The 72089-nt window shown below is 41.4% G+C and overlaps 1 protein-coding gene across 3 annotated transcripts; it reads left to right on the forward strand.

The window, feature by feature from the left end:
- The first annotated feature begins 448 nt into the window (after positions 1 to 448).
- RAB3IL1 (RAB3A interacting protein like 1) lies at positions 449 to 59763 on the forward strand. Of its 3 annotated transcripts, XM_082270658.1 has the most exons (13): positions 449 to 787; positions 883 to 1276; positions 7821 to 8034; positions 23066 to 23161; positions 26319 to 26396; positions 26482 to 26691; positions 35923 to 36048; positions 37277 to 37405; positions 39261 to 39373; positions 39506 to 39529; positions 48057 to 48156; positions 51008 to 51074; positions 59052 to 59763. In XM_082270658.1, the coding sequence occupies exons 2-13, from the start codon at positions 1263 to 1265 to the stop codon at positions 59132 to 59134; spliced, it is 1254 nt and encodes a 417-aa protein (XP_082126784.1). In that variant the 5' UTR covers positions 449 to 787; positions 883 to 1262; the 3' UTR covers positions 59135 to 59763. The 3 variants fall into 3 exon arrangements, with proteins under 3 accessions (XP_082126784.1, XP_082126783.1, XP_082126785.1); XM_082270657.1 differs by lacking the exons at positions 883 to 1276; positions 39506 to 39529; XM_082270659.1 differs by lacking the exons at positions 883 to 1276; positions 35923 to 36048.
- Positions 59764 to 72089: the final 12326 nt, after the last annotated feature.

A 72089-nucleotide genomic window follows, 5' to 3' on the forward strand; every position in this document is an offset into this window, starting at 1 on the left:
ATTTGATGAGCAATAAAAAAACGATATCGGTCGATGACTACTATAAAGGCAGGTGTCCCAATACTTTTGACAATACAGTGTATTTTTTTGTCGAAAACTTTTACTAGTATTAACTGCATGGAAATGATAGAATTAATTTTTTTTATGATAATTGATTTTCAGTTGATTATTATTATTATTTTTTTTTATACAGGATTTATATAGCGCCGACAGTTTGCGCAGTGCTTTACAATATGAGGGAAGACAATACAGTTACAATACAATTCAATACAGGAGGAACTAGGGGGCCCTGCTCGTTAGAGCTTACAATCTAGAAGGGGGTTCAAGTGAAACAAAAGGATTATTGATTTATTATACAAAACGCCTAATACTGTTAACGATCACCACTAAATCAATCTATATTTTCCTTCCCGCTCTGTGATTATAATATGTGGCAGATTTATGAGATCTGTCAGCACAGAGAACACAGACAATATAAACTGATTAGATCCTCTCTGGCCGGCTGCTTGTAAAAGTGATTTTTCACTAGCTTTTGGAAAAGGAACTGAAATTTGCATTCACTTCTATCCAAAAATGTCCCTTGGGTGTGTCACATGATCATCATGTGACGTAGCAGGCAGCGTCCACTGCTGCAATGGGAAACAGATGGAGGTCATGTGACCAAATCCATGTGTAAGGGGGTTAGGAGCTACTATACAGTTAACTGATCATCCAGCGCAGCAAAGGACTCTGCACGTTGCATGCAAACAAATGCCGTCTTAAAGGGAATACCCATACTGCTTACCATGTACGTATGTTTATTCAATCATTGGATGTCTTTTTAGATCCTTTATATATGGAGGTACTAATATGTTCTTTATTTCTTTTTTTTTTTCTTTTTAGCTTTGCTTATCTGCATGGGCTGTCAGTTGATTTCCTTGTTTCTGCACTTGTCTGTGTAGCCCCCCTCTTCCTCCCGTCCTCTCCCCCTGCAGCTGGAAGTGTTTCCTCTGTGTGCCGCAGAGAAGGGGGGGTGGGAGGAAGTGACAGGCGGGAGACACACACATACTTATGTGGGATGCACTGAAACTCTACGGTGCAACATCAGCTCTCCGCCAACATCTGTACCCTTTCTCTTCTCTGCATTCGTCATTTTCATCCATCCCCTTTTTCCTTTCTTCAACTTCCACCTCCATCTTCTTCCCGTCCGTCCGACCTCGCTAACCCTTTTCTGGATGTCCCCTCCCTGAGACAGCCTGGAGGAGAGAGTGTCAGCTGGTGGGATGTGGACATCGGGGTAAGATCAATGTAAATTGTGTTCCGTTAATGCAGGACATCTGTGCGGTCTTCTGCGACCCAAATAATGACCAAGCGTTCTATGCTGGAGTGGCGCAGATAGCTCACATAACCGATTGGCTATGCTTGTGTTCACTTCACAATCCAGTTAATAAGTTTAGTGATGGAAGAAGCAGTGGACTTTAGAATGCCATAGATTATAGAGGAGCGCTCAAAATAGCCATGAACTGCTAACCATTTAAAATAATGGAGAATTCTGCCTTTTGCAAAAAAAAAAAAAAAAAATTACAAAGAGAAAAAAATGTATGTATATTTTTTTTGCATTGGAGCCTGCAGAGCATTGCGTCTGGGTTTAATAGATCGCAGGTGCAATGCTCTGGCTCAGTGGTGTGCGCAGCCTATTGCATAAGCAGTGATGGGGAACCTTGGCACCCCAGATGTTTTGGAACTACATTTCCCATGATGCTCATGCACTCTGCAGTGTAGTAGAGCATCATGGGAAATGTAGTTCCAAAGCATCTGGGGTGTCAAGGTTTGCCATCACTGCATTAGGATGTGCACCCCAGAGCACAAAAACACATGCATGTATACCAGCAGGGCATTGGACGGTGTCAGTAGAGCAGAGATTGGTGTCAATAGCTTTTATTTGTATTACTTTTTAAATTATATTTTACAATATTATTTATTTATTCTTTAACTTTTTAGGAGCCCCGTTGGGGGGCTTTAATGAAATATCAGGGGTCTAAACAGACCCCTGATGTCTCACTTTTGAGGCAGAGAAAGTGACTGAAGACAGAGCTCACAGTCCCTTTCTCTGCAGCCTCAGCTGCAATGGACAGTGAATTATTAGGAAGTGCTATGTGCTGAGCGGCTTATTCACAAACTGAAGCATTGTAAACACAGTTTACTATGCTTCGGTTAAGAATGAAAACTAAATCCTGAATCATCCCCCACAGCAGCTGGCGGGAGAGGAGAAGAGGGAAGCTGGCAGCACTGCAGGGAGGAGACAGGGGGCACCAGGAAGCAGGGGGAAATGGGCACTGCACAAGTTGATTAGGGTATGCCCAGGCACACCCTACCTGCACGCCTATGCTCTGGCTCCTGTAGACTCTTCCTCTAGCTCAGATCTGTGCCAAGGCATGTGACATCACTTGGGGCTAATTCACACACTGCACGGTGACAAATGTTTACTGCGTTCTAAAATGCCTGTCACTGCAAGGACAAACAGAAAACAATTGTTTCCTGCGTGTCCCATTCACACTGCAATGCAGCCCGGAATTGTGCTAAAATGTAGGCACGGTAACCTCCTTTTTAATGTACTGATGGTCTTTGTTCTTGTTTTTGTATGTTTTGTTTTACAAACGAAGAAATAAAAAAAAAAATGTATTTTGAGAAAAAAAAATGTAGGCATGCTGTGTATTATCGCAAAGCACTATACAGAATCACATAGTACTATACAACAGCGCAGCTCACTGAGCTGCTGTACATTACCCTGAATAAAGTGTAAGTTTTGTACAGTTCAAATAAAGTTTGTTCAAAACACCAAAAAAAGGGAGCCGTGCGATGCGCTGAATTGCGCACTACACTTCCCCCTAGCGCAGTTGGGTGAGGACAGTTGCCGAACAGGTAAAGCACTCTGCAGGACAATGGCATAATGTGCTAGTATGCATCACATACTAGCACATAATGAAATACTTACCTTAGAATGAAGCCCTGGCACGGTCGCCCGGACACCGCTGAGGCAGCTGACATCTTCCCTCTGCGTCTCTTCCGGGTTCGGCGGCTCCGGGGCTGTGAGTGGCCGGAGCCGCGATGACGTCACTCCCGCGCATGAACGCGGAAGTTCACTTTCCGGGAAGGAGCCAGCAAGGAGCTCTGAAGGTCTGGCAAGATACACCGGACCTTCAGAGCACAGGCGCCACTGGTGTCAGCAGCTGCATGCAGGGTGAATATCTCCTAAACCGTGCAGGTTTAGGAGATATTAATTTTTCCCTACAGGTAAGTCTTATTTTAGGCTTACCTTTGGGTAAAAGTTAAAAAGCGGAGTATACTACCGCTTTAAGGCCTGTACAGATGATAAAAAATCAGAAGTAAAATTTTGTTTGACAAACGTTCTGCCGATTTTCAGATGGTTAGTATAGTGCTTTCGACAGCCGATTCCGAATTTTCGGATGACAAAAACTGAATGTGAAGGCTATAAAATTTTTACAGTATGTGAACACAACGTCCGATTTTCGTTTAATTAGTACAGTTTTCAAATGATACTTGCACACTAGGACTAGGAACGCGTTAAGGATATGGGATAGTCTATGTAGAAGGGCTCACTGGGATTATAATGCACCTTTGATTTTGTTAATTGACATAAATTATTTTAAACCAGGGAAGGAAGATTATTTATACTTTGCCAAAAGCGAAGTGATAATGGTAGGAAATAGAATGTGCACTTATTTAGAAATAACACAAAAATGGGGAAATATAAATGAATGGAGATATACATAACTGCAGCACTGTGCACTCCCTACTGCAGCCTCTGCTGGGGAAGGACAATATGGAGAAATTGTTTAGTTCTCCTACATGCATTAAACATATCAAAGATATATAAGATTCTAATTAGAGAATTAGAACCCGTATACCTGTCATATTTAGGGAAATGGGAACAAGAATTAGGGTCTCTCTTAGATGAAGAAAAGAGAAAGAAGGTATTAAGTAGAGATCGACCAATTATCGGCAAAGCCGATATATCAAGGGCCGATATGCACTTTCCCCGATATATCGGAATTGGCTCCTGAGGTTACTGATATTGTCGATATTTCAGGAAAGTGCTGTACCGGAGTGATGCCTGCAGCTAGAGGCATCACCCCGGTACCGGCGTCCATAGCTGTCTTGTAATGACAATCGATGCGGCTGAGAAGCCGCTTGGCTGTCATTACAAGGAGCGGGATGGGACATCCCCCCACTCCTGCCACCTTCCGCGGCTCGCCCAGGTCCCCCGTCCCACCGGGAGACCCGGGCATCCTACCTACACGGCCCCCAAAGACCTGATCAAAGCCGAAATCTTCTCTGATCGGGTCTCCGTGTAAAAACCCTGAAGTGAGGTCATGACATCAAAACACACCAAAGGACCTAAGGACAACGGAGATGTGCTATAAGTTTGCCAGATGGTACCTTACCCCGCAGAGGATGCAGAGGTTTGTAGCTGAGATATCCCCAACTTATTGGTGGGAGTGCACAAAGATAGAAGTTTTTTGGGAAGGGATCACTAGGACAATTCACCAGATCACAGCAGATTGTATTCAGTTGGAACCGTGGACTTGTTTGTTTCACAGTACGGAGAAAAAGGTGGTGGTATATAAAAACACTTTAGTGCCTCATCTTTTGAATGCAGTTAAAAGCCTGATACCGGCATCTTGGCCATCCCCAGAAGCTCCGAGTATGAGGGACTGGGTGGTAAGAGTGGAGTGGGTGAGATGTTTGGAGAAGACGGTATCGGTGGTGGAGGACTCTTGTGGGGAATTTCCCGACATATGGTAAAAAAGGACAAAGTTTAAAAAAACAGAGTATTATATAAGGATGTTGGCTGCCTGAGTAGATAGGTGATATGACCCAGGAGTATAATCAACCTAGACCTTTGAGTTCAGGGTAAGGAGACATAAAGCACAAGGGAGAGGGTTCCTGAATTGGTAGATAATGGAGAATTGAATAGGAGGGATTTATTTTCTTTTTTTCTTGGGATGGGAGGGGTTATTTTGAATGCAATATTTATATGCAATATTTATAAGTAATGTTATATATGAATGTTGATTTTTCTTGTAATGATATGGAAATGTATATGATTATGGAAAAAGTGAAAAAAAATATGAATATATAAAAAAAAAAATAGTACAGTTTTCATCCGAAAAAAATCGTAAGAGCAAGACTACGCATGCTCGGAAACGAAAGAATAGATACAAAACAATTCAACACATGACATCGCTTCTGAAGGTAAATTCTGTCGTACGATAATTTTCGTATGAAAGTAACCTCTTCACTTTCCATATGAGACTACCATGCAACAAAAAATGGACGAAAATCCATCCGATAATCTGATCGTGTCTACCAGGCTTTACAGAACTGGAGGATTATCAACACATTACAAGTGGGATGGTGTGACCAAACTTGTGCACCATTGAGATCTACAGTCCATCTGCCAGGGTGATAGATAGGACTTTTTTTTATGCATAGATTTCTGTGAATGAATGATGCGGCTGTGTGGGTGGAGCCACACATAGAAACTCCAAATTCATCTATGACAGGAACTATCGGGGAGAAGAACCACTGGATTTTGTGGGGGAAGAAGGGATTTCAGGGTGAGGACTCTGTGGGTGTAACATGAAACATGTTCAGGAAGATAAACTTTAAATTATTCTCTGCTCAACCCTGCCCACTTTAGAATTCAAATAATAGCTACTAATTTTATTGCTGCCTACACTGTTGTGTGTATTCTCACACCATCCGAAAAGAATAAAAAAATAAAAAAGTGCCGCGCAACCAACCAAAAACTGGTCACAATAAACCAAACAATGTTAACACTGTGTACGCACCCCAAAAATGTGTGTTCATATTCATATTACCATCAATGCTATATAAAAGCTTATTGTGATCACTCCAGTAGTAATTCTGGATAATAGGGGTTATATAGCATTATTGTTAATATGAACACATGTTTTTGGGGTGCGTACACAGTGTTAACATTATTTGGTTTATTGTGACCAGTTTTTAGTTGGTTTTGCAGCACATTTTTCTTTTTTTAGGGCCGGTTCACACTAGTGCATTGCCAGACATCGCATATGATGCACACTGCATTGCTGTGCAGATCGCATGCGATGTCTGTGCGGTGTGAATTCAGCCATACAAACTGTATGGCTGAGTTGGCATCGCATTCGGACCAAACTCGTGCAGGACCCTTTTTTTTGTCCGCACTGGAATCGGATCACATGGGTGTTCACACTTCTGCGATCTGATTCTGCAAATTGCGCTTCGTTTTGCAAACTGATTGCGGGGTGTTGTTAACTTAACCGCTTAGCGACCACCCCATGCAGATAAACTTTGGCAGGGTGGCCACTCTGTGCCAGATCACATACCTAGTACGTGATCTGACACTTCCGGGTCTAGGACGTGAGCCCGCGCCGCGGGCAACCTGCTCCCGCTGCGATTGGACACAACGGTAGCCAATCAGCGGGTTCAGCGGGTGCGATGTCTGCCGGGACCTGCTGATCAATCAGGAGAAAGGCAGAACGGTGGTCTGCCTATGTAAACAAGGCAGACCACCATTCTGTGAGAGGGAAACGTACTGACCCTGTGTTCCTGCTAAGCAGGAACACGGATATTTACATTCCCCCAGTCAAAGCACATCCCCCACAGTTAGTAATCACTCCCAAGGAACACAGTTAACCCTTTGATCACCCCTAATGTTATCTCCTTCCCTGCCACTGTCATTAGTACAGTAACAGTGCTTATTTTTAGCACTGATCACTGTATTAGTGTCACTGGTCCCCAAAAAAGTGTCAGTTAAGTTTTTAATTTGTCCGCCACAATGTCACAGTCCTGTTAAAAATCGCTGATCGCTGCCATTAATAGTAAAAAAAAAAAAAAATTCCGTAAAAAAAATATCCCTTCGTTTGTAGATGCTATAACTGTTGCGCGAACCAATCAATATACACTCATTGGGATTTTTTTTTACCATGAAATATGTAGCAGAATACATACTGGCCTAAACTGATGAAGAAATTTGATTTTTTAAATTTTTTTTATTATTGTATTATAGCAGAAAGTAAAAAATATTGTTTTTTTTTTTTTTTCAAAATTGTTGGCATTTTTTTGTTTATAGCACAAATAATTAAAACCGCAGAGGTGATCAGATACCACCAAAAAGAAAGCTCTATTTGTGGGAAAAAAAGGACATCAATTTTATTTGGGTACATCGTCGCACGACTGCGCAGTTGTCAAAGTAACAGGGCTGAAGTGGTTATTTTACATAATCATTTATGCTAGACTTTGCATCTTCAGGGATATTCTACACATATACTGTATAGTACTGACTAACTTGAATATACTACACTTACTATTTTCTATATATTTTCAATAAAACAATTTTTAAATGTGGTTTTTATTTTTATTCTGAGTCTTTCTGAGACTTTCTTGTCGATCTGTAGGTTTGCTGCTGGTATCAGAGAGTGAACATTTTCACATTTGTAGAGTGCTGTTGATATTCCAGGATGATTGCAGTACACAATTCTAAACAAGGAATGATATAGATTTCTAGGTATTGTGTTAGTCATTGCATGAATCGCTCATTGATTGAGGATGTCGAACTCTAGCTTAGCATTCCATGTGAATGACAGGAAACTTCATTCATGGGCAGTTTCCTGGCGGCAGTGATATTAGCTTTCTTTCTGCATTCTCTCTTTGTCTTGATTATTTTTAAAGTCACTGTTTTTTTAAAAAGTCAGATCCATTTTCTCTATATATTGGTCCCATTAGACTTGGTTTCTTGTGTTTTCACACAGGCAGGCTCCTGTCCTGGATGGGGGTCCACAGCTCCAGCACTCACCACCTTTTGAGGATTGGTCTACATCCTCTAAACTTGAAACTTCAAGATCAGTCCCTGAGCGAGGTATGGAGAAGCCTACCTATGATCTATCTCGACTACGTAGCTCCTCTGTGGAGATCAGGGAGAAGGGGTCAGAGATCCTGAGAGAGGAGCTGCTTAAGGCTCAGAAGGTAATTTTATGTGCCATGCACTTACCAGTGTCTTCTATATTTGTTACTGGGCTCAATATTTGTTACATGGCTCTTGCAATGATTTTTGTCCACACAGATGAAGGTGCATTTTGCTGACCCCCCTTCCTGCACTGGTACCTCCTTCACGCTTTGCCTGTAATGTGATGGGGTGCAGTGTAAAGGACGTCACACAGTATTGAAAATGTAAGCTTTGCAGAACCGCCACTAAACAACAGTGGGTAATGGGGGGGGGGGGGGGGTTATAATGCATTTTCCAGAGAACACGTGTGAATGAGCCCTTCATTTTTTTTTTTATATATATATACAGGCGCAACTCATAAAATTAGAATATCATCAAAAAGTTAATTTATTAAAGTAATTAAATTCAAAAAGTAAAAAAAAAATATTTTATAAAGATGCGTTACACACAGAGTGATATAGTTCAAGCATTTCTTTTTTTTTTAATTTTGATGATTATGGCTTACAGCTAGTGAAAAACCAAAATTCAGTATCTCGGAAATGTTCGTGATGATTTGGGGAGCCATGCCATCTGCTGTTGGTCCACTTATCAAAGTCAGCCAGCCCTCAACCAGGACTTGAGCACTTCATGCTTCCCTCTGCTGACCAGCTTTATGGAGATGCTAATTTAATTTTCCAGCAGGACTTGGCACCTGCCCACACTGCCAAAAGTACCAATACCTGGTTTAATGATCATGGTATCACTGTGCATGATTGGCCAACAAACTCGCCTGACCTAAACCTTATAGAGAATCTGTGGGGTATTGCCAAGAGAAAGATGAGAGACACCAGACCCAACAATGTAGACAGCTGAAGGCCGCTATCAAAGCAACCTGGGATTCCATAACACCTCAGCAGTGTCACAGGCTGATCGCCTCCATGCCACGTCGCATTGATGCAGTACTTCATGCAAAAGGAGCCCCGACCAGGTATTGAGTGCATGCGATACTGTACATGGACATACTTTTCAGTATGACAATATTTCTGTATTAAAAATCCTTTTTTTTATTGGTCTTATGTAATATTCTAATTTTCCAAGATGCTGAATTTTGGGTTTTCACTAGCTGTAAGCCATAATCATCACAATTAAAAGAAAGAAATGCTTGAAATATATTACTCTGTATGTAATGCATCTGAATAAAATATATGAGTTTCACCTATTGAATTGAATTACTGAAATAAATTAACTTTTTGATGATATTCAAATTTTATGAGATGCACTTGTGTGTGTGTGTGTGTGTATATATATATATATTTACAATTTTTTAATTATTTTTTTACACTGCTGTTGGAAATAACTGGGGTCTAAGTATACCAATGATGTCTCACTTTTGAGACATAGAAAGGGACCGAGGACAGAGATTCCCCAATCCTTTTCTCTGAAGCCTCAGCTGCACTGGACAATAAATGAATGGGAAGTGCTCTGTGCTGAGCGGCTTCCTGTTCATTCACAAACTGAAGCGAATGAACACAGTAAGTGATCGATATCGATCACACGTTGTATTTATTCACAAGAGGAAGGGGCCGGTAAATTACATATTTACTGTCCCCTTCCCCTGCTCACTATTCTGAAAGCAGCAGCTGCCGGCAAGAGAGGAGAGAAGGGAAGTCAGCAGCGCAGATTGGAAGAGTGGGGGGGGAAACAGGGTGATCTGCCTGCTCACCATCCCCCCTTCTCCATCCCAGCCGTTGATGAGGTGAATGCCTACTGGTAGCCCCGCCACCTCTGCACACAGCCGGGTTTAGCTCCAATCCATTTTCAGGGCTCCGATCACATTACTCCACGGATCCCAGCTGTACCTGTGCGCGAGCTTATGGCAACAGAATTTGCAGATCGCTGGAGGGACTCCATTTTCAAATCCGAATCCCCAGCAAGTGGCTGGGAATTAGGATTTTCCGTGTGCCCTACGGCAGCTGTCTAAGCTGCTTTATGCTGGCTCTGGTCCTGAATGGTTATATCAATCAATCTAGATATAGTGGAGTATTATTAATAGGTGACAGAGTTGAAAATTATAATTCAGGTGGACTGAGATTCAGCTCAATTTTGAGGCACCTGAACATCAATAGGCTGTTTCAGATCCACACTTAATCAGCATTTTTATTTTTTTGCCTTTATGTTATATGTTATGTACAGTAGTGGACATAGTCAAAATAGACCTCTGTGCGAGGGGAAGTTGAAGTGGCCCCCCTGTGATGCCCTGAACTTTCTAATGGCTCATATAATACAGCTGAGGTCAGGCATGAAACATCCCCTCCACTCTGTCCGAAGGGTATCAGGGGGAATTGGAGCATTCATCATGCCCCACTGCTGGTCATTGATAAGTAAAGTAAAAGGAGGAGAGCACTACAAACGTTCCTTATAAGTCCAGTAGACCTATATTAATGTTAACATTATGGTGAGCTTTCCATGAACATCTCCTAATACCCCTAATCAGCCTGCTTGGGTCCATCATACTATACAGTTTTCCCCACCCTTTTAAGCCTTGCTGAAGGGAGACCAGAGACACGTTAGTTACTTATGTGACTTATGATGACAAGGCCTACTAGATTTACCCTTGCCATCCTGCAGACCAAATTCTGCTTAGCACTACCTAGAAACCTGACTTTCCTTCTAATTCCTAAAGACCACTCCTCTCAGTCTTGAAAACAACTTCTGCAACCAGGGTCCAGTGGTCCACTTATTCCTCTAACCTCAGTGTTGGTCAAGAAGGGAGGAGACGAAGATTCTTGTTGCCTGACACTACCTGTACACATAAGGGCATTATGTAAAATGTCTAATTTCCTTCTGGTCAGCATTCAGGTCTATGTGACAGGGGTTGGAGTCTCTGCACCTAGTTGGCCCACATCTCATGTAAATAGACTTCAAAATCCCAGAGGGCTCTTGTGCAGCTACACAGTCTGCACACATGGTGTATACACCCCTGGCTATTTACTGTTTTAAGCAAAGAAAAAAAAAAACTGGCATGCTTCTCTTGGAAAACTAACAGTTTGGTAGCCTAAGCGTATTTAAAATTGGTATAGAGAGGCACTGAGTTGTTTTTGTGCTAAATGGAAGTGGGGGTGGGCGCTGCTTTTCAGACTAATTAAATATATTAAATATATGCAAATATCACCTTATATAAATAGTATATGGTCCCTCATCTAGAAATGTAACCCTGTGCGTGTTAAATAATTCAATTAAATAAATAATGTAAAAAGGTTAGAAATTAATAAAAATTGTGCAAATAGTGCATGTGCAGACCGTGTTTATATTACAGTACCTATGCGATGTGTTCATACATATAGCCAGTACACATCCAATATTAGTATTATCCATGCTGAAAAAGTGCAAGTGCAATAATAAAAGTAACTGTGTACCAAATTACCTGAGTGCAAATAAATTTTATGCAAACAGCAAATTATGTGAAAAAAATGGGATATACCACAAACCACTTAGTAGGGGATATCCCCTTACATAAATATTTATAGTTCATACAAAAATACAGTTCAAAAAGCTGTGCTAGGTGTCCTATTAGGCTCTGTTCACTTGTAGGCGTTTTGGGGGCGTTTTTCTGTTCTAGGATCAGCTCTCAAAACGCCCAACAAGACAAATCCTATTCATTTCAATGACCCCTGTTCACATCTGAGCGTTTTGACGCCGTGAGCAAAACGCCCAACACTCAAAAAAGTACATGAGCTTTTTTTGGGCAGATTACAGGTGTTTTCCATTGGTCTCTATTCAATCTAAAAACGCCTGTAAAACGCCCATAAAAACGCCTGTAATAGCAACGCCAAGATGTGAAGGTCCACTATTCAGGAGTATTGCTGTTCATTGTAGAACTTCAGTAAAAACCGCTTCAGTGAAACCAACTATTCGAAGAAACACCCGTTGTGTGATGGATCTCAGTGCTATCATTCGTGTCCCCCACTGAGATTGCACTCACCAGATAACAAGCTTCTTTGCAAGGGCGACTCCTCTCCCCTCGCCTATCAATAACAGTATCTCCCCATGGACATGAAAAAGATAATCTCCATAGTGCAGTACCGTTGAGATAATTTTATTAAAGAAAAAAGTTAACTTACACATTAGAAAAGACATTCAGTCATGGATACAGGCAATATAGGAAATCCGTTGCATTCCATGGACAGGAACCAGAAGTGGCACAATAGCGCTAGACTCCGCCCTACGCATTTCGTCACTTTGACGTCATCTGGAGTGGCGCCATATTGCTGCTCTCTCCAGTTTATATTGTGTATAGTAACCTGGCAACCTGCCACACGTGACCCGCGGCCATATTGGAAAAACCTGTGTTTGTTATCTACATTCTGTTTAAAATTATTCTACCGTATAACCAATAAAGAAAAACAAGAAAATTATATATAAGGAAGACCGTGAGTTGTAAAAAAGAGGAGGGAACCTTTGAATTGAAAAAAGTATAAAAATAAAAATACATATGTGAAGAATTAAAAAGCCCATTGGGATTCTAGGTATTACTATATATAAAAAAATAAAAAAAGCAATATGGCGCAGCTCCAGATGACGTCAAAGTGACGAAACGCGCAGGGCGGGGTCCAGCGTCATTGCGCAACTTCTGGTTTCTGTCCATGGAACGCACTGCAAACCCGGACTTCCTACATTGCCTGTATCCGTGACTGAATGTCTTTTCTAATATGTAAGTGAACTATTTTCTTTTATAAAATTATCTCAACGGTACTGCACTATGGAGATGATCTTTTTCATGTCCATGGGGAGATACTGGTATTGATTGTAGGTGAGGGGAGAGGAGTCGCCCTTAAAGGCAAAACACACAAAGCTGGATACCCCTGCAAAGGAGCTTGTTATCTGGTGAGTGCAATCCCAGTGAGGGACACGAATGATAGCACTGAGATCCATCACACAACGGGTGTTTCTTGGAATAGTTGGTTTTACTGAAGCTGTTTTTACTGAAGTACTACAATGAACAGCAATACTCTAGGATAGTGGATCTTAATAGGACACCTAGCACAGCTTTATGAACTGTATTTTTTATGAACTATATATTTTTATGTAATTGGATATCCCCTACTAGGTGGTTTGTTGTATATCCCATTTTTTTCACATTATTTTTTTCACATAACTTGCTGTTTGCAAAAAATGTATTTGCACTCAGGTATTTTGGTACACAGTCACCGTTATTATTGCACTTGCACTTTTTCAGCGTGGATAATACTAATATTGGATGTGTACTGGCTATATGTATGAACACATCGCATAGGCACTGTAATATAAGCACTGTTTGAACATGCACTATTTGTACAACTTTTAGTCATTTCTAACCTTTTTACATTATTTATTCAATTGAATTCTTTAACACGCACAGGGTTACATTTCTAGATGAGGGACCATATACTATTTATATAAGGTGATATTTGCATATATTTAATATACGGTATTTAATTAGACTGAAAAGCAGTGGCAACAGCCACTTCCATATAGCACACTCCTTCCAGACGCCACCTAGGTGGTTAGTTGTAGTGGGGGCAACAGCAATACATTTACACTCACATCAGATCCAGAGAGCGGAATTATATATATATATATTTTTTTTTTCACTGAGTTTTTTTTGATTCAGAGTTTAGTGAAAGCTTTTTCCAGGGAACACTGCAGTTATACTGATGTGTCAGGTTTTATGGGAACAGATATATACTTCTGCTTTCTTCTGAACTAGATGAGAATTGTTTTCTGACTTTGCAATTATGAAATCATAATGTTGTATAGCAATGGTTTTCGATTTTTCACTATGTAACATTTCTAATATCTCAATCAAGTATCTATAAAAGAGATAAATAACAAAATTGTGTTACACTGTAGGCAATCCAATCTGTCGAAGAACACTAGCTTAAAGTACTCCAGATACATGGAGATGCCATTTCTAGTTTACTTCTGCAAATGCTAGCTGCTTGGCTGTATTTACCTTTAGTACTTCTGTTTCAAAGAGTGGGACAAGTATGCAGCAAATTAAAGTCAAACAAAAGCTGCTATATTTTTTCAAGGTCGGTGACTATCAGGTTGTACTCACGCTGGCAGTTTTAGCTGTGCCTGGGCATAGTTCTCCCCCTTGGCCCAGTTGGTTTGTGCATTGTGAGTGCTCCAAACTGGGTCTGGGAACGGTTAGGCATACCATGCTTAGGACCACTTGGAGGATGTGGCTCACTTGTGATCTGGAATAGTTCACTTCAGTGTCAGGGCCAGGGCCAGGACAAGGGGTGGGCAGGAAGGGTGGCTGCCCTAGATGCAATGGTTTAATGCAGGGATGGGGTGCCCTGACCCCAACCCAAGGTAAGGAGGGGGGGGGTGCAGTTTGGCATCTTTGTCCTGGGCGCTGGATGACCTTGTACCGGCACTGGTCAGGGCAAACCTTAATAAAAGTTGCCAAAGAAAGGAAAAAGAGCACCCTGACATCATTTGTGTGCCAGTCACATGGGTAAAACATGGTTTCCAAAGGCTCCCTGTGGTCTATTGCAGAAGTTGATTGCTTACTGCAAATCTGGGCAGAGAAGAGCATATAAGAACAACTGGATAAAACACATAAAAACTCTGAGATTTTGGCAAAATGAGTGATGATGGCAGGCAGCTTCCCTTCACACAATATAAAGAATCCCATTCTAAAGATGTATGTGTGCCCGGGAACACTGGCATGGAGCCCAGTGTAAGTCTAGACCAGCGGGGGAGTGATGAGGGGAAACTATTGAACTTAGGCATGGTTTACTTCAATGGTCTCCAAATTGTGGCCCTGGGGTGGATGCCTCCCTTTGCTTGCCTTTATTCAGCCCTTGAGGCAATTATTCCTTCCACTGACACTAACAATAGGGCATAATTCCTGCTATTGACACCAGCAATGGGGCACTATTCCTTCCACTGGTACCAACTATTGGGCTTAACTCTTTCCACTGACAACAAAAATGGGGCACTATTTCTCCCACTGACACCAACTATATCTCCCCCTAATGCCAAAGATTGGGCATTGTTTACTCCCACTGGGCACAGTCCAGTCCCCCTAAAATCGGAAGGATAGCAAACTGGCCCTTTCTTTAGAAAGTTTAAAGACCTCTACTTTAGTTCAACCATGCCCAGTGTGTGTGGACCCAAGGAGAGTTGAAGCAAAAGTATCAACATGACAGCACAGAAACTAATATTTCCAGTTAAAGAAGCAATGGCAGCCTATAAATTTCTCCCATAACAGGTTTTCTTTCACTCTCATGAGATTATAGTTGAATAAAAATCACCTATTAATTTCCCCGCTTACACAGCACGTGGGAAAGTGCATTCACCGTGGTATAGCATGGTTGTTTATAGCAAGAATATCTTCTGTCTTACAGTTTAGAGCTTGGCTTTCAGTAATGGGTGTAGGTCTGCAAAGAAAGTGTGGGGATATAGATAATACACGGACGGCCCTGTTATCACAAACAAAAAGAATTTTAACGTTAAAGAGTTTCTGTATAGTCACAGTACATAATATGGTATCTTATAAAGAATTTCCTAAGAACTGTTATTTTGCACTTGGTATTATTTTTTATCCTAGCTAGCTAGTGTGGTAACCCAATACATAATATATCTGTTGGCTTACATTGCAGTTATATGCTGACATTGTTTTATGTTGTCATTCAGGGAAATGAGTGAATATTTACTTCAAATACCCAGTCATGTGAAAAGCAAATTCCAGTTAATTTATTTTGTTCAATACATTTTTACAGAATTTTCAAATTTTCAAAAACAAAAAGCAAGTTGGAGAAACATAAATAATAAAAGGGTGTTTCTGCGCTAATGAATGATAAATAGATGTGTGAAAAATTTAGTGAAAATAGAAAGAAGCAGCTGGCACAAGATCTACAGACGGTGATCAAAAGTACAATAATTATAACAAAAGTGCAGCGCTAATAATAAACATCATAGATAATACAATGACAAAGCATCATCCAGCAAATGAATAAATGCCAAAGAAAAATATAAAGTGAATAAAGTCCCAAGGAACAAACAAGGTGATGGTGAAAATCCAAAAAAAGCGGATCCAGGGAGAGATAGTGTGATAACAGTCCTTCCTTCCTGTGACACCCAGGGAATGTGTGGAATGGGGACACCACAGTGCACAAGTAAAGGGAGCAGCTTACCAGAGCGCCATGGCTACTCAAATGAATGAGAAAGCCTCGCCAAGTAAAGATGTATTCACATAAATCTCAGGGACTCCAAGGGAACATGGATAACGCTGTGGAAGGGTTAATCCCTCAAAATGCCTCCGTGATGGTCAAATGAGTGTATAAAAGGAAATATACAGAAGACCATAGCGTAATCCCGTAAACACATATATAAAATTTATTAAAAAATTACTCACAATGGTACAGGTCAAGCAGGCACATAAAAATGGTAGCTGAGGATCCAATTGCGGCGTCCCGCGTGTAACCAATCAGCATAGGAAGTAGTAGGCCGGCTCAGTAAGGGGTCGTGTGGACGTTGCGTCTGGTGTTTCTGACGCGTTTCGTCATCAAAAGATGTCGTCTGGGCGTTGGAGAAAGTTGGAGAAACATAACAAGAGAAAATGGAAGAGATCAAAACGCTCACATTAATAAGTGTTAGGTGGAAAAGCATCACGATAAATTATTGCACCGATCACAAGAGGGGCAGAATTGTCAAAATAACACGACATAGCAGAAATTATACAGGAGTGGCAGCTGTGCTCCATGTTCTAAGAGAGGAATAGAGGAGTGTAATATGTAACTAAGAACAGGAGAAAAAAAAACAACTTAATGTACACCAGCCAGGCCTGGCCCAAGACATTGTGCTGCCTGAGTCCAAGAATGAAATGTTGCCCCCCCCCCCCGCCCCCCTACCCTCTCAAAAAAAAAAAAAAATCATGCCCACCAAAAGGCCCCCACATCCATAATTTTATATAGATATAAAATTTAGAAAATATTATATATACTGTTATCTTTTTCAATAACTTACCACTGGACCGGTCCACCAAACACCCACTGTCTGTCCTCAGTGCTCCTGTCACTCCTGTGTCTGCTGCACCCACCGCTCTAGAAGATCCAGCATGCCCTGCATGAGATAGAGTGCGCTGATGTCTGACGTCATTGCGCACATCTCGATCACACGAGGGATGTTCCCTGGAGGAGACACTCTGCCTCCTTATACCCATCAGTTTGCACTACGGTTGGCAGTATGAGATAGGGAAATGCCACCCATAATGCGCCGCAAACTGATGACACACAAAACTGCTGGGAAAAAAACTTGGGTGTCAATTTGCTGCCCTTCTCAAAGTTCTGCCTGGGTCCAATGGACCCTGCGGGACCCATGGTAGGGCCGGCCCTGACACCAACTGACCGAGAGCGAGACCCCCTCATCCCAAACCAAAACAGAGAAGGGGAAAGAAAAAGAAAAGAAAGAAAAGACAATGCTTCTTAGTACCTGCACACCTGTTACTTTTGTTTGCTACTTCCAACATCTACAGGAGCAATGACTCTGGGTCAAAGGAGGACGGCTTGTAGGATTCTATCCACAGTTCCCAGGTTCTATGATATTTAGCCATCTTATCAGTTTGTCGAGTGGTCCAGTTAATTTATTTCATCTGCTCATGATTGGATAATTAAAGTGAATCTTCACTCAAATTATGAAGTGAAGAGTCTCAACTCCTATAATAAAATATTGTAACAATTGCACCAAGTTGGGAGTTTAAAAGTGTCATACCATTATTGTTTAATGTACCAAAGCTTGTGGAGAAGGACCCTATATTTCCATACGGCTGGCGGACATAAAAAGACTCTAGTATACACACAGGTTAGTATGGCATGGTCTGTCTGGCCTTTTTATGTCCCCAGCAGTCCCCCCCCCCCCCCCCCCGGGTGGTTTGGAATATCTGCACAGAGTACCACACATACAAAGAAAAATTACTGGGATCTACATAACTACTTCCTAAAAATGTCCCCTCACTCCTCTTAACACCTATTCTGACTAACCTGTATAAGAAAGATTCGTAAATGTACCTATTTTCCTGGACGCTCCGTTCCAGTCACATGATCTCCCCTTTGTCAGCCATCAGAGGCTGCAGAGGGGAATACAGAGCGCTCAACAGTGGCTGGCAATGCCTGGAGCGGTGACATATAATGAGGAACTGCTGTCTGTAGAGAACAATGTAAAATGTTAAAGAAGTTGGGTCATGGGTTACAAAGAGTAAATTATCGGAGAAGCATCGCATTTAAGATGGAGTGCTGCCTTAAACTCTATTTGCTTTAAGGAACAGCTTCAGCCTGCCTTTGGGGGTACAAGTGAGCACTCTCCCTCCCCGTTCCCATATGGGCACAGTAAGCACCGCCCATAGGCTTACTATGGTCTATCTGTTTTTAGCGCTCCCTCCTCTCCCCTGCAGCTGGCGCTGGATGACAAAGGGGAGCTGGATCATGTGACTGGAATGCCCTGAAAATAGGTAAGTATACAGATCTTTCTTACACAGGTTAGTCAGCATAGGTGTTAGGAGGAATGAAGGAGCATTTAAAGATTAGATGTAGTAGGAATTCTACTTTAAACATTTTAAACTGCGATTCTGTTGGCAGGAGGCCTTAGGTTTGCAGCCTGGACAAAAGTACCTTCACTTGCATGTTTTGAGACCCTGCCCTTTCGTTAGAAGGCTTTGAAACGTGTAAGTGGAGGTACTTTTGTTCAGGCTGAAAACTCAATCCCCATTTAGTGCTTACAACTCTGGATGATGTTTAGCAGTTTAACCCCTGGACTGCTGAATATCCTTTACAGCTTTTCACATTATTTATCACAGGTACTTATGTAGCGTTGACCATTTATGCAGTGCTCTACATATATATATTGTTCCTTCACATCAGTCCTTGCCCTCAAGGAGCTTACAATCTAAGGTTTCTAACTCACATTCATACATACACATTCTAGAGCCAATTTAGACAGGAGCCAATTAACCTACCAGCAAGTCTTTGGAGTGTAGGAGGAAACCGGAGAACATACAAACTCCAGGCAGGTGGTGCCATGGCTGGGATTCCAGCCAACAGCCCGTGCTCCCAGACAGAAGTGGTAACCACTTAGTCACTGTGCTGCCCGTCACTGCATGCTCTTCTATTGCCATCTTTAGTGATAGTTGCTACATCTGTACCTGTCACCTGGTGGGAGTTGATTTACATAGTTACATGTTCTAATAAAATCTCTACTTTGTAAGTGCAATTTATCTTTCATATCTAAAGCCTTCATAGACACCACATTGTATAATCTGCCAGGCCCTATCTTGTTTACTCTAGTGCAGGCATTCTTAACCAGGGTTCCTCTAGAGCACAGGTGTCAAACACAAGGCCCGGGGGGGGGGGAAAGGCCCCCCAGGCAATTTCATGTGGCCCTCGCACCTCTCCTGCAGCTGCAGAACCCCCTTGTCTGTGCACTCACCTTGTCTCAGTAGTTGGCAGCAGAGAGGACAGAACTTCTTTGCCAGATCCTGTCCTTCTCTGTGCTGCTGCAGAAAGGCTCGTCTTTGCCCACCCCCCCCTTTTTAGCAGTCTGCAGCAGAGAGGAGGGCAGAACTCCTCCTACAGATCCTGCACCTCTCTGTGCAGCCACAACATCACCTTATCTCTGCCTCCCCTGGTCTCAGCATTCAGCAGACTCTATCAGCTGACCCAAGCCCTCCTCTGGTCGTCCTCCAGACCTTGCAATTTCTTCTTCCCTGATCCACCGCTTCTTCTTCCTGGCAGTAGCACAAGGTAAGGGGGTCATTGTGATGTAAGGAAGGGAATTGGGGGACTCTTGACTTCTGATGGTGGGGGGTCTTGACATCTCATGTAAGGGTGTAAGGGGGCGTGGGGTGCTCTGGACGTCTAATCTTACAGATATAACCGGGCCCTTTGAGGGAAACCATAATGCTGATGCGGCCCACGATGAAATTGAGTTTGACACCCCTGCTCTAGAGGTTGCAAGGGGTTCCTTGAATTGAGGCTGATTGCTCTTCCATCTGGTGGTGCCTGCATAGTTCCAGGGTCAACACCACTTGGCAGAGTCCGCAACATGACACCAATAATCTTTTTTAGCTGCATTCAAAGAACAACCGAAGAAAAGGGGGGGATTCTTCCCACTGACCACCAATGGATGGGAATTTTCCAAATGACAGTAAATTTATTTTAGCAAGGGTTCCCTGAGAACTGGAAATCAATCTAAGGATTCCTCTTGGGTAAAGAAGTTGAAAAAGACTAAAGGAGGAGGGAGGTTTGGGACTTAAAGCACACGGCTATAAAATGGTGAAAAAGACTGTCGTAGTGAATGGATATTTCCTAACACATTTGTCAGTAACCAAACTGTTACACTTTTGTTTCGGAATTATCAGTTATTTTATGTTATTAGAAGCCCCAAGTGAGAGCATGCCACTTACTAACAATAAACCTCTGTTTGTTCCATTTTTTATAACTATACCATTGAAATTGCTTTGTTATATCCCTTCAATAGATGCAAAAATTACCTATTCTTCCTGCCAAAATCCAGTGAACTTCTAACCGCCTGTACACTCTGCCTGTGCTGTACTGGAATATCAAAAGGCGTTTCAGCTCTGCTTAGTTCTGTGGAGATGTTATGGATGGATAGTGTGAAAGGGGCCTTAGGGTCCTTTCACACGAACGATCCGATCAGACCCACCTGTCAGTTTTTCAGGCTGATGTGATCGGATGCTCCATGCATCCCTATGGGGCAGCGGATGTCAGTGGAGACATCTCTGCTGACACCCGCTGCTATCCGCTTCCGATCCTATCCGTGAAATCCAGAAGGATGGAAACCATATTTTCCATCCGTCCAGCGGATTGGATGGGATCGGATGAGAATGGACAGGCGGCCTGTTCTCATTCGATTCCCCCATAGAGGACAGCGGGGATCTGACAGCTCCATCTCCGCACACAGAGCGGGGATGGAACTGCCATCCGCCTGCTCAGTAGGGATCGGCGGATCAATCCCTGCTGATCAGAATGGCTCCATCGGTGGATGCGGGCCTTGTGAAAGGACCTTTAAAAGAAAACTGCTGCAGTTACATCTGGCCAGGGAGCTGCAATATATTCAATTGTTTGTTCTTGGGTTTAGATATACACTAAGATCATTAGGAGTTATAAAAATTGAACAGAGACTTTATTTCTCTTAATCTGCAGTAGAAAATGAAAGTTAAACAGAATCTTATTCTTGCAGTAAATGATTCCAATTGCAGGCCTTTGCTTGTTTGCTGCTTATATTTAGCATTTATGGTGTTTTATGGCAGTTCCTGGTGTAGAATCCTCTCTGCTAACTCCTTTTCTTCTAGAAACAAAGTGACCTTAAGGCCAGGTTCACATATGTGCGGCCGCGGTTTTTCAGCCTGGGGTCCGGTGCGTTTCTATTCAACGGTTCAGGTGTGATTCAGGTCCGAAGTTTTGCCTGAATTTGCGCCTGAACCGCACCCAAAAACGCACAGGGCCCCTTTAGAAAATGCACAGCGGCCGTCCCAGACATGTGTGAACCGGCCCCGTTGAGAGCCGGTCACACTCGCATGTCAGGCTAGATGGATGCGGTGAAAACTGTATCCAATTCACACATATGTCAACCCTAAAGGCAAGCTAAGCAAAAGAAACTCTGAGCCAATGCCTATATCAGCCAAATTCTTATTACAATATAATACATAACGAAAAAAAATGTGTATAGTAACGTCTCCCATGGAACTCGAAAGCTTACATTTTTTTACAGTTTATTACCTAAATGGGGAGGAATGTGAAGTCTATGGAAGACTAAAGCTGAACTTGTGCTTTGAGATGGACTTTGAAAATCAACAGAGATATCGCTTCTTGAGCGGTGAAGGGAAGACAGCCCTAAAGTGTTGCATTGCCAAATGCGCACAATCCAAATTATGTCTTTTTGCCATTTTTATTTTTCTGTGTATAAGGAATGAGACTTAGAGTAACAAAGGGTTCCTGGTGTTCTTTCAGATAGCTGGGGGCCAAACTCTTTGGCACTTTATAGATCCGTAGTCTCATTGTAAAGACATACTTCAGCTAAAACGAATAATGAAGCTTCCAAAAGGCACTTAAAGTAGGAGTAAACTCTATAATAAGGCTTACCTATAGCTACAGCAAATATCTCCTAAACGTGCATCGTTTAGGAGATATTTACTTTAGATGGAGCCGGTGAGATCACCGGGGCATGCTCTTTGAAGGAATGCCATACTTCAGAGCCATGCAGTAAACAGTGACTCCCGTGCGCATACCATTCATATCATCAAAGCCGACAAAGTCGGAAAGGAAGACCGGGTGAGGATGGAAGCGTCTTTAGCAGTGACAGCACGCCGCTGGAGGGCTTAGATTTTAGGTGAGTCTGCCATAATGTGCTAGTATGCGATCCATACTAGTACATTATGCTGGGGCAGGGCAAAGATTTATAGTGAGAGGGGGGATTTCAGCAGTGGGCAGATTTGTCCTGGGCAAAGGGGGAATTTATACCTAGGGGGTAGGCATGGGGATTAGTGCTCAGTGGGGGGATTTTTGCTGACACATAATGCTCATACATTTTGGGAGGGGGGGGGTACAGGTTGGTATGATCTCCCTGGGCTCTAGATGACCTTGTTCCGGCACTGGTTCCAGGGTACCCATGAAGATGTGTAATGGCATGTGAGACCACCTTCAGATGCCTACATTACAAATCCTGTTGAGATATAGTAGTCTAGTCTAGTAATGTGCATCTTTATACTATTTACCTTTGACCAGGGCAGATTAGTTGTGAAAAATGGAGTGACAAGCTCCATTACCATTCAGCACCCTAGTACATTACAAAGAATGGTGCCAACCTCTTCTTCAAACTAACCTCTTTAACATCTACCATACAAAATAAGTATCATAGCTAAAAAAAACCATCTCTTTCCTAGTATAATTTTTGTATATGTGCTACAGTTGTTCTTTATATACAACCAGATTTGCATCTAACACAATGCCTCTGATGAGAGAGATATTACAAGATGCTAATTATATATATCTCTTTTTCTAACCATAGGAGTTGAAGCTGAGAGATGAAGAGTGTGAGAGGTTATCAAAGGTCAGAGAGCAGCTGGAACAAGAACTAGAGGAGCTGACAGCTAGTCTTTTCGAGGTATATTTTGATGCAACTTACTCTTTCCTCCTCTTAGTTAACACAACAAGCTCAACATTTCATCCACCCATTCATATCTTTGGCAGCTGGTTAATATTCTGTAAGTGCCTATAAACAGTATGTACTTTGTGGTCACAAATTTAGAAGTATTGTTGGCCTCCACCTTGGGCTGCAAAAGGATGTTGACTTCAGGCAATTGTAGAATATATTACCAAAAACCTGTTTTACAAGACTCAAAAATTGGTTCTAACCAGGGACAGTGCTAGACTATTTTGCACTCTAGGCAAGACTAGCTACTTGCACCCCCCCAAAAAAAAAAAAAAAAAAACACATTGCTCCCCCTTCCTGTACATAATGCCCCCCCACTTTTAACCCCACTCTCCCCCTCCTGTACACACTGTCCCCCCTTCCTGCACACACTGCCCCCCCTTTAACCCTACACCCCCCTTCATATACACACTGCCTCTCTTTAACCCTACACCCTCCTTCATATACACACTGCCTCTCTTTAACCCTACACCCCCTTCCTATACAAACTGCCCCCTTTAACCTTACACCCCCTCATTCTATACACACTGCCCCCCTTTAACCCTACACCCCCTTCATATACACACTGCCCCCCTTTAACCCTACACCCCCTTCATATACAAAGTCCCCCCCTCTCTAGAGGTGACATCCATTGGGGATGAGGAGGTGACAGGAGAGGAATGTGGCACTGGCCATGACTGCTCCCTAGGCGGCCGCCTAGTTTGCCTAGTGGTAGCACCGGCCCTGGTTCTAACAGACATGTTCAAAATATTTATGTCTCTGTGGTGTTCCTGCATCCAGTGAAGTGTTGCACATAAAGAGGACCCAACCATAGAGAATAGTAGCTGTCCTGGATACATGCTGCATGCATCAAGCATAGGATGGACATGTGGCTGGGCCTGGCACATATTTGACATTTCACAGAATACAGGAGCACTACAGGGGACATACAATGCCAATGGGTCTTTGCAGGCCTTTGCAGTGAGAAGTTTGACCTGTGGACATGTCAGGTTTATTTAATCTGAACATTTTAGGCTGGGGCACCTGTTTAGTGACTTTACACAGTATAAAATCTGGTGTGCTTCTATATTTCCCTGTTATTCAATGTTTGAGGATACCCTGCTGTGGGCAGAAATCATTTGAAGATCTGCAAGTGGGTCATCTAGCTGTGGCCCCGCCATTATACTAAAGAAATCAATATGATACAACCCCAATGATGTCTTGCTTATAAAAGGTATGATTGTGTATTTATGGTAACTAAGGGCTTATGTTGATGGACATTATTTTCCTTTGTATGATATGCATTTGGAATGCACATCAAGTGGAGGTCAGCAATATCCATTGAGAAAAGTGTTCACTTCACACTAGAGTCCATATGTGATCCACAAATGAGCCATTGTTAGGCTTTTCTAGCCGAAATGCATTAGCATCTGTTGCTATACTGGATTGCGTGTACCTACTGGGATTTTAATTAAAAATAATTTGTGAATTAAATACAAGCTCCATAACCACTTTTCTGATTTTGGAGGGCAATCAGGAGCTGAACCGTGAGATTTGTGTTTCCACTTAACACACTGGCCAAGAGGTAGAGCTAGAACTCTAGACTTTCGTGATTGACGTTGATTGAGTAGTACATATGGCAGTTCAGAGGCTGTGTTTGACCTGTTTTTCTTGGCATTGCATTTTTTTTGGATGAAGCATGTCTTATTGAGGTGCAAAGGATTTACAGATAAAGCTGGAGATGTGCAGTGTTTTCTTGTCAAAAGCAGCATCTGCCAATCTAAGCATGCATTTACGTTTGACTAGCAAATGCAGAGTTAGAAAAGAACGCCCTTCAACATGACCTAGTCCTATGAAGAATTCCTCTGTTTTGTCTATAAAGCTGTAAACACAGCTGAATCTTTTCAGTGTTACTGGAATAAAGCCACATGTCCTATAAATCTACTGGGTTATATTTCCTGCTTGACAGATGCATCATATTACCTTCGAATTCCAGACAATTATGTATGAAGCCGTGATCTGAACTGACTATTGAAAGCTGACTAGTGTTCTGAGGCTGCCACAGTGTCAGTGGTCAAGAACTGATCTCCCTGTTCTTGTTTTGTACTTCCCTATCAAACTGACTTTCTGTTAATTTCTGATTTTTTTCTGTTGAAGGAAACCCCTTTCAGCTGCCCTAGTAGAGTACAAGTCTAGTTTCCTTATCCACACAGCAGTGTTTGTAAGCAATGTCAGATGTCTTGGAGCAGGGGTGTCAAACTCTAATTTAATCGCGGGCTGCATCAGCATTATGATTGCCCTCAAAAGGGCCGGTTGTATCTCTAAGACTAGATGTCAAGAGCATCCCCTACCCTTACATAAGACGTCAAGAGCCTCTCCACCATCAAAAGTTGAGTCCCCTACCCTCCCTTACATCACAGTGCACCTCCCTTAGCTTGTGGTGCTGATGGGAAGAAGCTGGAGGCATTGCTGGAAAGCAGAAAGTATAAGGTCTGGAGGAGGACTGGAGCTCTCCTGCAGCTACAGGAGAGGTGCGAGGGCCACATAAAATGGCCTGGAGGGCCGGATTCGGCCCGCGGGCCTTGTGTTTGACACCTGTGTCTTGGAGGGTCTTTAGCTTTTTTGGTTCTAGTATGTAATGTTTTCATATCATATGGCCAAGTTGGGCTTTCTGTAGAGTTACCCAACTTTACCTCTATATTAGTCAATAAGGTGACACTTTTTTGTGTGGGACAGGATAGTTCCAGAATCCTATCAGTGCTAATTGGAAAGTTTTTCAACTGGGTGGGCTGTAGTACCACAAGCACATTTGCGTAAGGAAAGACAGGTCAGCCATTGCTGCTCACATAGAGGTCCAGATTCTTGACATGTGCAGCCCTTAGGGCTTCTACCAGGCTTGTAAGCCTCTACTGCTCCTAGTGGCCTTGTTTCTGGGCGTCAGCATGTGTATTCTGCCATCCGATTCCAAACTGTGTGAAAATTATTTGTGCTAGTGTTTTCACCTGAGAGCCATTAGAAAAGGTTAATATTACGGGGACCAAAACCAAAGGCAGGGAGAAATTCCACTGCCTGTGAGCAGGGGAGTTAGGCTTGCTTTCTCATTTCTTTATTTCTTTATATTTTATGACAGGAGGCTCATAAAATGGTGCGTGAAGCTAATATGAAGCAGGCTGCATCTGAAAAGCAACTGAGAGAAGCCCATGGGAAGGTAATTTTACATTAGTGAGACAGTGATGGCCTTCCAACTCCTTTATATATTGACCTTTGTGATTTTTCCTTCTGCCTTTATTTAGATTGATATGCTGCAGGCTGAAGTTTCTGCTCTGAAGACACTGGTCATCACTTCCACTCCGTCTTCTCCAAACCGTGAGCTGCACCCCCAATTACAAAGCCCTTCCAAGAATGCACTACGCAAAGGCCATGCCCGCAACAAGAGCGCAGGTTGTGCCGCTGTCGTGCCGGTTGCCCCTCCAGCCCAGCCAATCAACACAGAGGGCAAAGAGGTGAAGTCAACTATAGTATTTTTTGTACATGTCTTTGGGATTTAATGAGGGCTATAAGAGAGTTATGCACTAGTTATAATACTTCATCTGTGGAGAGGTGTAATTTCAGAACTATTGTCTGTGCTGTAGTTTTCTATTCCTACTTGGATATTAGAATAAATTGTAAAGGATAAAGTACAATGCTAAGAAATCAAGATATATAAACCTGCATTAAAATAAATGACACCAATAATAATAACTACATAAATTAATGTGAAATTGTGAGCTAATAAAGATCCAAAGTAAAAAGTTAATTCAAAGTCCTTAAATAGTGGCCCAGCAGTGAAGCACATAAATAAAAAAATATATTCTTTATCCCACAAAGAAAAAGATAATACCATGTGTAGTGAAAAGAGTTCATGTACTAAAAAGACTCAAACCAATAAAAAGAGTACACCTGGTTCAGAAAGTACACTACAGCTCCTTACCAGAATATAATGACCCTTGTGCAAACAGAAAGGTCTAACAGCGCTTCATGGGACCAAACGATCCCATCCAAAGACCGACGTCTCCCAAATGAAGGACATGAGAGCGTGTCTTCCAAGTTACACGAAAAACAAAGTGCAAGAAACGCTCTCATAGTGTAAAAACGTCTAGCATAGTTTATTAAGTGATGGAAATGGCATGCACCTTTTAAAAAATACCTGACAGGCTTCACAGGCTTTGCATTAGATTGTGTATGGTGTTCCTATGGGCTGCTGGCAGCTACAGTTATCCAACCCAAGCACAGTGTTTTTTCTTCTTTTTTTTTTTTTTTAGGATAAATTACCTCAATGGAAAATACTGTAGTGCAATATTATAGGCCCAGTCTGTTGAAGGAAGAATAAAATAAATTAGGTTTTTGTTTATTTTAAACTGGCTTATGGCTGGAGCACTGACCAGGGTCCATGATACCTTCAGTTCAGCACTGAGAATATTTCCCATACAGTCTAAGAGAGATGACACAACTGGAAGCAGGAGGACATTGCCATGGGAATTTTATAATGATACATTTCCAAATGAAATTATCATTTTATAGGCATGGTTCCCAGATAGATAGATAGATAAGTAGACAGCTCAAGTGGACTATGCAGCATATATTAAACCTTACCCAAGGAAGAGTTTTGTGTTGCATCTAAGGGTACCTAAAAAAAATGTATTAGTAGTAATCAATACATGCACAAAAATACTGTATATGGGCAACCCTGCAAATGGTAGATTCAGGCGCAAATGCCAGGTCTATAAAGACATGGTTTGATAAGTTTAGTGTAAAGGAACTCAAGTGAACAGCAGAGAACTCAACCCCACTGAATACCTTTGGGATGAATGTGAAATACAGATTGCAAGCCAGGTCTTTTCATCCAACACCAGTGCTAATCCTACAAATGCTCTTTTGGATGAATGGGCACATGTTCCCACAAACAAATTCCAAAATGATGCGGAAAGCCTTTTAAGAAGAGTGGGAGATGTTACAGCCATAAAAGATTGGGGTAGTATATCTATAAGCAAAACTTTTTTTTTTGGATAAAGGGTTAGAACACCCATCAAGCTAAACCGCTGTCCAAGACTCAGTTAAGGCCCGTACACACGTACGGATCGTCGTCATACAAACGCCGGCGGACGAAAGATCTGCCGATTGTACGCGTGTTAGTATGGTGCCTCCGACAGCTGTCTGCGCACAATCCGCGGACAAGAGTCTTTCTTGCAAACATGAAAATTTTTGTCTGCGGACACCAGAACGGACGATTGTTCGCCTGTCAGTACAGAAATCAGCCGACAGACCGCAGATTTGCAAGACTGGGCATGCTCAGAAAATAAAAAACACAGGGAAAGTTAACCATTACATGACATCACTTCTGCAGTCAGCTGAAGTCTGCGGACAAAATTCTTGTGCTGTCCTTGTGCTGTCTTTGCACTTTTCAACAGACACCGACATCCCGGGGAGAAAAGACGAACGTTTGTATGACGACGATCCGTACGTGTGTACGGGGCTTAAGAGAGAATTCTCTTCACTAAAGCCTCGTACACACGAGTCAAAATTCGGCCGGGAATTTTCGTCCGACGACCGATCTGCCGATTTTCGGCTTGTTAGTATGGTGCTCTCGACAACCGACTCCGACTTTTCGGCCGAAAAAATCCTGGTGTGCAGGCTATAAAATTTTTGTCCTCCGTCAAAACAACGTCCGATTTTCGTGCAGTCAGTACAGATTTCGATGGGGAAAAATCTTATGAGCAAGACTAGGCATGCTCAGAGATGAAAGAACACAAAGAAAGCAACCCAACACATGACATCACTTCTGTGTGCAGTCTAGAGCACATTCCAACCAACAGACACCACTCTGGACAAAAGACGAACGACCGGTCGGCGGAAATTCGTTACGTGTGTACGAGGCTTAAATGTCCCAGGGAAAACCTATTCACCAAACTGAAAGAAACTCAGCAACACAGACAGATGTAAAAATGCCTGTTTAAGTTACCTAGGGGGAATGCTAGAACCACTGTCAGCTTTATATTGTGGCCTGGATAGAAAAATCTGACTTCCCCCCACTCTATCCAACACAACTGGGCTATACAAAGTATATACATTTTAATGTCCAAGGTTTTAGAATGTGATATCCAACCAGCTCATATAGGTTTTATGGTCAAAAGTCCACGATGTTTGGCAGTAATGCCATAAAGGAACTAGTAGAATGTTTTGGCACTTTGAAAGTAACATTGGCTTGATGAATATAACTTAATCACATAGTTTAGCAGGATAGTAACTGAATAAGGCCATATATACTCCACATTTAAATTTGACTTATTAAAACAAATAAAAAATAAACACATAGTAAGATATAAAATCTAAGGAAGAAGGTTGGGAAATAGGGATTAAACTCGGGAAAAAGAAGAAAGTACTTGGAGAGGTTCTTAAAGGCACCACATCCCAATTATAGTATAGGGGAAGCAGAAAATGCTCTCAAGTAATTTGAGAGCTAGGGATTTTTAGGGTGCCAGAAAAAATATATGGTCAAAACATCTTAAAAAATAAACTGATTTTATTAAGGCAAACATTAAAAAACATAGAAAGACCACATCATTAAAATTTGCCTATATTAATTCATCAATTATTTAACACATGAAATGTTTACAATAGAGTCGCAGAGTAGCCATCCCGACATGTTTCACCAAGTTGGTTTCTTCATATATATAATTGCTATATCTATTGTTTGTAATTAAGGGTTTTCTAACGATTTTTGATTTATTAATATCCAATTGTTCATTAAGAAGGGATAGCAGGCAAACAACAGCTGTACAACCAGAGATCACGTGAATATTGGCTGGTCCAATTAGTCAACCTTTAGAGGGATATTCAATGAGATGAACTTAGGTTGGTATAAAAAGGGTTACAAGATGCAGACAGAATAGTGTGGTGTCAATATCTCAGTCTATAGACTAAATGCACTAGCTTCACCAGGCATATACACATAGAGAAGCCCAGCTTTGCTAAGCTGTTTCTGGTGCAGCGGTCTGTGTCATGCGGCTCCAACCTTCAATAAAGAATAAAGAGATTTTTAAAAGGAATAAGATCTATTGGAAAAAAAAAACATAAGGATTTTTTGTGTTGATTAGTAGTGTAGTAGTGACACAAGTAAAGTTATTGAAATGTGGTGTGAGGTGTATAACAGAGGAAACACAAAAAAATGTGCATGTGATCAAACATGGGTCACTTTGAGATTTAAATGGACTGATGGCTGATGGCATTTATGTGGGGTCTTGACAACAACTTTACGAGTGGAAATGGATGTGTTGAAGTGACTTGCAGAATTATGCCATAAAAAAAATTGTCAGGATTGTTTTAATAAAGTATGAAAATGCATTTGGACCCGGCCCTCCAAGACAAATTGCTAACCAAGAGACTTTTTAATGAGGCTATAAAAGTGTTTATATCCTTGGTAATCTTGGAAGCCAAATATCTTGTTGTTTGTACAAAGGAGACTGCCTTTCTCTTTTCAGCACAATGTAATATAGTATATTGTATAGTCTTTTTGGACTGTATATGTTTTCATTTTTTATCAGGTTGAGAACTAAAAATAATTTGTAATTTTTTTGGGGGGGAAACATTACATATGGCACATGAATACTTCAATACTGGCAGCTGGCAGGTGGTGGGCTTTAGGCAATTCCCATTTCACAAAGCTGATTTATTGCTATGCTGTGAATAGCTGGATAGCCTACATTGTGAACAGACCAGACTGGAAGGGTAACAAATTACACACATAGCTAAATGACTGAAAGGAGGTTAGCAGAGACAGGACCATTCTGAATAATCAGCTACACAATGGCAGCCAAAAAGTATGCAGGTCATGCTGGTAGGGCTGCTGTTAGAAATCATGGGGCCCCGTACAACATCCCTGGCAGGGCCCTCCCCTGAATATATCAAGACAATATTTCACTAAAATCATTGTTAGCGGACACAAACATAACAGAGATCCTGTGTGAATTAGCCCTTTTTATTTGTTTTTTACATTTATTTGTTTTTTACATTTAAAAAATAATAAAATTTTTTTTTAAATGTTTACAATTATTTTGTTTTACAATTTTCTTAAATTACTTATATAAAAGTGCAATGTTTAAATATTATTAATTAATTATTACTATTCTTTTATTTTTTAGAATTTGTTATTTTTTACAGGACAGGGAAGCCTGCAGTGCTCTGGGAGGGGGGGTGGCACAGTGAAAGGGGGGCACACGGGGAGGAGGGATCAGATGCTGGTAGAACAGGGAGGGGGATCGGTGTTGGAGAAGCAATTACAGGAATGATGCCCTGTGTCTGTGCCTCTCCCTGCAGCAGCTGAAAGCTGACAGGAGGGGGAGAAATTGGCTTTCAGCTGCTGCAGAGAGCCACACAGGACTTCCTTCTGTAATTGTCCCTCTGCCGGACCGCACCGATTCCCTGGTGCTGTTGAGGGCCCCCCTGTGTGCCCGGGTCCCCTTCAGGAGGACTAGTGGTCCCCCCCTATCAGCGGCCCTGCATGCTGGGCTCCCTCATCTGAAATCAAAGCCTGCTCAGCAAGTCTGTGTTTCTATAAAAAAAATAATAAGAAATTAACTAAATAAAAACATTACACTTTCCACCTAAATGTTGAATACCAAGCGAAAATGTATATACAATATATAGTCCAGAGTGTATACTTTTGCTGTTATTATTATGTCATTTTATTAGTAGTGATATTATGTTCTTTACAGTGCGGTATATAGAAAACAGATATAACAGGAAATTGTATATCATGTATGCATCATAACTCAAAAATCTGAAATCATCTCAATGCTCTCTAACTCTTTCTGTTTCTCTCCATTCTGCCTTACAGTCTTCCATCATACTTTCCTGTTCTGGTATAACCTAATATCTACATCATTTATACTTCTTTGCCCATCAGCTTGTTATCTATGCTTGCCTTTCTCTATCCTCATTTACTTTAGTAAAATCTTAACAGGATTATCTGAAAAATCTAGAAAATTTTAAAAACAAAACAAAGTGTATTTCTATAAACACTTATTCTTAGATCATTTAAATGTTTAGGTTTTTTATGCCTATAAGAGAAGGAGTAACAGAGCAACCCATTCAGTTTAAAACACAAATGAAAGGCAAAATATTTGTGTATATATAAAAAATTATACATTTTCTTTTTTTTTTAATAAGTGTTCACATGATCTCTGTTCTTAGCTGCATAAGGAGCTTAGAGAACTGGGGGTGGAGAAACAGCATTACACTGATCTTCGCAGAGAATGGCTGTGTGGGAAGGGAGCAGAAGTCTGATCATTGGACACTGCTCTATATACAGCCAGAAATCTGACCTCGCTAGGAAGCATGTGCTCTCCTGCCTAGCGTGGCCAGTTTAAAATAAGAAAGCAGAAAGACCTGCTGGATCACCAGGTATTTCACACAAAGGAAGCAATACAAAGACAACATGATACAAGTACATGGTACAACAGACACATATCAGGGAATATGAAATGTTGAGCTAACACATTCTTAACCCTGGACAATGTAATTGTAGTTAAATAAAAATATCAAACACCATTGATTGTTTTTTCCCAAGGGATGTCAGTTGTCTGGCACAGTCACCTCGTTCCCATAATTGCAGGATTAATTCTACAATTGTTGTAAGAAAATGTTGTATAATGTAAGTTATAACAGCAGACAATGATTGTCCCATGTCTATGGGTAACTTAAAAACTGACCTATTTTAGACTATTTTGTGCCAAAGTCAATGAAGTTCTTCACTTTGCACAGTTTCACAGTTCCCCTCGAACTGGCAACCACAATGTCAGATTGTGTACAACTAGCTTTATTGAGTCAATTTAGGTTTAGTGTAGTCTAGACAGGAGTGAATTGGTTTGATTTAACTTAGATTCACTGTGAATCTGACTAATGTGCAGGCAGTGGGTATTTGTTGAAGCTTTCTAATTTGTTCTATGAATTAGTAAAAGGGGATGTTAGGACACCTTACTAGTCAACCTGTGCACTATTAAGGGAACCTCCTGATGAATGTCACAGAACGTGCACCCTGTCCATAATTTATGGACCTCCAGTTTGTGTTTCTGAGATCTAATAGAGGTCTATCTTTTAGTTGGTTATGTTTCTCTCAATTGTGATGTAATAGCTTAAAAAGGAGTAGGATACTTCCAGAGTTGTATAAAGTACTTGAAACCCATACTTGAGTAAAAGTAAAAGTGCTCGATCAAAAAGTGACTTGAGTAGAAGTGGAAGTGCTCAATCAAAAAGTGACTTGAGTAGAAGTACTAAAGTATTCAACATTTTTTGTACTTAAGTATTGCAAGTAGTTTTTTTAAAAAATTTTGCTACTCAAGTACTGAAAGTAAAAGTACCAGTCGTTTTGAAAAAAAAATTGCTACTCAAGTACTGAAAGTAAAAGTACAAGTACTGTGTTATGTAGTTATTAAAGAAAAAAGTCAAAGTTTGAACATCATATTGTTTTTTATTATTTCAAATGCAGCTTTATACATACAGTAGCATTTATTTTCGTATGCGCTGATAATACACATCTTTTGAGCTTCATGAAACTGCCATCTACTGTTCTGGCAGTGGTAATTTTTCTAATTGTAACGAGTAACTATGCAGCGCAAAAAAAAAATATTGGAGTAGAAGTATTGAAATCATTGAAAAAATGTAGTGAAGTAAAAGTTGAAGTAGGAGAAAAAAATTCTACTCTAGGAAAGTACAGATACCGCCTTTCGGTACTTAAGTACAGTAGTGAAGTAGTTCTACTTAGTTACTATACATCTCTGGATACTTCAATATTAGGGCAACACCTAATATGGTTTGTGAATTAGGGATGGGGGACACATACTCCAGGATAGAACATATGCTCCTCAAGTTCACTAGTAAGGAATCCAATGGTCCCCTTTACTAGTTGATTATACACTAAGTAAATATCAAATCTCAAACTAGCAAAGCACATATTATATTTGCTTTGCCAAATCATCAGTGGAGCATCTTTGCACAGACTGTCCATTATTAGTCTTAGGTTTTCTACTACCTTCCCACTATAAATGTTATGTGTATATAAACTTTTGATGAGCTGTCCTTCAGTCCACTGTGTTCAATTTCCATTTTGGCTGGTGTGTCACCAGTTTAGCGTTACTCTTTTTTTTTTGAATAGCATTCAGTATACAAACATCTGTAATTTGTCAAAACCAATTTGGTTTGGAAATGTCAGTTTTGAGTTAAAGGAAGTCTGTACTGAGAGTAATACAGGGGCTACTCTTGCTTTTCTTCCAATAAAATGCTAGTTGCCTAGCTGGCCTGCTGATCCAATGGCTTTAGTGCTTTCTCAGTCTCTGACCCAGACCAAGCAAGCTGAAAAAATTCAGAGTGAAGTCAGGATTCATTACCTGTGCATTTTCTCAGTATCATTGTCTCAGATGGTATTAAAACTAAAGGCCCAGCATGACAGCTAAATAACTGGCATTTTCAGAAGAAAAGGCAGTGATTTGGATTTGGACCAGAACAGTCCTCAAATATATATCTGCTCCTTCCTAATGTCGTTTGCAGGCAAAAATGAATCACCCACGCTGACACAGACAGTTCAGTCAAAAAGTTAATTCTATTTTAATTGTTCCTCTTTTGTCCTTATAAAGACTGAGGAAAATCCATTACAGGAAATAGTCATATATAATACGTATAAGCTAGCGATTGGAGTATCTATGTATCTATGTATCTAAGATTTTCTTCCAGGATATGACAGCCTTCTCTTTTGAGTGGAGTCTCTCTCTGGAGGCGCCATCTTGCTTCTCCGAAGGGAGGGGTGATCTAACAATCATTTTTGAGTAAAGCCCCGTACACACGCACAGATTGTTGGCCGTAAATTGTCAGCCAACGTCCGATCTGCCGATTTTCGGCTTGTTAGTATGATGCTTCCGACAACCAACTGCGAATTTTCGGTCGAAAAAAATCTGGTGTGCATGCTATAGAAATTTTTGTTGGCCAACAAAGAACGGCCGATTGTTCCTCAGTCAGTACAGATTTCGGCAGACAAAAATCAGATGAGCAAGACTGGGCATGCTCAGAGAAGAAAAAACACAGGGAAAGTCAACCATTACATGACATCACTTCTGAAGTTGGTTTTTGTTGGCCAACAAAAGTCCAGTGCAAGTCTAGAGCACATTTCAACCAACAAACAACACTGGACAAAAGGTGGCCGATCAGTTGGCCAACAATCTGTGCGTGTGTACGGGGCTTTAGGAATAAAATGCAGCGGTAACATATACTGTATATACACATAGAGTATACATCACAAACTGAGATAGGCATTTCACTTTAACCATCAATTTCAGGATTACATCCATTACAGCAGCAATGGCAGCTCCCATATTTCTCTCTATTTCCGTATTACAAATTTACTTTAACATTTGTGCTTTTAGCTTGTATTGTATCTAGGTTATCTTACCAGGTTATAAAATAATCCTATGTTCACATTGGTATAGGTGTTTATATTATTTTCTCTTATTCCATTCTTGCCCTCTTCATTTATACTTCTTAGTGTTTTCTATTTGCTAGCAGTTCTTTGTGTCTTTCTTTTCTCAGTCACTTTTCCCATATTTTCTCTTTCTATATCTGTTTCCTTTTGTTTGTGGGTCTGTCTTTCTGTGTCATTGTGTCTCTCACCCCTCTCCTATCTTCTCCTTTCTCTGTCTCTTTTCTCTTAGTTTTCTGCAGTTCCATCTCTTCTTTCATTGCTTCTCTGTATTGTACCGGGGAAGGTTGTCCATATAACTTACGAGCCCGGATGGCCTGTCTCTGATGAGTCTTCCTCCTCTGCATCCTCACGCCAGGTACTGACCCTAGGTCTGGCCTTAGACTTAAGAAGGCAGTTGGATCATGTGTCTACAATTCAAGAGATATGTGAATTATTATTTGTATTTCTTGGAGTAAATGCATTGAGCAGACACCACCAGTGATGTCATTGTCTTGGTAGATCAATAGCTCCTAAAAATCTACATTGACCATTTGGTTAAATAACCAGCTGGAGTTACTTTTTCTGATCTGAAGTTGCCTAGACTTAAACTTTTGTATAGAGTAGGGAATAGTTAAAAGCCCTGTTTTGTGTGTGCCTGATTGGGGAGATTCACCTTTACTTGGTGTCTTGCAGACACAACAGGAAGTAGGAGGAAATCTCTCCAAAGTAAAGGGAAATCTCCTCTTTCTTGGACAGATGTCCTCACTAGAAGATTTCTCCTTTATGCCTATACTGATGACAGCTGTAAAACTTTGAGTTTAGCGTTGCTTGTTGTTATGATGACTACTCACCATGATAAGCAAAGAGGATAAATCCCCCCTATCGGGAACACATAGAAAAAGGGACTTTAACACCTAAAACACTTTTTTATTCAGTTACTGCAGCTGGTGAAAATTGGATCTTCCAGTGCATGTAAAAAAAAAGGTTGTCCAATCTTCACAAGTTTTAATCCACAAAGTTATCTCTGTAGGACTTAGACTTTTGCTCCCAACTCAAAGTTCTGAATTGTGTAGGGAACAATAAAACCAACTCTAGGATCACTTTCAAACACAAATGAAGTTACCACATAATTTGATTTTCCATCTGAACAGAATGTTACTGTCGCCATTTTTGCATCTTGCCTGTTCAATAACTGGGGAGTCATTTGTTAAAGATAATCGATTCAGCACTTTTTGAATTTTCCTGAATATTTGCATGTATACTTGTCTGAACTGGTAAGAATCATGCAATTAACGTATACAGGAACTTTCAATTCATAAAGTATATGATTCTTTGCAGACTGGACAAATCTGCATGAACATACAATGTACAGGAGAATCTAAAATTTGTAGGTTCACTGATTGACTTTGTTTTAAAGTTCATTTGTGACCTGCACTAATGGATTTGTTTTAAACTCACATAGCTGCCTGTATTTAGGCCCCTTATGGCTGTAATTTAGTCCCAGTATGGTAGTACATCTTTCGTGTTTGTCATCAAACATTTTTTTACAAATTGTACACCATTTCCTTTGGTGAGATCTGACCTGTACTGTACTGCTCCTACAGGTGGACAATCTCCTGTACTCAGAATTTATTGGATGGAAGGAGAACCCAACTCTAGATAAATCCAGCCCCTTCCTGTCACGTATCTACCAGGAGGATGTTACACCCTGCTTGGACTTTGCAAAAAGGGAGGTGAGTAGAATCTGAATTCTGACCCAGAAGCAAAATCAGGCCTCTTTTTTGTTTTTACAAACAAGAATTGTATATGTGGATGGTCTTGTAAAATATGATGTAGCTAAGCTAAACAGATATAAAGAGCATTTGAATATATTATACTGACCCAGCTGACAGTGGATTAAATCCATCAATCTGCATTAGCCCTTAAAGTGATTCTAAAGGCAAATGTTTTATTTTCTTAATGCATTCTTTGCATTAAGATAAAAACCTTCTGTGCGCAGCAGCCCCCTTCAACCCCCCTAATACTTACATGAGCCTCATCTCGATCCATCGATGATGCATGAGAGCTTCGGCTGTCCAGAACTCTCCCTCCTCATTGGCTGTGACAGCAGTGGGCGCCATCGGCTCCCACTGATGTCAATCAAAGTCATGTGCCAATGAGGAGAGAGAGGGGGCAGGGCTGAGCCATGGCTCCATGTTTGAATGGACACACAGAGAAGCAGCTCGGGTTGGGTGTCCCCATAGCAAGCTGCTTGCTGTGGGGGCACCTGGCAGAAGGGAGGGGACCGGAGCATCAGAAGAGGGGATTGGGGCTGCTCTGTGCAAAACCACTGCACAGAGCAGGTAAGTATACCATGTTTGTTATTTAAAAAAAAACAAAACACAGGAACTTAATATCACTTTAGGATGTGCTAAAGAGAACATAGGGCATGATACATGTTTATGGATTAATATTGATTGAGGGACCACTGTAGCAAATGTTAGATGTTCTTTAGCACAGTTACTGCAGCTTGAAGAGTCAGGCTGGTGTTTATAATTTAAGAAACCTCGAAGCATGTACATAATTTGTTAATGGAACATTGTCCATCAAATCAAATGTTTTTTTAAAAAAGGGCTTTAAAAAGTTATGTTTTGGAATGTTTGGGAGAGCATCATCTACTCAATACAATGTTAACATTGCATAATAAAGGAAACCAGCACTGAGAGAAAAATGCTGGCTGTCATTTCTGATGTCCTGCTAAAAATCCAGCTGTCTCTTGCTTCAATGCTTTCTAAACCAAAGAAAAGAAAAAAATATGCAATATGTGAAGTCACAATGAATGAGAATGTCTTAACTGCATATATGTTCCAGGTCACTAAATGTTGGATCAGCAATGCAGCTGGACAATTACCATTTTCAGAAGTGTCAACAATGATATGCCATGCATCTTCCTATAAAAGCTTTTGCTGTTTGGACTGTTCAAGCTGATTTCAAGGTATTGCATTTTTCAGTTACATTGGTCCAGCTTGGACCCCCTGGAAGCTGAAAATCTAGTAGGAACCACTACGACAGCCATTTCATCTGGCTTTGGAGTCCTATGCCAAGAGGAACAGAAAATGGAAAGTGTTCTCTAAGTGGTTCCTGTGCAGCGTGAGCAACCTTCTGTTAATATAATTCAACAGGGCAGCCAGTTAGCACTGGACTTGGAAGCTACTAGTGCCTAATACAGTGATTTCCAGCTTCCTTGGGGATCCCACAGGTATGGCACATCCATGCTTGCATTGGTCCAAGCTGGACAAATGTAACTACGTAAAAATGTCCATATCTGGAATTAATCTTTAAATAGGTGAGATGGGGATTAGGTCCAGCAGAGGTTGGGGCTTAGATCAAGGTCTGGTAGACCAAAATCCTATGTAGTATGCACCCAGGATTCAGGAGATATTTGAAAAGTCTGGTCCCTTTCCTTTTTAAACCTTAATTTACCATTACTAAATCACATCACAAATATGTTTGACGTACCCCACCCATTTCAGTGCATGACTCCTCATATATTTGATTTGTGTCATTACCTTTCCTCGTGAAAACTCCATGCATCTGATATCTCTACAGTTAGCAGAACAGGTTCTTGCGGCAGTAGAAGACAATACATTGTCCGTGGAACCAGTCATTCAACCTGCACTTCCCGTAGTGAAAGCATCAGCTGTAGAACGTGGAGGGCCCAGGTAATTGTCTTTCTCTTGGCTAAAATCTTAAAAATTTCCCCCCAAAAATTCCAAAAACGAAGATCTGGTGTCGAGTACATTTCATTTAAATAAGCTAACGCTAACTATCCTCTTTCACTTTATTCTTTTCAGCGGGTGTCGGGTGGAGGTCTTAACGTAAGTGCGATATATAAACAAATAATAATCCACTGATGAGCTGTATTAATCAGAGAATGGCTTTTGACTTGATCTCTAATCCAGTAAATACTCAACTAATCTGCATCTTCTTTGCTTGAACTGAATAACGTACTGCAATACTGAGACAATAACACTGATGTGTGTGGTTAGGGAGTTGGCATGGTAAACTGGGTTCTACAGTACATTTTTAAGATCCCTGGATTGAACAAAATCACATTTAAGGCTCTGTGGATTTTTGAAGGCCTATAAACAACAGATGGGGGTACCAGAAAAACCATACAGTACTTTGACATTTTAAGATACAAAATAAAAAAGCTAAACACATGTGACACATTTATTTAGAGTGTTCTAATCAATGTAGATGACTAAGGACGGCCATACACTGTTCCAATCTCAGCTGGTTCCTGCTGAACCGGCCGAGATTCGAACTGTTAATGGGCAGCCTGAATGTACCATGTACGATCGCTCAACTTGGGTATAACCAGCCTGCAGGATTCTCTTGCGATTATCCCTCCTGCCGGGAGGAGACAATTGTTGATTCTCTTGTCAACACTGCCTGTGTTGATGGAGGAATCGTACTAATTTCCTTCCTGAACCCAGAGGTTGCAAGAAAGAATATGGCACTGTGTATGGCCTGCCTAACTGCAGTTTTATATTTTATAAAACTCTAGAACAAAAAGTGGAGTCATTTCGTACATTGGTCAGCAACGTCAGTGCAACCAGGTAAGGCTTCCCACAGTTATGACATTGGTATACCCAATAATCCACCAATAATCTGTGTCTGTTGGAATTTCCAACCAAAACTGATTGCACGTCTCTAAGAATCAGATGACTACTACAGGCACCTCCTGGCTGACCATTCTTGTTGGAATAATCCATAATCTTCAGCCTCGGTTCACACCAAATGCGGTGCGAATTTACAGCAAATTCGCTGCGGATTCAGCACTGCATCAAAATTGCAAGCTGTTCATGCAAACCAATTGCGGAGTGTATGTTAACGACACTCCGAAATCGGTTTGCAAAACGCAGTTTGATTTGCAGAATGTGAACACCCATGCGATCCAATTTTGGTGCGGACAAAACAAGGGTCCTGCATGAGTTTGCTGCGAATACGGTGTGATTTGAGGCATAGAAATCCATGGCTCAAATCCCACCCCAAAGATACTGCATGTAATTCGCACAGGAATGTTTATTAGATTCCTGTGCGAATTACATGCAGTGTCCCGCTCCGCATTAGTGTGAACCCAGGCTAAATGTATTTTCCTTGACAATTGCTATTCTTTTCTTCAGATAAGGCTGATGCTAGGGTTGTCTGCTTAAAGATTAAATGCACACTTGGCCAAAACAAACTTGTATTTTTACATTACGTTCAAAACCATGCATAGCTGTAAAAACCTGCAAGTGTCTGGTTGGTGGCTGTGTGTACAACATTTAGACATACTCTTTAGCTTTGTTATTTAAGCCCCAGTGTTTAATATGTTTTAACACTGTTTTATATAGGTGTTTTACAACACAACAGCCCATTCATACTGATCCGACTTGGACCGCGACTTGGTCAGCCTGACAAGTCGTGGTCCGTCGCGTCCCATAGTGTAGTACAGGACCGGTTCTAATAGGAGCGACACAAGTCGCTCCGACTTAGAAAAAGGGTCTTGTACTACTTCGGGGCGACCTGGAGGCGACTTGCATAGACATTAATTTTATAAAGTCCGTGCAAGTCGCGCCGAAGTTGCGCTGCACGCGACTTCACAGGTCGCCCCGAAGTCGGATCCGACATAGTGTGAACGGAGTCTAGGCTAGGCTCACAGCTTTGCAATTTCGTTTTCATGCTTTTTCTAACACTTTTTTCAATATTCATTGATGTGTTGCATTGACCCGCTTTTTTAGTTTTCATACATCATGTGTTTTTCATGTTGTCCAATAAAGAACTATTTATGCTTGTTACCAGGGTTTGAAAATGCATGCAAAATGCATCTTACTTATTTTGTTATGTGTTGTTATTAACGTCTATGACCCCAAAATGTATAAAAGTGGACAAAAAAACAGACCTGAAATATTTCGAAAATCGGCAGCAGTGTGTTTTTGCATGTTCCCATGCGTATGTTAAAATGCTAATTTGTGAAAAGGGTCTAAGAATTCGTAGAAGTCTTAAAACAAAGAAAGCTGGTGTGTGTGTGTGTTTTTTTTTTTTTAAATTTTGTAGAGGAAATATTTTGTTATTGCCCATAGTGACCAACCAAATTATTGGTGTCATGCTCCAGCGTCTCTTTATTGGTTACTATGCATGCCTTGATTTTCTTGATATCTCTGTATAGCAGATTAACAAAAGACCTTTAAAACTTTTTTTTTTTTTTGTATATAAAAAACAGTTACAAAAAGATGATGACTGTAACCCTGATAAAAAGTTAACAAATGCAACTCTGCTCATCCATGGACAGATAGGCAGATGAGAAGTGGAAGGTCTGTGCCTGTGTATTAAGGGATTGGCAGTTTTGGCCCTTCAAAGCAGAACCTGGTTCTTGTAGTTAGCATGTCCATATCTGGTTGTGTGAGTGCAAAACACAAAGAGGTTGATTTACTAAAACTGGAGAGTGTAAATTCTAGTGTAGATATGTATGGTAGCCAATCAGCTTTTTTTTTTTGTTATTTAAACTTTATTTGGTTTTTCCATATATAAAACAAGAAGGAGTTACAGTTCACATAGAGAAAAATTCATATTAGAAAAGTTGCACATATTTATCCCCTCGTCCTATCTGTTCTCTATTTCCCTCCTCCACCCTCCCGTCCCCTAATTGCGCCACCCACTCTTCTACATCTTCTCAGTCTCCTGTCCCTCCTCCCCGTCTTCTTTTTTCAGCATATTTCTTGGTTTCCTTAAATTGTATCCATCTACTCCATATACTGGCAAATCTTTCTGCCTGATCCTCTTCCTACTTAAGAATTCCATATATATATATATATATATATACACACATATATATATATATATATATATATATATATATATATATATATATATATATTTTTTTTTTTTTTTTTATTTATTTATTTATTTTTTCAATCCTTTTAAACCATTCTTCCATTCTTTGATTTTGGGTTTTTGTGGGTCCTGACCTTTTCTTGGTATAAATCCTTTTGCTGCATTTAGTAAATGTGGTACTACAGTACATTTATATTGTTTTTTTGGTGTTATCTGTATTATGAAATAAGCAGTACCATGGATCGTCCAGAATCTCCATTCCCATTATATAATGCTGTACCTCTTGCCAATATTCCCGATGCCAATATTGCCAATATTCTTCGTACATTCCCACCACAGATTTGCCATGGTGCCTTTTTGATTACATGCCCTCCAACATAGGGGGACTTATCTAGTTTATATTTTTGCACCTTGTCCAGTGTGATGTACCATCTTGCATTTATAATTCGTTTCTGTCATGCTTATATCCACTGCCAGTTCGTGTACAGCTCTTATTACTGTATTCACTTGTTGTTCTGTTAAACATGTCCCTAGCCCCTTTTCCCATTTTTCGAAGAATGGGGGTATTTTTGGTTCTTCCGACCTTGTGAGTTTTCTATATATCCGGGATATTTTATGTTTAATTCTTATCTGTGAATTACACCGTTTTTCTATTGGATTCATATTCTCCTCGGATCTAATTGGTTGCGGTAATGATGCTACGAAATGTTTTAGTTGTAAATACCTCCATTCATCTAATAATAGCAACTAATTGTTGTGTTTCAATTCCTGATATGTACAAATTTTCCCCTTTTTTTATCATTTATTTTAATTGTACATATTGAATCCATTTCCCAAAATGTGCCCTGTTTCAGGGTAAAAAAAACATTGTTCCCCTCTAGTGAAATGAATGGTGAATTATATTCCCATTCACTTGTCTGTAAATCATATCCCAAACCTTAAATACAATTCTAGTCATTCCGTGTGTGTTTTTACCAAACATTCTATATTTTTGAGGTATCCAAATGTTTTTGTTTAATTGTGTTCCACTTAGTGTATTTTCAATCCTTACCCAACTTTTATCACTTTTTGTATTGGACCATTCTATCATTCTTGTTAATATTATAGCATTATAATATCGTTCAATATCTGGTACTGATAATCCACCCTCTGCTTTACTTTTACTTTAAACCAAATCTGCACTCTAGGCTTCTTCTTTTGACAAAAAATGTAATATCATTGTCCCTATTATTTGAAAGAATTTTTGAGGTAAGGCAATTGGTAACATCTGAAACTTGTACAGTATTTTTGGGTGTATTACCATCTTTATCATGTTTATGCATCGCACCAACGATAAGGGTCTTCTTGATATTTTTTTTATTTCTGTTTTAATCTAATTTAACAAAGGAATGTAATTTACCTGGTATAGGTTCCCTAGGGACAGTGTTCATTTTATCCCAAGGTATTTTAGTCTTTTTTCCCCCCATGTAAAAGGAAATTCCTTCTGTAATGCTAGCTCTTCTTCTTTAGTCAGGTTTATATTCAAGATTACTGATGTTACAGGGTTAATCTTTAAATTTGGAAGTTCTCCATATATTTTCAGTTCCTTTATTCAATTTGGAAGCGTAGTTCTGGGGTTAGATATGTAAAACAGGACATCATCAGCGTAAGCCGCAACTTGTGTTCTTCATCTCCTATTATCACCCCCATATGTCCAAACTATTTTGTACAGTGGCCAGGAGTGGCTCCAGCGACAATACATATAATAAAGGTGATAATGGACATCCCTGTCTTGTTCCATTGAACATCTCAAAGGGTGACGATATGTTCCCATTCACTTTTACTGATGCTTTGGGGTGGTTATTTAAGATTTTGATCCTCAGCCATTTTAGCACCTATTCCCAGATGTTCAACTCTGTCCATCATGAATCTCCAATCCACCCTGTCCAAAGCCTTTTCTGCATTTATTGACAGGAATATAGTTGGGGATCTGGAACTCTTTATTTTGTGCAATAATAGTAGTGTTCTTACACCGTTGTCTTTGCCTTCCCTGCCTGGAATAAAACCAGTCTAATCTGTATGGATCTGTCTGGGCATTACTTCTTTTAATCTTGTGGCTAGGATTTTTGCATATAACTTTGTACCGGTATTTAACAACGCTATGTGTCTATAATTTGAACACAGAGTTGCGTCCTTCCCTTCTTTAGGTATAATTGTGATATAGGTCTGCAGTGATTTTTTCTTCATCTCCTCTCCCTCTCCTAGTTTGTTCATATATGAACACATTTTTGGTATCAATTGTTCCTCAAATTTTTTATAATATCGCATTGTGAATCAGTCTGGTCCTGGGCTCTTTCCTGTCGCTGTACTTTTTATTGCTGCCCGGATCTCTTCTTGTGTTATTGGTTCCTCCAGCTCTAGCAATTTTTTGATGCTATTTTGTTATCTTGTATTTTTTTTTTTTTTAAACTCTTTATCTTGTCATTCCTTTGGCCTCACCGAGTATAGCGTACTGCAATAACTAAGGAAAACTTTGGCAATATCTAATGTTGTATATGCTGTTTCCCCTTTACTATTTTTAAATATTTGATGTAATTTATTGATTTTTTGTTTTTTAGTATTCTTGTTAGGTGTTTCCCTGACTTGTTCTGCCATTGCTACCTATCTTTGGCCGTTGTATTAAATACATGTCTAGTCACTTCATTAGATCCTTTAATTTATCTCTTTTCATTACTAAAGCCTGTTGTATCTCCAGGTCTATTTGTTTTTTTTTTTTGTGTATCTGTTCCAATTTTTGTATTTCTTTCAAAAACCTTTCCATATTTTCTTCTTTTTTTTTTAACTACTGGATATCAATATGCCCCTTATATAGGCCTTGTGTGCCTCCCAGACTGTGGCTTATGATACTCCAGGGGTCTTATTTAACAGGAAATATTGTTCTAGTTCTTCTTTTATTTTATCTATTACTTCTATCTCCTGTATCAGGTCTTCATTTAACCTCCAGGTGCATGTCCTAGACTGAGTACCTGTAAATTTAAGCTTTGCTATTACTGGCGCATGGTCTGATATTGACGTTATTTCTATGAATGTTTTTTCTACAGAGTCTAACAATCTATGTTCCACCATGATGTAATCTATCCTTGAGTACGTCCCATGCACAGGGGAGTAGAATGAATAGTCCCCTGCCCAAAGGTGTTGGGCCTGCCATACATCTACCTGTTGACATTGGTGTAATTTCTTCTTCACTGACCTTAATTGGGAGTTCCCAGTCCCCAGTGCACTTCTAGGGTGATGCTCTCCCTACCGCCTTCTGGGGGCCCACTCCCTCTATCTTTGGGGAGAGGGTCCAGAGTCAGTCAGGTTTCCAGGTTTGCCATCCTTTCTTCCTTGTGTCCATCCCTCCCACCCATCTCCTCGCCCTCTCCCGGTTTAGTAAAGTCCCTTCAATTGTTTTCTTCACTTTTTGCTTGTCCAGTCCTCTATTCTAACTTAAGTTTTAATTTCTTTTCCTAGCCACTGATCTTCTTCCCGTGTAGTTCTTTCAGTCCTGGGGGCTTTCCAACCCAGTATATTTATTATATGAATGCCTAGCTTTTTACAGAAGACTGAAATTCCTCCAGGAATCTCAGTTTTGCTGTGCATCCATCCTTCCAGCCTATAAAACATGAAGGGAACACCCAATTGTACCGAATGTCATGACTTTTCATCAGCTCCAAGAGGGGTTTCAGATTTCTCCTTCTTCCTAATGTCTTCTGTGATAAATCTTCAAAACTCTGAAGGTTTTCACCTTCATATTTTATTGGTGCCTTTCCTTTCATACTTTCCCAAATTGCTGCTTTTGCTTCATAATTGTGAAATCTTATATTTAATTCTCTTGGGGTTTCTGCTGGTATTCCATTTGGTCTTCTGATCCTGTGTACTCTTTCAGTCTTTATCTGATCTGTCTCTTCTATTCTTAGTAATGGGTTGAACATTTTCCCCATTTTTCCTATTAGATCCTCTCCATGTGTCTGTTCTGGTCGACCACGTATTCTCAGATTTTTCCTTCTGTTCCGGTTTTCCTGATCTTCTAATTTGTATGCCTTTTAATTCATTTATTAGTTGTGTTTGGCCCTCCAATCTCTTTTCCATATCTTCTACTCTCAAAAGAATATGTCCCAGATCGCTATGTATTGTTGCCATCTCCGTTTTTAAGGAGTTTTCCAATGCTGCAAACATGGCCGCCATTTCTATTTTTGTTGGCAGTTCGGCATTCATATTTTGTTCTTCCTTCTGACCCATCTCTGAGTCACTTTCCAGATCTTGTTCCATCTTTGACTGACTCAGAGTTTTCATATTTATTGTTGTTCTATTTTGCCTGTTCTTGTCCTTTGCCGCCTGTTTCTCTGAGCTTCCTTCTTGGGACATATACTTTTTAATTGTTCCTGGACTTTAGCTTATTTTGGAAGACTTTGTGATCGCCTCTCCTCTTGTGGATTTCCCTTTCATATTTATGGGTCTCTCTTTCTATTTTCTTCATCCACTCCTCTTCCTTGTTTACAGCCCCTTATGGTGTTTCCTTTGTAGCTATCCACGTATATTATATATATGCGGCACCAAGTTGGAATAGTCCGTAATAGTATGTTAGCAAGTTGCATGCAAATTAATGGCAGTGGCTGTCATTCATAAAAAAAAGCTCTTCCGGTTGCCGTTGGGTGTTTCCAATCACCCTCGGCCTTTCCTGAGCCCCAGCCGTGTCCCCGAGCTCTTCCGGTCGCCATTGGGTGTTTCCGATCACCCTCTGGCTTTTCTGAGCCCCGGCCGTGTCCCCGATCTCAGCCATCGACGCCGCCTCCTGTGAGCCTTCTGACCCCGTCTGACGCCGCTTCCTCCTTAGTCAGGTCTGGGTCCTGTCTGCTTGGCTCTCCACTTCCCAGCAGCGAGGAGTCCTCTCCCACCTAATACAGCAAAGGATAGTCTGGGATGGCTTCTTCTGGAGCTCCTAGCTCTGTCTCCTTCCTGGCACCATCTGCAGGCTCCTCTCCCTCTTGAAACCAGCCAATCAGCTTCAAACTATAGCTTGTTCAGTTAAGCTTTGACACAAAAACTTGAAAGCTGAAAGCCAGATTTTGCACTCTCCAGTTTTAGTAAATCAACCCTGAAGTGTCAAACACAGACAGTTTGTTCCTTCTTTTCCAGACTCTATCAAACTTAGACAACTTAGACTAGCCATAAACTATTAGAATATTGGGGTCAAATCGACATTTGTTTTCAACCACAGTGATGAGAAAGTATGAAGGAACAGGATTGAAAAATTTTCCCCAAATGAACAGTGAATGTGATCTTCATTTAATACTTATGCGTTTTCCTTTTTAGGACTGAGCTCAATGGACAAATTACTTTTTTTACCAACAAAGTTTAGTATGCAAATGCTTTGATGGAAGTCACAAATATTCTCACTAAAACACCTTTTTGTGTTCCTTATAGCAACCCTACTTATTTCAGCTTTGAACAAAAGGAGCATCCTAAATAGTTAGCTAATATTTGCTCATTATGTACTTTTTATAGAAAATGTGCCCTCAGTGGTCTTTCACGTTCATGTCGCCATCGTATTAAGCTGGGGGATTCTGGGAATTATTACTTCATCTCACCATCCTGTAGAGCCAGGGTAAGTTTTACTTATGTATGTGTTGATCTCCTTTGGCTTCACATCATTTTATGTAATTTCACCTAAAGGACAAGATTTTTAAAGTAAAGCCTTCGTCAACAGGACACAGTAAGGGAAGATCCTAAATCAGGGGTGCTGAACCCATGGCCTACAGAGCCCTCTGATGTGGCCCATGATCTGAAACCAGGGAAACGCATGCCCAAGCTCTGGGGTGGTGAGTCAGCAAGCCCAGATTGCGATCAGCACATTGCCCACCCATGATCCCAGAGCATCGGAGTGCATGGTGCCAGCAGCGGAGGAAGCAGATGTCCTTGGAGAGAGCAAGAGCCACTTAAACTGATGCTTATCTGTAACACTGGCTCCTGTTCCAGATGGAGTAATAGCAAGTGCACTTCGCCTGGGACCTTTCTAGCAACCTGTAGAGCAATGCCAGCAGAAGCTGGAAGAGGAATGGGTCAGTGTATTAAACATCACTTACACTGCACATTTGCAATGTGCGTATTAAAAAGGGGTTATTAGGCTGCTTTCACACTAATCCTTGGGTGCAGTAAAATGCATCTGCAGCTTTCTGTGGGTTAGCTGCACTGTGCCAGAGACTTCTATGTTATCTGGCTGGATTGATGTGCAAAATGCACACTAAAACTTTGGAAATGCAGAAGTTTTGGTGTGCTTTCAAAAAGTGCACCACACCTGCAATATGTAATAGAAGTTTATGGCAAAGTACAGCTAAACTGCAAGAAAGTCGCAGTTGCACTGCGCTGCACCCGAGTTATGGGTAAAACTGCAGCGCATCAATGTGAAAGTAGCCTTATAGGGGGATTGGGACAATAAGGGCTTGTTTATATTTGCTATTTGGGGGGCAGCGAAACCCTATTGTGGCCCTCAAACCGGTTACCACTCACTAAATCACTTAAGTGGCCCTTGCTTTTCAAAAGGTTGTGCACCCCTGGCCTAAATGGTACAGCTCTTATTGAGAAGGGAGGCAAGGAGAAATTTGCCAATAGGGATAGCTGTTTGGATGGCAAATGTCAAAGGTGGGATTTGTTCTCACTTTGGGAACATTTCTACAAGCTCATCTGTCTAGTCTCTTGGACAGTGAATAAAGTGAAATCTCCTCAGTGGGACACAGACATAAAAAAACACCTACTATACAGGAAAAAGGAGTGCCACACCAAAGGTCCAAAGCAATGTTTTATTCATTAGAAAGAAAGCTAACAGATGTTAGGGGTTCAGACCCACTCATTTAATTAAAGCTTGGGTTTTATATAAACTCTAAGCCTGCATTCACACTTGGGCAGAGCATATTCCTGGGGATTTTAAAGCATATTTTCAGTTGTTTTAAAAGTGATGTATAAGCTTTGTACAAGTATTTTTGCACATGGATCAAGCTTCAGGCATTTGTTTCCTTGGCTGGGCAAGGAGAAGATAATGGTTCTAAAGAAGGAGAGGAGTTCTGAGTTTTAGTTTAGGTTATAGAGTGTAGGGCAATTGAGCATACAGGTTTGAATAAGGACAATTAGAAAGAATGGGCTTCTACATGTTTTTAGTGTAGTCAGACGTAAGGAAGCAAGCTGAAAAACGCTCAAGTGTTAATTGGAGCTAAATGTGGACTGGACTGCATTGGCTGAAAGTGGCAGAAATTTAGAGTTTATACAATATGAAAGTCCTTATGAAGGGTGAGTGTCCGAAACCCTGAAGCATATTATTTTTATTACTATACAGGATTTATATAGCACCAACAGTTTGTGCAGTGCTTTACAATGTGAGGACAGACAGTACATTTACAATACAATTCAATACAGGAGGAATCAGAGGGCCCTGCTCGTTAGAGCTTACAATCTTGGCTTTCTTTCTACTGATCATTTGATAAAACATTGCTTTGGATTCTCAGACCTTTGGTGTGTTACTCCTGTTTCCTGTGTAGTTGGAAGTGTCTGAAGACCCCCTCTCCTTTTGAGGTTATTTTCTGATATTTAAAAGCAGCCTAACTGAAGCAAGTTAGTATGATCAGCAAGATGGTCTTTGACAACACCGGTAATACCAGTAATAAGAGCCGGTTCACACTGGGGCGACTTGTCAGGCGACCTGGTCGCCTGACAAGTCGCCGTGGGTCGCTTGCCATAGATTAGCACAGGACCCGTTCTAATAGGAGCGACACAAGTCGCTCCGACTTAGAAAAAGGGTCCTGTACTACTTTGGGGCGACCTGGAGCGACCTGCATTGACTTCAATGATATGAAGTCTGTGCATGCCGCTCCGAGGTCGCGGTGCGTGCTGTGCACCGCGACTTCACAGGTCGCCCCGGCAAGTCGGATCGCTCCTATGTGAACCGGCTCTAAAAGCTCTGTTGCCTTTCGTTGTAACAATCAGAGTTTCTAAACCTTTCCAGTTCTATATCCCCATCTTTTTATGTGTCTAGAAAGCAAGTATCTGTGTTGGTCATAGGAAGGAAACTTTGAGTTTCTTTTGTTTTTTCCTTTTTTTTTAAATGTTTTATTTAATAAAAAGCCAGTTGCCAAAACAATCAAAATACAGGGAAAGAAAAAGAAACATCCATGGGTACAAGTACATCTTCCAGTATAAGACAGGCATACCGTAAATACAATTCAGCAGCCTGAAGAAAGCAATAAATAGGCAATACATAAAGCATGTAGTCAAATAATTGTGCAGAACCTTACATTCCAAGCCCAAGAATGGGAATATTATGAAAAGGGTGGGGTACTTCAAGATTCTTTTATGCAGTTGTGTAATACATTGAATATACAGGTAGCATCATAATGCAAAATTTTTTTCTAAATATATAGCATACTTGCTTGTTTCAGTCTTTACTTGACTTCCCTCTCTCTTCCTAGATAACAGCTGTGTGCAATTTCTTCACTTACATTCGCTATATACAGCAAGGTCTGGTGCGCCAGGACAGTAAGTATCCTTGTGTCCAGTAAGCTTTTTAAAACCTTGTTAATGTGGGCCAAATACTGTACATTACATAAATACCTACATGTAATATCCTCCCCTCTATACAATTGAAGTAGTATAGTTCCACATTCTGGATGCTAGACAAGATACTAGATTCCATTCTGGTGAACTAAGGTCAGGAGTCTTCATAAAAGGATCCATTATTGTGTTCCTAGCTAGTTGTTACATTCAATGATCCTATATTCCTTAAGTAAAATTGACTGGTATCTATACCTTTAACAGAAAGAGACCCTTTGGGGTAGATGTGGTAGGGACAGAAGGATATAAATAAACAAAGACATTTCCTAGCTCAACTTACCAAAGAGCCTGCAACCAACCAAATTGACCTGTCCAGCTGTATGCGTTAAAAACAGGGGTTTAGTTGCACACATTTGCAAACACATGCGTGCGCTACAGAGCCCTTGCAAGGCACCCTATTTTCTGTGGACCTAAACTCTAATTTCTATGAGTCTCCAACAATGGAAGCACATGCATTTAGATGGACAGGTGTAGGGCAGATAAACCTGGAGGGAGCCTACCCCTCCTTAAAGGAACAGGGGCACACTGAACACCCAGCCCATAGCAACTGTAACTAGATTACAGGTGGGACAGTAACCACCTTTGCTGCCATAGTGCTATGGGCTGGGAGTTCAGTGTACCCTATACTGGTGGCAGGCTGGTCGGTAAGTTTAGCTTGGAAATTTCTTTCATGTTTTATATGTGTTGCCTTTCCAATGCTCCTTGCTGCAGTGACCAGTTACAGGTGGGGGCAGTAACCACTTGTTTGTAGAGACAGAAGGCCAGGGCCGGACTGGCCTATCGGGATACCGGGAAACTTCCCGGTGGGCCGCCGGCGCCGGCTGCTACCGCCGCTTTAAGATGGGGCCGGCGCCGGCCGCTACCGCCGCTTTAAGATGGGGCCGGCGCCGGCCGCTACCGCCGCTTTAAGATGCCGGCCGCTACCGCCGCTTTAAGATGGGGCCGGCGCCGGCCGCTACCGCCGCTTTAAGATGCCGGCCGCTACCGCCGCTTTAAGAGGGGGCCGGTGCCGGCCGCTACCGCAGCTTTAAGATGGGCAAGCTCCAGCGACGGATCTTCTCCTACGCCAGCCAGCCGATGTGAGCGTCACACGTCACATCCGGCAGGCGGCGGCGGAGGCGGGGGTGGATCATCATCATTCATCACCTGCATCGCTGAATGATGGCGCCTATCCCTCCCCTAGCAGCAGCAATGCGTCATCATCATCATCATCGCAGGACAGTGTGAGGCGGAGCAGCAGAACCTGAGCTGCCACATGTAAACAGTGCCAGTGTGCCACATGTAAACAGCCATCAGCCAGGTAAGAGTAAATGCCTGGGGCGGGGGGCTAATACAATGCTGACCCCCTAATACAGCTGACCACCCTAATACTGCTGACCCCCTAATACTGCTGACCACCCTAATACTGCTGACCACCCTAATACAATGCTGAGCCCCTAATACTGCTGACCCCCTAATACTGCTGACCCCCTAATACTGCTGACCCCATAATACTGCTGACCACCCTAATACAATGCTGACCCCCTAATACTGCTGACCACCCTAATACTGCTGACCACCCTAATACAATGTTGACCCCCCTAATACTGCTGACCACCCTAATACTGCTGACCACCCTAATACAATGCTGAGCCCCTAATACTGCTGACCCCCTAATACTGCTGACCACCCTAATACAATGCTGACCCCCTAATACTGCTGACCACCCTAATACTGCTGACCACCCTAATACAATGCTGACCCCCTAATACAGCTGCCCCCCCTAATACTGCTGACCCCCCTAATACTGCTGACCCCCCTAATACTGCTGAACCCCTAATACAGCTGACCACCCTAATACAATGCTGACCCCCTAATATACTGCTGACCCCCTAATATACTGCTGACCCCCTAATACAATGCTGACCCCCTAATACAATGCTGACCCCCTAATACTGCTGACCCCCTAATACAATGCTGACCTCCTAATACTGCTGAACCCCTAATACTGCTGACCACCCTAATACAATGCTGACCCCCTAATACTGCTGACCACCCTAATACTGCTGACCACCCTAATACAGCTGACCCCCCTAATACTGCTGACCCCCCTAATACTGCTGACCCCCCTAATACTGCTGACCTCCCTAATACTGCTGACCTCCCTAATACTGCTGACCCCCCTAATACTGCTGACCTCCCTAATACTGCTGAACCCCTAATACAGCTGACCACCCTAATACAATGCTGAGCCCCTAATATACTGCTGACCCCCTAATATACTGCTGACCCCCTAATATACTGCTGACCCCCTAATACAATGCTGACCCCCTAATACAATGCTGACCCCCTAATACTGCTGACCCCCTAATACAATGCTGACCTCCTAATACTGCTGAACCCCTAATACAGCTGACCTCCTAATACACTGCTGACCCCCTAATACAGCTGAGCCCCTAATACAGCTGAGCCCCTAATACAATGCTGACCCCCTAATACAATGCTGACCTCCTAATACAATGCTGACCTCCTAATACTGCTGAACCCCTAATACTATGCTGACCCAATAATATACTGCTGACCCCCTAATACAGCTGACCTCCTAATACAATGCTGACCCCCTAATACTGCTGAGCTCCTAATACAATGCTGACCCCCTAATACAGCTGACCTAATACTATGCTGAACCCCTAATATACTGCTGACCCTCTAATACTGCTGACCCCCTAATACAATGCTGACCCCCCTGCCCCCTCCACCTAATGCAATGGTGACCCCCCTTGCCCCTCCCCCTAATACGAGGCGGATTCCCCCTCCCCTAATATAATGCTGTTCCCCCCTAGCCCCTCCTCCTAATACAATGCTGCTCCCCCGGGCCCCCTCCCCCTAATAAAATGCTGACCGCCTCCCTCCCCCTAATAAAATTCTGACCCCCTCCCCCTACATTTGGGGGGGGGGGGAGGTGGCGCATCAGCATTGTATTAGGGGGTCAGGATTGTATTAGGGGGTCAGCATTGTATTAGGGTGTCAGTAGTATTAGGGGGTCAGCATTGTATTAGGGGGAGGGGGCCGGGGGGATCAGCAGTGTATTAGATAGTGGGGAGGGGGGTCTGCAATGTATTAGATAGCGTTGAGGGGGGTCAGCAGTGTATTAGATAGTGGGGAAGGGGGTCAGCGGTGTATTAGATAGTGGGGAAGGGGGCCAGCGGTGTATTAGATAGTGGGGAAGGGGGTCAGCGGTGTATTAGATAGTGGGGAAGGGGGTCAGCGGTGTATTAGATAGTGGGGAAGGGGGTCAGCGGTGTATTAGATAGTGGGGAGGGGAGGTCAGCAGTGTATTAGATAGTGGGGAAGGGGGTCAGCGGTGTATTAGATAGTGGGGAAGGGGGTCAGCGTTGTATTAGATTGTGGGGAAGGGGGTCAGCGGTGTATTAGATAGTGGGGAGGGGAGGTCAGCAGTGTATTAGATAGTGGGGAAGGGGGGCCAGCTGGGCTGTTCCTAGAGCCTGTGGCCTCCCAGCTGCGCTGTCCTTAATTCTGTATGAGTGGTAGGGAGCCAGAGAGTGCTAAATATCCGTTGGTTAGGGGCGCAAATTACTTGCCTTGCCTTGGGTGCTGACAACCCACGCTACGCCACTGGGGCTGGCATAATAATGTTATGTGGCTGGTATGAAATTATTTCCAGGGCTGGTTTTTATTCCCAGTCCGGCCCTGCAGAAGGCCTGTAGTTCCATACTGTGAAAATGATATTGGTGTCTGTGGGCATAAACATATAAATCTCTGGTATCCACTGTGTGGCCCAGTCCCCTGCAGGTAGCAGTTTGTGATTTGGTATTGACTCAAGCCAGTTAAGGAAAATACTCTTTAGACTGTCCTAGTAGTTAGATGGTTTGATTTATTTATTTTACACTATCTTATTTTTTCTGTGCTGCATATATATTTTATTTTTTTCCTTCTGATCTTTTATAATGGGGCTTGCTGAAAGACATATCAAATGTGGCACAAGGCTGTAGAAAGCAGAAATGTGGGGGCATTGATTTGTAAAGGGGATGTAATAGCATTGACCTCTAGTAGTCTTAAATAATGCACTTCCAGTCTATGACTGTCTCCTATAGCATGTTCTTAATTGCCAACAGAAATTATAGCAGTCTCTGACCATGTCTTGTAGCATGCCTACTCAATGAATATTATTACCAGCAGTTTGGTGATGCACATGAGGTCTCCTACATTAATTAACTTGACCACCACAGATATAGAGGGATGGCAGGAGATGTCACTTATTTTGTGTGTTGTGACTTATTTTGAAATGTCTGCTGATAAAATCAGAAATTTTTTGGAACAATAAAAGCAGAGAAAGGATAGGGAGATACAGCTTTCCCATATCCTTCCCAAAACAATTGGACTTTAAAGGATGTGAGGTTGTCGCATAATGATGAGCACGTCAACGAATATTTATTTTAATAAAAAATCAAATGTATTCATTATACAAAATTCAAACTTCTCATATAAATGTACATATGAAGAAAAGAAGGAAGTTACATCAGCTCCAATACAATTTTGTTGGGAAACATATTTAGGCGGGTCCAACGCATTTCGCAGAAAAATATTGTTCAACGATTGCTTCCTCGGGGACCATCAATGTTGACTAAATTGTTTCTAAAAATGCTTCAAACCAAAAAAATAATCTCTTGAGCATGGACAGCATGCAGGTAACAGCACAAGTTCAGCAGCCAAAAATCCACCCAACAGCATGAAAAACACCAGCCGGGGTGGGTCTGATGTACACTGGACCGTGGCTTTGACACTTGGGCAGGTGAAGATACCAACTAGAGTTGGAGTAGACAAAGGGACTAGAATTGTGCCCCCTAGGATGTATACCAGTCAACGGAGCATCAGAGCTCCTCTATTTCCAGTAAGTAACCGTCATCCACGCCTCCAAGAACCAGCCATGGATGATGGTTACTTACTGGAATTCAACAAGGTCTGATGCTTCGTTGACTGGTATACATCCTAGGGGGCACAATTCTAGTCCCTTGCCTACTCCAACTTTATTGTTTTATTGTAAATTTATGGATGTGGATGTGGGCAGTTGTCCCTAGAACTGACATATTTATTTAATTCTATGTATGAAAACTTTCCTTTATTTTCAGTAAATTTATTAAAGGAACTAAGGTGTATTTATATTGTGCTTATCATTTGATGGAAATCTATGTTGAAGGCATTAATTATGGAAAAGTGCTTTTGAAAATGCTGGTTGCTTGGTTAACATAAGCTGATCTACGGGCTGAATAAGAGAAAGATCATTTGATCCCCTATCTACTCTAAACAGCATGGATGGCTGAATCTCCACTGCTGGCTATTGTATTTAGGTAGCCAAAGCCCTTTTGTGTCTGCCTGAATACACAAACAGTGACTGCATCGGATGCGGTCATTGTTCACCCGATAATTTTGTTCACCTACTTCAGTTGATTTTTAATATGACTTTTGTCTTGTGCTTGCAAGGCCACCCATGGCTCAAAGTTTGAACGATTTAACAGGAATTGTCTGAAATTTGAGTTGTGTATGACCAGCTTTACTGATGTAAAATCTTCAGTATGTCTTGATAGTCTGACCCAGGATAATCAGTTCTGACATTATACTGATTTCTTTAGCTGAATTCATATTTCAGGTCAGAGAATGACTAGGTACTCAATTCAGAAAAGCGGGCAATTTTTATTTTCAGATGGAGGCAGCCACGGTTATTTTTTTACAGCACAACTTTACTCGAAAAACCCATTGATTAGAATTGTGACTAAAACTATAACGCAGAGAAAGGAGGGATGAGCGTGGCTTCTGTAGGGGTTCATTTCTCCGGTCCCGAGCAGCAATTGGAAATTACACTTAAAGCAGCACTTTAGTGAGGAGAAGCAGCTCTAGGGAATCAGAAAAGAAACAAAGGCTTTTCTAACTGCAGCATTTCCCAGATTTATTGCAAACAAGCAGTTAAAAAACTTACAAGATTCTCATAGAGAATGAGCAAGTCAGTACAAAATTCCTCATATAGTCTGTGTAATCCTATGCCTCTGTGCGGGGATAGAGCCGACCAGCAGCTGTCATTATCCCTGGGAGAACGAGGAAGCGAGATGCCAGCCCGGCTTCCAGGACCATGCTGGAAGTGACGTCAGGAGGTGTGCGATGGACGGTAACGTGTTTTGGATCATGCGTGGATCGCTCCTTCATCAGATGTAGGTCTGACGAAGGAGCAATCCACGCATGCTCGGAAACGCGTTACCGCCCACCCCCTGATGTCACTTCCGGCCGCGTGCCTTCCAGCATGGTTTCGGAAGCCGGGCTGGCATCTCGCGTCCTCACTCCCCCATGATGATGACAGCTCCTTGTTGGCTCTCTCCCTACACAGAGGCATAGGGTTACGTGAATTTATGAGGATTGCTATACCGACATGCTCATTCCCTATGACAGTAATGGCGAACCTTGGCACCCCAGATGTTTTGGAACTACATTTCCCATGATGCTCATGCCCTCTGCAGTGTAGTTGAGCATCATGGGAAATGTAGTTTCAAAACATCTGAGGTGCCAAAGTTCGCCATCACTACCCTATGAGTACCTTGTGTTTTTACCCACTTGTTTGCAATAAATCTATGAAATTCTGCACTTAGAAGCGCCTTTGTTTCCTTTCCAAAACTATACCTAAAACCATATCACATTTACAGCAACCTGATACTGGGGACAGAACTGTAACTCTCACCACCTGAACGAAAGCCCTTATAGGACCCCTTTTTTTCTGGGCCTTTTAGCAGTCACATAGCCTGCTTGGCTATATTTCCACTTTTTTTGTGTACTAAATTATTATTACTATTATACAGGATTTATATAGCAGTGCTTCACGACATGAGACAGTACAGATACAAGACTTTTCAATACAGGAGAAATCAGAGGGCCCTGCAATCTAAAATATTTCTTAGATACAACACAATTTTATTTTTAGGGGCCTATTTAGAAAGCATTTGTACAAGTTGAATGAAATGTCCCTGAATTTTTCTATAGCGATTAATTCCGGTGTTCTGTCAGAATAGCGAACCCATCAGATTAGGTAACGGAAGTGACATTCCGTCAGCTGCGCATGCTTTCCACCGCTACCAGGTTTGCTAATCTGACAGCACACCTGCAGTCAGAAGAAGGCGGCTGCGGACATATTACTACACCCAGCTACGTCTTGAGTTTCAGAGTAATTTTAGCAAATAAGTGAGCGTATATAAATAAATATAGTGTGTTGACATCTGTGATGCTGTTTTGATGTTACATTTTGAAAGAAGCTGGACGCCAGCAGTAGGAAGGTTGAGGAGGCCATCTTGGTACACCCTGCACTGCTCAGCATTAAAACTAAAGGCTTTCAAATTTAAACATCCAAACAGCATCACAGATGTCAATATACTATATTTATTGATATACGTTCACTTTATTGCTAAAATTACTCTAAAAAAAACAGATGTAGCTGGGTGTAGTAAGATGTCCGCTGCCTTCTTCTGGCTGAAGGTGTTCTGTCAGATTAGCAAACCTGGTAGCGGTGGAACGCATGCGCAGCTAAGGGAACGTCACTTCCATTACATTATCTGATGGGTTCACTAATCTAATAGAACACCGGCATCATCATCTCCACCTAGTGGCCAATATGTGGTAACGTTTTCTCATTGAGGTATTTAAGAGAACTATACTGCATTTTGGCCACTGGATGGAGCTGACAATGTAGCCCAGGGGTGGCAAACTCAATTTCATTGAGGGCTACATCAGCATTATGATTGCCCTCATGGGGGCTGGTTGTATCTCTAAGGCTATATAAATGTATCTAATCTTTATCATATTAAAAAATTGCCTCTGCATGCAATTATTACTAATATAGACTGTATCTTCTCTGTTACCCCACAGCTGAGCTCATATTCTGGGAGATCATGAGACTTCGCCGAGAGATGTCAGTAGCAAAACTTGGCTTCTACGTCATTGAATCTTAGCGATTTCAGTGCAAGGACAAAGTAAAAGACCAATACACAGATATACTATTTTGCTGCTGTGGGATCCAATGATAACTGAGAGCAGAAGCCTGAGTGCTTTTGAAAACACACCCAAGATTACACAGATTCTGTGTGTGAACAATTAATTCATAAATGGTACTCCGCCAATGGTGATAAAATGAGCACACAGAGATTTATATATTAGGGATTGTTTACAAAGGTAAAGAGTGGCTAAATACCAGCATGGATAAGCACACATAATGAGATTTTCAAGGTCTTGAGAAAGACAATAGCAATTGTATAATGGCCACATACACTAGCAGATACGGCCATTGTATGACTGTATTTTTTTAATGTTGGAATGCTGGTCTTTTGGCCATCAACTGGTAGGAATCATGTAGAGATGTTAAATGTGCCATAGTCCACACAACCATATTATTTTTAAAGGGAACCTATGATTACAGAAATATGTGGACTGTTATTCTGATCTGTTTTGAAACATAGGGAAACCAGGGTTTTCAACCTTATTATTACATGGTCACTGACCTGAAAAGCACTCAGGAACTCAGACTTTTCAGATTCTACTTCCTGAACGCTTGGATCAAGCCAGTGATTCACTAGGTATTAGAGCCAGAATAGGGATGGCACTGCCTGCCCCTGTGGCAGCTTACATATTTCAAACCTCACGATTCACTTTAACCCCTTCCCGCTGACCACCTCCCTTTAAGGGTTCAAAAATCCGGGGGGGGCAGAAGCAGGCATTTGGGTCATGTGACTGCTGTGATTGACTGTCACAGCGATCACATGATTGGAAAGTTCCAGATCGCTAGTTTGCATTGAGAGCTTTATGGTACCCGTCGGCTGCCATGCAGGGAGCACAATCTCAGCATAGTAAGTGGTTTTAATAGGGCCGCACATGTTCGGCTGCTCAGCGTTAAGGTCCACTTGCTGAGTGGCCGTATATATGCATCAAGGGGTTAAGGCACACGGTTATGTTTATTGGCTATAGAGGTTAAAACAGGACAATTTATATAATAAAGTGTCCAGATTTTCAAAATTCAATCCGGGTACACCCTACGGTGTAAGCGCCAAACCGAGCCAAACCGATCCGTACCATGCAGTGGAAAAGCGCCAAACTGAGCCAAACCGATCCGTACCATGCAGTGGAAAAGCGCCATATGTCTCTTGGAACCCATCTTTAGGGTGTATAGAAAGCAAAACACTTTCGTTTTACTTCTAGTTTATTTGAAGCCGTCTGTGTCCTGTTAGGAAGATTGCCCTTCACTTTTTGTGTTGGAGAACACTTTCTCCCTGTCAACAGGATTTGAGAATTAAATTGAGGGGTGTTACCCTATAAGACACTTGTCACCAAAACAGGTGTCTCCATTGTATGATTCACCCTCACCTCTTGCTGTGGTGATAACTCCTAAAATTGTGAATTTTTCTCCTCTTTCTGTCATAGTTGCAATAATCAGAATGACAAATAGAGGGGTGAATCTCTCCAGCTGGAACAAAAAAGGCATTAGGAACTTTACAAAGGTTCCAACCCTTCCCCACTCTATCCAAAATTTTAAAAAAGTCTTCTCTTTACATACACTTTAATTTTGTTGTCTGATTAAACAGAAAGACAAGTGTCACATTCAGGTTGGAAAAACACCAATTGCAGTCACAAGCTTTTTTTTTATAATTTTTGGGTTGAGTGGGGAAAGGTTAGAACCTCTGCCAAGATGTAATGCTCTAAAAAAGTAGGAAAGTCTCTTTATTGACTTCTTAAAGAGTTTTGGTGGTTAAAGGAGACCCACTTCATCAGGACCTTAACCAGGAGATGGGACTCTTCCAGGAGACGGGAATACTCAGAATGTAGAGTATCTTGAAGAGAAAACTTTAAAAGGTTGTGGGGTCATCCTGGTTTGATAGATGTAATTGTTGTCTGTGTCCCCACTGAGACACGCTGGAGGACTTTCGCACCCAAGGACATAACAAAATCTCCATTACAGGGGCACAACCAGCAGTAAAAACTCAACGGAGGTTCTAAACCTTCTCCGCTCTATACAAAGCAAAAAACAGTTTGGGCTGCAATTGGACTTTAATACATAGTTCCTTTGTTTTTACAGCAGTATGACTTCTTAAAGAATGTTTTGATGGTTCAACATAATGTTTCTGATGGAGATAACAGAAATCCAAAAATGTAGGGGACTTCAAGAAATTGTGAGCCTTCAAAGCTCTATAGGGCTTTACTGACAGCATGTTGCCAGAGCATCCAATTGAGATTCATCTTTAGTGTATTATATACAAAAGAATGGCATCTGATCTGCAATGGATTGCTGTGTTTTATTGCGCATTCCTGTTTGTTGCATGTTATTAGATAACGCTCCACAAAATACCTGGATATAACTAAATCGACATTAGTACTATACCATATCTGATGTGTGCAACCTGATGAGGTGCTAACAAGACATACTAATAATATAATTGGAGTAATTGTTTCCATTTTTCATAAATGTCTTGTATTCATGATGGAGGTTGCATGTATTATATTCCATTCCTAACTGGGATCTATTCACGTGAGTCAATCTAGTAATGTAGTTCCATGGATTACTGTTGCATATAAAATGCATGGCATTTTTAGGATATTCATGCTCTTTGCTCCAGTACTGTTAATGCCGAAGTTTAGCACAACAAAATCCCTACAGCTAGTCAAATCACTTACAGTACCTGTAATGAAATGTGTCTCACGTTGTTCAGGCAGCTGGACCCTGGAGAAAGCCTTTACTGCATGGATGTCCTTTTCCTGTCTCCGTACTTCTTCAGTGGTTAACGGCTTCAGATCTGCACGCAGAACTGCAATACAGAAGGTCTAATGGGGAAACGCCTCTTCCTTCCTCTTCCTTCCTCTTCCTCCACTGATTACACTGCCTGTAAAATGATCTGTGAATGGAGGAGAGTCTAGTCAGTCACATGATTCTCTCCCCCATTCACTCATCATGTTAGAAGCAGTCAGTATAATCATTTTTCCCAATGGAGGAGGAAAGAGTGGCTGTGTCCGCATCTGTACTGCTGTTCTGGCTAAAGACCTTAAGCTGTTAACCATTGCAGCTCTGGAAATGTCAGAGACATGAAGAGGACAGGACCTCCCTGCAGTGAAAGTTTCTCCAGAATCCAGCAGCCTGAACAATACGAGACATACTTCATTACAGGTATTTGATGTGACTAAAGCTGTATTGATTTTTTTACTTTTTTCTAGCTAAACGTCAGCTTTGAGGAGAACCTATTAGCTGGATTCTTAATAGCCAGGGGATAATTGGGAACCTTTTGCTTGGAGGTAAAGAAAACCAATTAACCCTTTTATGATAAGGAGGGACCTCTGTGGGATAAAGAAAATGTACCAAGGCATGCCATTGTAACCAAGTGATTGTTGGGCATTGCAAAAAGGGGGTGCTCCTAAAAGATGGAACTTTATGTGGCATGTTTTTACATATTGTAGCATCAGCAGCTCTATGTCATCTGTCATACGTTATCTTACACTATGTAAGCCAGAGACTGGCGCTAGTAGTTCCTGTATGCAAATATTATAAGGAAAATTGGATATTACAGTATTTATAGACATCGTTCACAAATCAAAGTATTTTTTAAACAAACTGACAGTTTCTTATATCAAGCATTTTTTTTGCATTTGGAGTTTTCGAAATATAGTTAGATAAAAAGCCAGGAACTTACCCATTGGGTTCCAGCAGTAACTAAAATATTTCTTGACCCTGTTTAAAAGACCATGATGTGGTGAAAACATTGTTCAGAAAAGCCCATATCTAGAAGGAAGAGGCTGCTTACCTCTCCTGCTGCCCATGCCACACAAAGATGGGTGACTGACACTTTTGGGAGTGTTCCCCTTGGATCTCATTGGTTCCTTTCTCTAACCCTGTGTTACTACCGGACCCTACAGTGACATGATGTCAAGCACATCTATCCAAATGTAATTCTTTATGTTACTGTGTGGCTCTTCCTCCTTCTATTTATGCTATAGTGGAGAAAGTCCAAATCATAATCAAATCAGTTCCTATGATGCAGTGGATTCCCTCTTATAAGCTTGTATGTGTTGTGTTTCTATTAACAATATTTACTGGAAAATGTGAATACCATACCTTGATTTTAATTAGAATTGAGTTTTTCCTTGTCTAGTGTCTTGGAGAACAGCTTTGTCTAGTGTCTTGGAGAACAACTTTATCTAGTGCCCCGGAGAACAGCTTTGCCTAGTGTCTTGGACAACAGCTTTGCCTAGTGTCTTGGAGAACAGCCAGTAGGGTCACTATAGACCCATAGTGACAGTAAGCCCTTTGATCACATGCGATTAGATCAGGGTTTCTCAATCAGGGTTCCATGGAACCCTAGGGTTCTTCCTGAGGTTGCTAGGGGTTCCTTGAGAAATGGGCAATTTCTGCCTCTCGGATAAGTTCCCAATGACACCATTGTTCCTTTTATTTATCTGTAAGGGGGTAATTCTTCCCAATGATGACCAGAGTAAGGAGCATTCTTCCCACTGACTGCCACACTAATGTGTCATGAGTTGTAGATTGTTCATTTTTAGCAGGGGTTCCCGGAGACCAGAAATTTCCTCTATGTTGAAAAGGTTGAGAAAGACTGGATTAGATAGTGGATAGTCCTGTTATTTTATCTATATACAGAGCTCCCACTGTGCTCTATTGCAGACAAAAAGGTGCCTTTTACCTCCTCTATAGGGAATCCTGTGACCGCTTCAAGAAACCCCACACTTCATTATTTTATTACAACTGCTAGGCCAGATGCAGATCTGTGCATTGTACTATCATGCTGCAAAATGCAAATTTTGCTGAGCATTTTTCCAATGTTTGGTGAGCTGTGCTACAGAGTGTCCTGCATTGCATTGCATTTCATTTTGAATGGCACCCCAACACACATCTCCAATGCACAACTTCGCACCTGATTATTAGTGAACACATGGATATAAATCATTTGTGGGCTGAATTGCACTGACTTGGAAAAACAAAAAACATTTGGGGTCTGTTAAATCCTGGGTAGTTATGCATTGATAGCATAACGCACAACATAACTCACTTAGATGTGCGTGTTCAACACACTGCAGCAGTGTACTCTGGCCTTAATAGGTAGCTAGACAGAAAAACTCAGATTTTTATGCCACCTCTCTTACAATGCTGCTCTAGAAATAGGCTCACAGTGCTTTTGAGTGAGTATGTCACTGTGAATACCTTAAATGAAGGAAACAAAGGCTATGTGCACACAACCAAAAGAGCTATTATTGGGCTTCAAGCTAACAGGTTCTCTTCAACACGACAGTGCATTAAATACATGTACAAAAATAAATAAATATATGTAAAAAATGGAAAAGCTGTTCTTACAACTCTAAACCACACAATGGACCCCATGTTATATATATATATATATATATATATATATATATATATATATATGGAATAGTGTGACTTTACTGCTAGAATATTCAGTAGTGATTGTGCACCCAATGTGTAGCTGTGCTGCAAATATGGGATTTTTTTTGCACACTAACTGTATATGAGTATGTTTCCATTTTTGCAGTTTAATGCAACCTGAGGGTGAGCTGGTATCTATGCAGAGCTGCACCAGATTTTGCACACTGCCGTTTTAGTAAATCCCCCCCACTGTATGTATATGGACTCCCAGTATGACTCACCAGGATCCCCAAAGTAGATTCAAACTCTAAATAGATACATTTGATAACATGATTGTATTATAAAGTACTATTTTCACCCTTCTTTCTTTGCATCTCAGTGCTATGGATTGGGAATCGACGATCATCGTCAAAGCCAATATATCGAGGGCCGATATGCACTTTCCCCAATATATCGGAATCGGCCCCTGAGGTTACCGATATTGCTGATATTTCGGAAAGTCTGTAGACTTTCTAGCTGCAGGCATCACCCCGGTACCGGCGTCCATAGCCGACGGTCGGCTGTCTTGTAATGACAACCGATGCGCCTGAGAAGCAGGTCGGCTGTTATTACAGTGAGCGGGAGGGGACGTCCCCCCCCCCCTCCCACCGCCTTCCATGGCTCGCCTGGGTCTCAGCCGCACAGCCGCTGAAGACTCAACCAAAGCCGTATTCGGCTGATCGGGTCTCCATGCAGAAACCCGGAAGTGATGTCATGACATCACTTCCAGGTACTGGAGCCAAATTCAAAAAAATGACAGCATTCAAAACAGCCAAATTTGGCGTTTTGAATGCTTTTAAGTGCAGAGGAGGGGGTTGGGGTCTTTTAGACACCCAGATCTCTCCACAAGAGTACCTGTGAAGAAAAAAAAAAAATTATTAAATGTACAAAAATATTGGCGCATATCGGCCGATGCAGATACCGATATGCATTGGCTTAAATATTGGTATCGGCAATGAAAAAAACGATATCGGACGATCACTACTATGGATCCCTTTTAGCCAATTTCAGCTACTTCTTGTCTACATGCACTTACTCCAGCTGCATATCATAGTCCTTTACTGGCTTCCTGGTGGTGACAACGGTGGACCATGCCTGTGCCATGTGTGTTGGCATGGATGTTTGTAGTCAACACCAAGAGCACATGTGGCAAAGTGGTAACACAGGAGCACAGTTTGGACCCAGTCGTCACCCTTTAACATGAAGTACTTGAGCATGGACCTTATATCATACGATATTAAGATTTTCATTATTTTGAGTTTAGTTTGACTTTAAAACACATCTTGAGATACAAGAACAGAGACATCAGGTATTTAAAAATATTCCTACGCATTTCATCAAGAACACTAATAGATTATTTACTAAATATGTACCACACTCCCCAGGCATTATTATGTAGTATGTACATACCACAGTGCGTGAATGTTAAATGTGGACTTCATGTACTGCATATGTATAAAAATGTAGATAATAGATTAGAGTCACAAGCTTCATCTGATTTCAACAAATGACCTGCACTCCAATACATTGAGGAAAAATGCGCAGACCAATATCAGCCAATCAACAAAAATATTTTATATAGCTAATGAAGGGCAAATTTTCATTGGTTACTCTGGGTTACTACACTTTACTTGATTATTAGCCTTATAAAACTCTGCTAAGCCAAGTGATAACTGCATGAATATATGAAGCTGGCCATATACCAGTGGACGTTCATACAAAAAAAAAATCATATATTTGATAAGGCCATCAGAGACTTGACGAACGTTGTTTGAAAGTACTTTAAAATTCCATTTATTTTTAACATTTGATTTTGGTATGAATGGAATTTCCTGAATGAAAAACACACTCACTGTTAGAAATATGTATGTTTGAGAAATATTTTCCTTCTTGCTTCTTTTTCGAATCATGAGGGTCAAAATGAACATCCATTTGACTCCACTAACCATTCCAAAATCGAATGAATGTTCAGAAAAAAGAAGATTTTTGAGCACCATTCTATTGATGTATGGCCAGCTTAGGGTCCCATGCACACAGGGAGTTTAAATTTCTTTTCAGAAATCCTTTTTAGTCCCGACCGGGAAAAGCAGCCTAAAAAAAAAACATACCTAAAGGCTGCGTATTGCACAGGTATTAAAGAGCTTCAAACATTTGACCATTTATGGATTCCATTGGGCAGAATTTAAATGTATTCTTTATTGGAATGAATAATGCTCAAGTGCTAAACCCATCTAGCATTTAGGCGTCTTTAGATGTATTTAAGGGTGTCAGGCTTTTTTCTGCTCTTCAGCTCCTCTCCTAAACGCACTTTTGATGTTTTTTTTTTTTTCCAGCCTGTAAAGTCTCCTCTTCTAATATGCCTGTAAACGTCTATGTGTTCATAGGCACATGGGCTAACACAGAGGTGCTTTTACATGCTGAAAAAAAGAATATCCATCGCGTGTAAAAGAGGCATTTTTTTAAGCCCAGTGTGCATGAGGCCTCAGGTAGTGCACATAGAGACATGGTAGGTGGAAGATAAAGCTATGTTAAAGCGTAACTCCACTTTAGCTGAGAAAAAAAAACATTCCCCTCTGGGTCATCTCTGTACATTGCAAGGATTATAACAACCTTATGCCTCGTTTCCACTGAGCGGATCGGTTCGGGTCGGTTCGGTACGGTACGCTAATTTGAGTGTTTCCATTATGAAAGTGGCCCATACAACCGAACCAAACCGCACCATTCCTGGTCCTGCTTCAGATGTAGGGCCATAGGAAATGGTACGGTATGGTTAGGGCGGAGCTACTGGCGTCACACGATAGAGTCCACTGATTGGCGGACAGGAAAACTTCAATGTCCACGTCAAATGAAAGAGCAAAACAAACACCTCATTTGGTGTAAACCCCGCATGGTCCCTGGTGGCCCGACTTGCAGTGGAAACGCTCACCTGAATAGACCGGACCATTCTAACCCTTCCAAACTGTACCGACCCGAACCGTTCCGCTCAGTGGAATCGAGACATTAGTTGCAGAGTTCTACCTTTTGTTATTTTGAAGAAATCACTGTTTGTTTCTCTGTTCCCCTGAGCTGAGTGGGTCTAATGGGAGTGGATTTATAATTATCAATCAGCTGTGCACCTGCAGAGCACTAATGAGGAAAGCTGCCTGCATCCCTTTAAACGTGTTCCTATTGGGAGTATCTCACCAAAAATTATACCTGAAAAAGGGATGCCTGAAATCTGACTTGTATCTTAGTGTAGACTTCTGGGAAAATTGGTGAGCCAATTACACAAGCAGGAAATGATGTTTCTGGGGTGTGGTCAGAATACATTCTGTGCACAGAACACCTCCAGGTAGCCATATTGCATTGCATTTTCAGAAAATGACAGAGCTGCAGATTGAAAAGGAAAGGTCATTTTTAATATTATTCAATTACAATATGACTTGTGCCGCAATTGTATACGCTATATTATTATTTTTTTTTATTTGCTATTTTTTTCCCCCACGAAAGTGGAGTTACCCTTTATAGACAATAAGCTGTGTACCTTCTGCACCCCAATCTTTTACACCAGCTTTGTACCATTCACTGTGAATTCCTAAAGGAAGTTATTTTTGCATAGGTCTTCCTGCAGATGTACAGTTCTCCAGCACCTATACATCCTTTGATAGTTTAGCTTTAACAGGAGTTAGGGAGCTTTCACCGTGACCTGGAGCACTTCTCCTGCAGCACAGTTGTAGTGCAGGGTACCTGCGTTTTTTTGTGGGTTAGCTGCACTTTGTCATAAACTTCTATTATGTCCCATGGTTTTGGTGCGCTTTCAGAAAGGTCCGCTGCAGAGAAGTGCACCAGATCAGTATTAAAGGGGTGGTCTGTCTAATTTTACTGGAACCTGGAGCAGCACTGATCCTCTGCAGAGATATCTGCTTTTTAACCACTTCTGGACTGGAAGGATTTGCCCCCTTAATGACCAGGCCATTTGTTTGCGATTCGGCACTGAGTTACTTTAATGGACGATTGCGCGGTCGTGCAGCGCTGTACCTAAATAAAATGAATGTCCTTTTTTCCCCACAAATAGAGCTTTCTTTTAGTGGTATTTGATCACCTGTGTGATTTTTATTTATTGCTCTATAAACAAAAAAAGAGCGACAATTTTGAGAAAAAAAAATAATATTTTCACTTTCAAATATATAATATCCCCCCCCCCCCCCCCCCCCAAAGAAAAAAAAAAAATTTTTTCTTATCCTTTTAGGCCAATTTGTATTCTGCTACATATTTTTGGTAAAAAAATCCCAATAAGCGTATTTTGATTGGTTTGCGCAAAAGTTATTGCGTCTACAAACTAGGGGAAAGATTTATGTCATTTGTATTTTTAATTTTATACTGACATTACATTGCCAATTGCATATCAGATCACACATTTTAATGTTTAGATTTTGTGTGTTAATTGGCAATTCACATGAAACAATGAAGTATTATTCAATCTGAATGTGTCTATTCTGTATGTATAATAGCCTTCATCATGGGTTCATAGCTCTAACATTGGTGTATTGGCGATGCTGGATTCTGCTCTGTAATAGATATACACAATCCAGACATTTGTACAAAATTGAATCAAGCTCCGATATTAATATTTTAATGTCTCTAATATATAATATATATAATACTCTATTACTCCTATGTCTTTCTGTATACAGTAAAACGTTGGATTGAGAGTAATGCTGGCCATACACTAGCTGAAAGATCGTTCGGAAATCTGTCATTTGGTCAGATCGTTCGTTTTTCATCCAGTTAATGGGCACAAATAGAAAATCGTTTTTAACTTTTCAGAGCCGAAAAATCGAAGGAACAGTTTTGAAAATCCGCCGGCTGAACGATAAATTGAAATGTTAATGTTCTTCTTGGCCGACCTGTTTGCACTAGGCATATGTGACAAACTGAACGAAAAACAGATTCATTTATGCCCATTGAACGATTTATCGTTCGAAATTCGGTCATTACATGATGGCACGATCGTCTGTTCTCAGGGCCGATTTTTCGTTTTTCGAAAATGAGTTTGCCCGATATTTGGTCTGGTGTATGGCCAGCTTAAGGCTGGATACACACTATACAGCTTTTGTTGGTAGATTTCCTTTAGATTTACCTTCAACTATGTAGTGCAAGGACCTGCCTCACTCCATACAGTTTGAAAGTGTTTAGGTTTGACCTCATATTATGTGGTTTTGGTAAATCTAAAGGAAAAAATCTAGAGAAAGTTGTATAGTGTGTATCCTGCTTAAGGCTGGCCATACATGGGTCGAATTTCGAAAGAATTTTCTTTTGAAAATCTTATCTAAGAATTTTCGTTCGAATTTCGCACCGTTAGTGGGTTGCAGCAACGGCCAATGTTCGTGCGGTCATCGAATTTGAGTGATCGGGCATGTTGGAAATTTTTTGAAAAACAAACAATTTTCTAATCAATGATGGGAGAATGGTGCCATAAATATAATCAACAAAAGAAATGTGCATGATTGCAAGCAAAGAAAATTCCTGGAAAGAAAAGAAGATTCCAAGACCACAAAAATTCTTTTCTGTAGCAATATAAGGTGAAATTGAAGGCTTGGTCAGTCGAATTTCGAAATCAATGGTGGCACCATCGAATCACAAAACGCACAAAACTTCTGATTTGCGAAAGAATGTTCTTTCGAAATTCGACACATGTATGGCCAGCCTAACTTGGTTTGAGAGCGTTTTGCAAGACAAGCTAATTTTTTTTATAAATTTTGACGTGATAAACAAGCAATGTCTTGATATACAAGTAGCATCATCTCACAACAAGTATAAGTGCCGGTTCACATATATGCGATGCGGGAACCCTGCGAATCGCTGGGGGTGTCAATAAGGAGTTAACCACACCCCCAGATCAGTTTGCATATCGCAGTGCATACTGTCAGCTCGGACATGAATCGGATTGCATTGGTGTGAGCCACCATGCGATACGATTCAACTGCGGACCCAAAAAAGGGTCCTATGCGTGTTGTGTCCAAATCCGATACAATCTGTATGGCTAAACTCGCATTGCACAGACATTGCATGTGATTTTCAGAGCAGTGCGCTTCGAATCACATGCAATGTCTGTCATCACTAAAGTGTGAACTGGGACTAAAAGAGAAGAGGCGCCTCTAAGTGTAGCAATATGGTTATATTTAATGAAGGTACAACATTTAGCAGCTCACATGGTTGATGATTAAAACATGCACATCTAAGTATGCAGGCATCCGGGGTAAAGCTGTCCATATAGACCGTCCTCTGCACCGCCATTATTGTCATCCCTTCCACCCTGCACTACATGAGCGATTTGAGCCTCACTTTCAGATCGCTCTACTGCAGGGTAGTCTTCCCGGTCACGATTCCAGACTGACAGCAGTGCAGAGGATGGTCTATGTGGACAGCTTTACCCCGGATGCCTGCATTCTTAGATGTCTATCAGGTATCAAGTGCTGGAGGCCAATGGAGAGAGGGCTTCCCTTGCAGCTAAGTGCCAAACTCCCCTGGAGATGAGACAGGAGGAGTTAGGCCCAAAGTCGCACAGGTCGCCTGCAGAGTTGCTTGCAGAAAAGGGTTCAGGAATACCGCTGTGGTGCTGCGGGGTTACTGCAGGTAGGTGGCACCTGTGAGATGAAGCAGGTACTTGGGATCACTGAGACAGAGGGTGGTTGATTCAAGCCAAGGTTCAATGCCAGGTGGGTAGCGGAGGAGACAAGGTCAAGTGGTAGCCAAGGTCTGGACAGGTAGCAGGCAGAGGAGATCCGTTAAACAAGCCGAGGTCAAAGTCAGGAAGCAAGCTGGAGATGGAGGTGTAACAAGCCGAGTAAGGAACCAGAAATCACAGGAAACAGGATGTTGGTAGAAGCTGAAGATCAAACAGCACTTAGAGAAGGGCTGGCTTCCTTATAAAGGCCCAGATAATGGGCTGACAGAGTTGCTGGGTCCTAGAGCCCTTCTCCTATTCTGACGGATACTGGGTCCTAGAGACCTCCTGCTATTGGTACCCTGACAGTGCCCCCCCCCAATGGGCAGCCTCCGGATGCCCAACCGAGCCATCTTCCTTGGATATCTGGCATGAAATTCCCGAAGGAGTCTAGGGGCATGGATGTTGATCTTTGGTTCCCAAGAGCTTTCTTCGAGTGGATACCCCTTCCATTTGATCAGATATTGGATTTGCCTGCCTTGTTTCCTGCAATCCAATATTGACTCCACCTCATATTCTGTTTCTTCACCAACAGTTACTGATGGTGGAGGAAGTTCCACTCTCCCAGGAAATGGATCTGGAATGGCCGTTTTTAGGAGAGAGGCATGAAAAACTGGGTGAATCCTATAAGAATCCGGCAGGGATAATTCAAAAGCCACTGGGTTTACCTCTCGTTTAATTGGAAACGGACCAATGTATTTAGGCCCTAGCTTCTTCGATGGGCAAGGCAGTTTCAGATTGGCCGTAGACAGCCATACCTCATCCCCAATTTTAAAGGAGGGATTCCCCC

The sequence above is a fragment of the Pelophylax lessonae genome, assembly GCF_965119305.1.
Source record: "Pelophylax lessonae genome assembly, chromosome: 10".
NCBI classification, from domain to species: domain Eukaryota; kingdom Metazoa; phylum Chordata; class Amphibia; order Anura; family Ranidae; genus Pelophylax; species Pelophylax lessonae.

What these genes read in the sequence shown, in the direction of transcription:
- RAB3IL1 (XM_082270657.1), top strand. Translation starts at nt 741, where the DNA reads ATGCAAACAAATGCCGTCTTAAAGGGAATACCCATACTGCTTACCAT. An exon ending in AGCTGCTTAAGGCTCAGAAG is followed by an intron (nt 8,035 to 23,065) that starts GTAATTTTATGT and finishes TTCTAACCATAG; the next exon opens with GAGTTGAAGCTGAGAGATGA. An exon ending in TGAGAGAAGCCCATGGGAAG is followed by an intron (nt 26,397 to 26,481) that starts GTAATTTTACAT and finishes GCCTTTATTTAG; the next exon opens with ATTGATATGCTGCAGGCTGA.